General features: G+C 39.6%; 1 protein-coding gene across 2 annotated transcripts; it reads right to left on the minus strand.

Annotated features, from left to right (window-relative positions):
• Positions 1-2,933: 2,933 nt before the first annotated feature.
• Positions 2,934-56,511, minus strand: LOC124870638 (potassium/sodium hyperpolarization-activated cyclic nucleotide-gated channel 2-like). Of its 2 annotated transcripts, XR_007038847.1 has the most exons (9): positions 54,972-56,511; positions 50,251-50,674; positions 46,586-46,747; positions 23,663-23,881; positions 11,576-11,722; positions 11,059-11,299; positions 10,805-10,969; positions 9,349-10,349; positions 2,934-8,416 (listed from the first exon to the last, which is right to left on the minus strand). XR_007038847.1 is itself a non-coding variant. In XM_047369455.1 (8 exons), the coding sequence occupies exons 1-8, from the start codon at positions 56,162-56,164 to the stop codon at positions 9,406-9,408; spliced, it is 3,495 nt and encodes a 1,164-aa protein (XP_047225411.1). In that variant the 5' UTR covers positions 56,165-56,511; the 3' UTR covers positions 2,934-9,405. The 2 variants fall into 2 exon arrangements, 1 of the variants encoding a protein (XP_047225411.1); XM_047369455.1 differs by having other exon boundaries at positions 2,934-10,349.
• Between the last annotated feature and the right edge of the window lie 8,405 nt (positions 56,512-64,916).

The following is a 64,916-nucleotide window of genomic DNA, read 5'->3' on the forward strand; positions in this document are numbered from 1 at the left end:
TGACTGTGGGTACTTGACACTGGACCTCTGGCATTTTGGCATTTCCTTCTCCCCAGTCTTCCTCCAGACTCTGGCACCTTGATTTCCGAATGACATGCAGAATTTGCTTTCATCCGAAAAAAGTACTTTGGACCACTGAGCAACAGTCCAGTGCTGCTTCTCTGTAGCCCAGGTCAGGCGCTTCTGCCGCTGTTTCTGGTTCAAAAGTGGCTTGACCTGGGGAATGCGGCACCTGTAGCCCATTTCCTGCACACGCCTGTGCACGGTGGCTCTGGATGTTTCTACTCCAGACTCAGTCCACTGCTTCCGCAGGTCCCCCAAGGTCTGGAATCGGCCCTTCTCCACAATCTTCCTCAGGGTCCGGTCACCTCTTCTCGTTGTGCAGCGTTTTCTGCCACACTTTTTCCTTCCCACAGACTTCCCACTGAGGTGCCTTGATACAGCACTCTGGGAACAGCCTATTCGTTCAGAAATGTCTTTCTGTGTCTTACCCTCTTGCTTGAGGGTGTCAATAGTGGCCTTCTGGACAGCAGTCAGGTCGGCAGTCTTACCCATGATTGGGGTTTTGAGTGATGAACCAGGCTGGGAGTTTTAAAGGCCTCAGGAATCTTTTGCAGGTGTTTAGAGTTAACTCGTTGATTCAGATGATTAGGTTCATAGCTCGTTTAGAGACCCTTTTAAAGATATGCTAATTTTGTGAGATAGGAATTTTGGGTTTTCATGAGCTGTATGCCAAAATCATCCGTATTAAGACAATAAAAGACCTGAAATATTTCAGTTAGTGTGCAATGAATCTAAAATATATGAATGTTAAATTTTCATCATTACATTATGAAAAATAATGAACTTTATCACAATATGCTAATATTTTGAGAAGGACCTGTAGTATCCGCCTGCAGCCACTATCAGTACATTGCTCACTTCCTCATTGAATTACAATGAAAGAGAAAGAGTGTGTGTGTGTGTGGCAATAGAGCTGTGGATAGAGGACATTATGTCACATCAAGGTAAAAGGACGGACACGCACTGCGGATGGCCTCACCCACATTTGTTCAAGCTGCGTGTAGACCTGAGGAGGCAACACAAACGGTGTAAAGCATAGTGTCAAAATCTCACCTTGCTTGCTTGTAATTTTAATCTTTCTATCTCAGTGCGCCATACATAATCAGTGAAGATCCAGACAACTGTGTGTGTCTGCACGTGTAAAGGAACGGATGCAGACAGAGAGCAAATGGGTGGGTGTTGCTCCCAGGCTTCCACAGGACTTTGTCCTTGGATTGCCCTCATCTCTGATGCAAGCACAAACACACCAGTTCATGTATGATTTCCATTTCAGACAAATATCAAAACTAGGACTTTTTATGTACACGCAAACCCACTTTGGGACAAAACACATTTTGCACGCTTGCTCCTTTGCAGTGCTGTGAGTTGACGTGCACATCAGCACAAAACGGAAAGCTGTTAGTCTGTGCTCAGACATCTCATCAGGGATGCAGCAGAGCCCCTGTCTGCAGAGCAAGAGAGAAAAAGATCTCATCTGATGTAGGGTACAATGAGGGTGTAGGGGGTGGCCAGCTAGCAAGTGTGTGTGAGTGTGTGTTCACATGTTTGGAGTTATTAACTCCAGGAAGTACAGTACCTTGTAAAAGTATTAATTTCTCTTAAACATTTTTACATATTGTCAGGGTTACATCTACAAAAGTTATGAAGTTATGTGTTAATTGGGATTTTATGCATAAACCATCACTTAAAACTGTGCACATATATTTATATTATATTGTAGATATGTTTATACTGTTTAATTTGTACTGTATTGCACCGACTACGCCAAAACAAATTCCTTGTATGTCCAAAAACGTACTTGGCAATAAAGCTTTTCTGATTCTGATTCTGATTCTGATTCTGAAAAAAGCTTTACGTCTTAAAGTTTATATCTCTACCTGCTTTGCAGATCTAAAGACCAACCTTTTTTCCATTTTTCCTTGCAAAACAGCTTAAGCTCAGTATCATTCTAGATCCCCAGTTGGATTTAGGTTTGGACTTTTGATTGGGCCACTCCAACACATGCCGGTGTCCTGCTGGAAGGGGAACCTCAACACCAGTCTTAAGTATTGTGGAGCCTCTAACAGGTTCTCTTCCAAGATTTTCCTGTATTTAGTTTAATCCATCTTCCCATCAACTCCGAGCAGCTTTTCTGTTCTTGCTGAAAAACAGCATCTTCATAGCATATTGCTACCCCCACCAGGTTTTACAGTGGGGATGGTGTGTTCAGAATGATGTGCAGTGGTTTCTAGCACACATGGCATATTGCACGTTGGCCTGGAAGTTCAGTTTTGGTTTCCAGATCTGACCAGAGCTCCTTTTTCCAGATTTGCCTCTAAATAGCTTGTGGCAAACTGCAGACAGGATTATCTTTTGGCTGCGTTTCAACAATAGCTTTCTTTTTGTTACTTCTCCTTAATGGCCTGATTTTTGGAGTGCATCACTGATTGTTGTACTTTTAACAGTTTCTTCCACCTGTGAATAACCTTAGCTCCACTAGAGTTACCATGGTACTCTTGGTTGCTCCTCTAATAAGGCTCCTAGGTTTGCTGTTATGCCATACTTTTGCCAGTTCCAGATGATAAATTTAACACTGCAAGTGGATTTATATTGATTAAATTATACACAGGTGGACTCTATTTATTAATCAGGTGACGTCTGAAGATTGCCCTGGATTTTATATTGGGGAACCATAGTACAAATGCATGCATACCTTTCAAATTTTCCTTCCACTTCACAAATTTGCACAACTGCGTTGTGTTGTGAGAAAATGTGGAAAGGGTGTTTCCTAGGTATTACATGTTAAATGTTCAACAGTCAAATGTTGAAACTACAGGTTGTTCAGAATACCAACAAAGACACACTGACAAAAAAAGGTCCACACACAAGGATAAGTATGCCAATGCGCTCATCTTTTTATTGCACAACAAGGTATTTTATGTCTGTTTATGGATGCTGAAACAACATTGCCACTGACTGACAGACCAGCTTATTAAGATAAACCAGGGTGTGGCTCTGTGCTGTTGGCCAGCCGAGGTGGTGGACAAGACAGCCTTTTGGACACAGGACCAAATCAGCCCCTCACCCCAGCCACCAGCTGTGCATCCCAGTCTGCTGGACGCCAAAACAGATCACCCAAAGACCCCGATCCTTTTAGACTAATTTATTAGCAATGCGGCTGGGGCTGGGAGCTGAGTTGTCACTGGAATATAACATCAACTAAAGACAGGGTTGAAGTTAAGTAATACTTAAACATTTTTGTATGAGCAGAAGCCAAGCACACTCTGACATGTTTGCAGACTGGTTTTCATAAAGAGAGGAGACGTGCTGTTTCAGAGATCTGTGCTGTCATCTACATGGTGCTGGTAAAGTGTGTCTGGATGCCCACGCTGAGCCGTTCGTGCAGGCTGTGGAATGCTACTAAGTCTAGGATGTGCCAGAGTCAAATCTAGAAAGCATTTCAATATTGTTTTGTAGTTTTAAAACAATTGTGGTTGTGACTATTTAACAATAGTTTTTTTTATTATTATTATTTGTGCTGGCATATTTCAGCTTCGTGTGGGTTTTAACCCCCTAAATGGCATCATATTCTCAAGTGGGACCAACATTATAGAAGGAAAGGCACAGGAACACACACACACGCACACACACACAAACTCAAGCACACAGAGTCCTGAAGCAGCGAGAAGGCTTAGGTAGGTTAAGCAGGCTACAGTAGCTACGACACAAAAGTTAAACTGTAATACTAAATAAAAACATTGTACAGTAGTTGATACACAACAATTTCTAGATTTGAAGGTCCCACAACAATCATACACAGAACTCTGCTTTAATGAGAAAATCACACGCATGCACTCTGCTTTATCTGTCAGCAAACCCATCTGGGAGTCATGTTTTAAGACTTGCTGTGGGTCAAGAGTCTTGGAGAGAATTATTTTTCCCTTTAATAGCCAACACCAGATCAGTGTGCAGCCAGCATCAGTGTGAAAAGGTGTGCAACAGCACAGTCCGACAATTATCCAGCTTATGCGCTGCCTTTTTTTTGTTTGTGTTTTATATGTATTGTTTTTGTGCAAGCATTTCCACAGTTTTGTTAGTTAACTTCTGCTGTTTTTGGCTCTAAGCTAATGTCTAGACTGCAGATATCCACCAGAAGCCAGTCAGAGCTCACCCTCTCACTTTACAAAATATGCTTATATAGCAGGCTGTGGTGAAAACCCGAGAAGGTGCCCCGCATGTCTGTGTATACCATATGTACAGAACATGAATGTACAGAGTACAGCGCGCATGGTGTTGGAAGGTTCAACCCAACATAAAATGTGCAATTTTGTGTTTCCCTTATCAGGGAAAATTATATATACTGACATTGTCATTGTAATTTAGCAATACTAGTCATCTAATGGTTTGTACATATATTGCAAGTTGGAAATAAAAACACATATTTGCATTTTTACAGGCACATACATACCACAAAATAGACTATGTGGAAACTATATGTACTAGGCACAAGGTATATACAGTCCATGTGCAGAGGGCACATTATAAATATTAATAATGAAAATACTACCAAATAAAAGAGACTGATAAATCAGAGAGAACAGACAAACATAAGACCCTGATTTGCTAACAAATCAACACCAAGGCATTCAGTACCCTTAACATCTGGTACAGCAAGAGTGAGAGGCTTGAAACTTTGAGATTCTCAATAATTGTCAGTCAGTGCCAAACACACAAGAATGAATTCATTCCCACTTCACAGCAAAGTCCTGAAGAATATTATTAAACAGTCACACTTTGAACCCACCCGCCATCAGGCTAATACAGCACATTCCTTTCAATGGCAGCTTGAAGCCCACACACTGACCAACCCGTGATACAAACACAAAAACAGATAAACTGGCAGTGTGTGCTTGGCCAGAGCTGTATCAGGCCCATGGCTGACGGTTCAAACAGAACGGTGCCGATCAAAGTGTCTCAAATGCCATCCTTTCAGTGGGAAGGGAATTACACACCACATGTAGATGCAATGAAACAGAGACGGTGCCTGATATTGCCTGAAACATTAGCTCTTTAATTCTCCATTCATCTTGCTCTTGCTGACTGTGGACTCGTTCAGATATCTGCACAGTCTTGATAGCAGCTTAACAGGGCAAACTCTGGTATTAGCAAAAGGAGATTGACCAATTAATCAGACAGAACAGTACTGAACCACACAAAAACACTGACTCAGATATATTCATTCGAAATGGTGTTGGTGTTTTGGTGTATGCTTTTCCAATTGGAAAAGAAGTCATAGTTCATGTGTCACTGATAAGGTGGGGAGGCGGTACTGTGACTCAGGTAAGACAAAAAAATTTTTGTTTAGTGCAGGTTTTTTTGTGAAACAGAAAAGGAAAAATGTATCTGCTCTGCTCCAGGTGTGCCTCAGTAGGTTAAAAAATCACTGAAGGAACATTTGTTTTGGTAATTCAATTTAAAAAGTGAAACTCGTATTATATATATTCATTACACTCAGAGTGATATTTCAAGCTTTTTTTCTGTTCGTTTTTATGATTATGGCTTACACCTAACAAAAGCTCAAAATTCAGTTTCTCAGAAAGATAAGCACCACGTTGAGACAATTCAAAAGAAAAGCCCATTCAAGATTCTGGGGAGTTTCACAAGGCGTGGACCGGGGCTGGACTCGGTGATGATGATAATGATGATGAAAGATACTTTATTTATCCCCAAGGGGGAAATTCTCATATCCAGTAGCAGTACACAGAAATACATCCATTTTAGTGCTTCAAGAGCCACTGCACAGAGAGCTATCCAGGTCATGGGCTACAAATGTTGCGTTCCTTGTTTAAAGCCAGGCCTAAACCAGAAATGTCAAAGGTGTCTTACCTGGGCTAAGGAGAAAAACAACTGAACAATTGCTTAGTGGCCCAATGTCCTATCTCAAAAAGTAAAAATAAAGGTCCCAGAGTCTGGAGGAAGAGTGGAGAGGCACATAATCCAATTTAACTGCATTCCAGTGTGAAGTTTCCACAGCCAGTGGTGATTTGGGGAACCATGTCATTTGCTGGTATTGGTCCACTGTGTTTTATCAGGTCCAAAGTCAGAGCAGCTTTCTACATGAACTTTCAGAGCATATCGGGCTTCCCTCTGACAAGCTTTACAGAGATACTGATTTCATTTCCCAACATAGCTCACAAAATTACCAATGCCTGCTTTAATGACCATGGTATCACAATGCTTGATGGACCAGCAAACTGCCCTGACCTGAACTCCATAGGGAATCTATGGAGTATTTTCAAGAGGAGAATAAGAGACACAGGATCCAACAATGCAGACAACCTGAAGGTCGCTATTAAACCAACCATACTTTCCTTGTTTCTCCGCAGAGCCACATGCCGATCACCTTCATGCTATGCTGCACTGATGCTGTAATTAATGGCAAAGGGGCCCCAACCAAGTATTAAGTGATTTTCCACTACATGGATAGACTTAGCAGGCTGATATTTATGTATTATCATTCTTTTATACTGGTCTTCTATACCTTAACATTTTTCCGAGACATTGAATTTCAGGTTCTTAGTGGCTTTAAGCCATAATCATCAAAACATACATTGGAAACATTACACTGGAAATATTTCACTGTGCATATGAAATTCGGTGTTTTATTTGAATTACTGAAAGAAATTAAGTTTTTAATCATATTTGATTTCATTGAGATGCAACTGTATAACAATTACCCAGGGTTCACAAGCTATACAATGAAGCACTTGGATAAAGACAATCACCTGCTCATTTTATTCAAGATCTCAGGAGGAGAGATCAAACCCCTTCAGCAGTAAAGCTGACAAGAAACGTAGGGTTATGACTACATTTATTGTGTGCCAATTAGAATCATTCAGTACTGTTAAGTCAACAAGCTCAAAATATGAGAATAGATATGTCTACATAAATCAATGGAAAGCCACATTGTGGCAATCAATGCATCTCTGTGGAAAGGTAGCAAACCTGAGTGAAATGTCCATTAGATAGATTTTACAGTTTGGCTCTGGATCGATGTTCAGAGCTGAAAAAAGGTGGCCTCCATATTTGTTAATGCAATGAACTAGCTACCTATTTGCTCCAATTGAATTCCCTTTTTATTTTGTCCTTACAGTTTAACCAGATAATGAGTCCAGAAGAAGTGCAACAGCAGTTTTGATAGAACAGAGCATTGATTTGTTTTTTGTTTTTTTTTTTTGATTACAAGGTCGTAGTGCAACACAAGGTGTTTAAGTGGACATCCTCACTTCTCACTTTAGATGGAGAGGTTCAAAGTGGTTGCAGCATGCTCTCATTCATGTTCATTTCAGTAATTTTTAAAAACGTTTTTTGAATATTCAGACCTTGGGATTTGGGCTGTGGCATAATCTTCAACCAAAATAAGCATCAACAGACTATAAAAAAAGATCACACAGACACTCAGCAACTCATACAGAAAGGCCCAGTCCCCCCTTGCATTGTAAAATCCTCTGTCCCTTTATTTACATGGCAGTTTATAACAGATTAGCTGTCTTCCTTCTCATATGGCATACATTCAGCAGAAGAAGGAGCTTTAGATTCAACAGGATCAGAATGTTTCGAATAAAAATAATCAAAGCCTCAAACCACTCTCGCACTTTGAACCAAAGGATTTCTGTGGGCCTAAAAGTGGTGAAATTCACCAAATTTTTAGGTGACTTTTTACAAATGAGGTGTCTGTAACCTATTTTGGCCACCCTATTTTTTAAGACATTTGAAAAATGCTGTTCAGGTGACATTTTTGAGGACTTGCTGAGCTCAAACGTGGATTCATCCCGTGTCTTTTAATCAGTAAGCAGTTAGCTCAGTGTGTTCTTTTTTTAACACAAAAATAACACAGGAACATACGCTTTCATTCCCTCACACATTTTTGGTTAAGGTAACAACATTGTCACTGGATAACAATACCTCAAGTGAAGCCACAATAGCTGCTGGATTTCACATAAAAAAAAAACAAAAAAAGAACATAAAGAAACAAGTTCACTTTCCTGTACAGCATAAGTATAGATATTCATATTTATATATATATATATATTTATATATATAGGCGGGGTAGAGTATTGCAGAATTATATTGCATGTGTTAATCAATGAACCTAGACAGAAACAAGCAAGTATACAGTATGGGATGTTCACAAATGTTTCCTTTCAGTAAAGCTCAGATTATTAAACCATCTTTGCCTTTAGGGTTACAATCAGTATGTTGAGCAAACAGCTGACCTCTTTCCAGATGATTCATAAAAACAGGGCAGTGCCACCGTCAGCATGTCCAACCGGTCATACTTGACGATGCGTCGTAGAGTGCGTGAGTCCCTTCTCTGAAAATGGAACCAGAACGTATTAACAAAATCTCTCTCGCACGTGCACACACACACACACACACACACACACACACACACGCACACACACACACACACACACACACACGCACACACACACCCACACACACACACACTCCCACACACACACACACACATACACACACACACACACACACACACACACGCAGTAACACCCACATATATGCAAACACACAAACCAAATATATGGCTTCTAACGTTGAATCAAGGCAGTTAAATAAATGGCATTTTCTTCTATGTTTCTTTTTTAGTTGATACAGACACAACCAGACTTGGTGTTCAAGCTCAACTTTGGTTTTGGGTAGATGCAATGAATATAATGTCCTTCCTTACTTTTTTCATTAGCTATTTACACAGTGATGTAAGATCGACCAGCGGTCTAAAACACTAACTCTACTATTAGTTTAAACAATATGAAGATGTGTGTTCCTTTGCTACAACAACTCATACAGAAAAAAGTTACATTTAAAACACTTTTGAATGCTTAAAATGTCATTGTCATTTGACCTCAAGTCCCTGATTTTCATTTTTATGTCCAGCTCCTGCTAGATTGCATTGCATGGATTCTACACAGTATGCAAAAGGTACATTAACCATACTTTTCTTTATATCTTTACAGTAAAGACAGCGATATGCAGTAGGTGTTTGGAAGCAGAGTGAAAGGGGTGATACTAAGACTAAAGGCGCTGGCACAGCAGACCAGACCAGTTCAACCTTAATTTTATATACTAGTATAATTGTTTTGACTCCCCATAGCCAAAGAGTTTCAATACTTCAAGCAGCTCTTTTTTTTCTGCTGACACCAGCACAGTGCATCCAGGTCGAATGACAGGTGACGCTGGCAGTAGCTGATTGGTCATTTAGCAAGCTGAGAGATCAGCTGGATTGACCTTAAACCGAACAGATTCTCATACAAAAAAAGGCCTCTCTACTGGACTCCACTAGGGTCACAAGTTGGAAGACAGCCGGGATCTGGCAGAGTCTAGCTCCGGAAGGCTGACAATCGAATCTTTCTTCGGAACTCCTGAGCCTGGAGGTCCTGGTCCAACAGCTGCTGCTACTGCCCCCATTCCAGTAGGTCCACCTGGAGGAGTTGTGGAGGCAAAGGCCACCCTCTGCTGGGCTCCAGGTGGTCTCCCCACACCTAGGGGTCCCGGTAAGTTGTGGTGAGGGGGTTGTTGGGGGCCAATGGAGGAGTTGGAAGTGCGGGTGGAGGGTGGGGGACTGGGTGCTGCAGAGGAAGCCTGGGGTGTTCCTTCCTGGGGGAGTGAAGGCTGGGAGGCAGACAGGGCTCGGGTGTCCTGGTTCAAACCACCCGTATGGAGAGAGTGGGTGCTCTTATGTGAGACAGGTCTCTGCTGTGTGGGACTGGGTGCATGGTGCTGGACAAGGGACAACTGAGACCCAGATGGTCCAACACTCGCCATGTACTGAAAAGTCCGTCCTGTAGCTGTGAGTGGGCTTTGGACTGGGGGGCTTGATATAGCAGACCCAAATGCCCCTCCAAGTGTTTGGGGAGGTTGAGACTGAAGAGGAGACATTGAGACTGGACTGGATAAGTTCTGAATCACCTGGAACCTTCGTACCATACGTGGAGACTGCAAAGTCCCAGGACCTACTAAAGGGCTTGCCATCTGAGGGCAGAAACTCATGGCCACAGCCTGCTGGAGGGTGGCAATTGCTGAGCCAGTCTGAGGCTGACCTGGAGGGGCAAAAATCCCACCTATAGAAGGGGTCATAGACATGGCCCTTGGCCGCTGCAGATCCACCAATTTCACCATCTCACGGTCATACTTGACTATCTCCTGGATCATCTCGTTCTCACTGTTGTTGAAAACGCCAGAGCTGAGATCATGCTGAACCTTGTGCATCAGGATAGAGTTCTTTTTACCTGCAGGAAGGAACAAAAAAGGCAACGTCAGGTTGGTGGAGGATGCAAGGGGAGTACAGAAGAAATAAAAAGCTGAACAAAGCATAAAAACAAGCAAATTATAATTTGCGAAAAGAACACAACAGTAGTTCGATACAGAATGTGATGTCCTTCACACCACTTATACCCTCTGTTAGAACAAGCCCTGGGGAAAGAAAGTGGAGTCATTCTGTACCATCATATTTTGTTACAGTGTCCTGTGTCATTATCAGAGAATAACGCATATAATTTTACTGCCCCATCTAAATGTACAGCCTGAGAATATTAGATTGTTGTGCATCAAGTTTATATGCAAGACGTTTTTTTATAGTAAAACTATTAGAGAAGTCAAGCTCTACTTCTACTCAGAATAAATCATCCCAATGATGCTTTGGTTGAATCTACAGTTTCTTTGGACATTTTCTCATTTGTTTTACCTATACGGTCTAGACGATCAATGGCAACAGTTTCAAAGGCTCTTCTCATCATGGGATATTCTTCTAACACCTCGTTGAAGTGGTCAACAGACAAAGAATAGAGCCGACAGTACGTCTCTGCTCGCACGCTGGCTGTTCGTCGACCCCTCGTTAATAAGCAGATCTCTGAAACATAAATGCAAAGTTTAAAAATAAATGTAAGATCAACAACATCTACAATAAACATCATGTGCAAAATAATGATTTTATCCCACCTCCAAAATAAGAGCCATCAGACAGTTTCATTGCAAGCGTGCCTTTGGTGATGACGCTGCATACGCCATGCTGGATGAAGTACATTTTTTTGCCGATGGTGCCCTCTCGTATGATATAGTCTTGAGGTTGGAACACCTCAAAACGTAGCTTAGTCAGCATTGCTGTTACAAAGTTTGGCTCTGCATTGGCAAACAATGGCATAGACGCCACCAGCTTACGGCAGTTGAAGTTCACGATTTCCTAAAACAAAAATCAGGTGATTTATATATATATATATATATATATATATATATATATATATATATACAGACAGAGTCTGTCTTTTATCCTCATGAAACCCAATACAGCAGAAGGACTATGAAGGCACATCTTGTTAACTTGACAAAAACAAACACAGTAGCAAAAGGAAGACTGCACTAAGTACAAAATCAGCAACTTCAGTGTAACCAGCAATGAAAAATGAAAATTCAATGCTTATTTATGAAAAATAGGTCAAGTTAATAGTATTTATTTTACCTCTCTGAGAGGTTCACTGAGTTCTCCCAGGATGCTTTCCTCGTCAAACATCTTGCCCTGGTACCTGTGCTCATAATAGTCATGGATTTTTTGTCGGAAGTCTGCAGCCAGCTTGTGGAAGGACATATACTGCTCCACTTGTTTGTACTAAGAGAGAGTGGGAAACATAGAGATGATGTGCGGTAATGCACTGCATACATTGAAAAGAGTTTATTTATATCTACCCTTTCAGCTACAGTATTAAAGAGCATAACAAGCAATAGTGGCTACACATTAGCGAGGACAGAGATGTTTCATACACACAGCCTCTCTTGAGTTGTTTTTATAGTGTGCCATGATTTCATTTACTTATTTTTGTTCATGGGTAAATTGTATGATAGTCTACATTGTCCTAGAAAAAGACCAAAGGAAGTGGCAATTTGATTTGTACACAGTAAACGAAGCAAAGTATATTCACCCAAAAATAACAACCTTGGTTTAAGGACAACCCAAACTTGGCTACATGCCTTCCATCTCACATTAAATTTAAATATGCAAACTGAAGGACTTTGCCCTAATTTTTGAAATGTAGACGATATGATGATTTGTATGTGCAAGCTCAGCTCTTTTGGCACCCTAAGGGAGTTTGCTCCAAGCAGGGAACAGTTCCAGGTAAGGGGATGCAGGCATGGCAAAGAGAAGCAAAGTAACAAAGCTTGAGTTCATGGAAAAAAATTATGTTGACTCTCTCCCTGAAAAATGTAGAGGTAATTATTTTAAAAAACTGAAACACTAACATCATAGTGCTTTGAATGTGGCCTTAAATAAAAATGTAGATCTGTTTTTTTAAAATTTCTAGGTCTTAATAAGTACATTTAATCAGAAATACCTAATTTAAGGATTATGCCCTAGTCTTCAAAATTTAGAGATTATGCCGAGTTGTGTCTGCATGTCCAGTTCTGTTGGCACTCTGTTGGAGCCTGCTTCAGGCAGGGAGTCAATCCTGGTGAGGATTTGCAGGCACTGCAAAGAGAAGTAATGAAGTTGGACCTTCAGGAAAAACATTACTTCCAGCTTTTTTTCTCCAAAAGACATAGTGGTAAGTAGAACACTAACCTTATAGTGCTTTAAAGAAGCTCTAATTAAAAACATGGCCCTATAAGGCCCAAAAGGTAACTGTTGTTTGGCCTAAAATCTTATCAAACTTCAAACTTTCAGTTTGAAGTTGGTGCTGAATCATTTGGACCATCATGGTATGAAAAAGTAAGAGAACTTCCTTGTATCCATTTGTCTTCTTCATGGTATTTATTTAATCATGTACTGGGTAGCAAGGGGTAATGTCTTCAGAGACAAATGAACAAACAAATCTAAGGGCTAAGGAAGTCATAATATATACAACCACAATCACAAGATCTGAAGGCATCACGAACCATCCTCTGACAATGACTTCAATAAGTAAGACATACCAATAAAAGTACAGCCCCATGTTAACTTCTACAGCAGAAAAACATTGTATATCCTGCCAGACGCCCCAAAGAAAACAAGTCGAACTGCTTCGACACTTTTACAAGCTCTGAGTCCTCAAGAGCAACTATAAACTCCTCCAGAGGATTTTGTTTATTGCTGTAAACAGACGACCTATCCCTCTGCTTCTAAAAGAAAGCACATTTAGTAAACAGATATTTCTGTTGAAAGATGTGGACACAATAACTGCTTCAAATCCTTTTTGCTTAGGGCAATAAAATCTTCACTTTTCATATTCACTGGGTGTAAAAATTATTATTATTTAATTAATACTTGCAAGCCAAAGGAGGAATAGTATGCCTTTCTCCAACAAGCCGATAGGTAAGAGATGTAATACACCTTGCCCAGGTGGCCAGTCCGTCAAAGAGAAAACACAGACATACTAAACACACAATCATTCACACAGACTAATGCCTAAGGGCAATTCAGGATCTTCAGTAAAGAGAAAAATTTTCACCAAACATCTAGTTAAGTTTTAAATCTGTCTGTTTTCTAGCCATTGTTGGGTTAACTTGGATCAAAGAGTCATCCTGGTTTAGGAGGTTCCAATACTGGGCTAGGTGCTGGTAAAACTAAGAAGGAACTGGAAAGGCTTTGAAACTCTTATCTATTAAAGTTAAGCAACACTAACTAGGTTATCTTAAGGCATCAATCATCATGCGTAGTGGCATGAGTATTGATTCTTGCATATTCATCCAAACAGAAGTAAAGATGGACATAACTTTGAAATAAACAACAATGGAGGAGAAACAGTTAATTTTTTTTAACAATTTTTTGCAGAGATGCACTGAGAAACATGAATTTACTGATTTCACATTTCCTCAGCTATGATCAGGGTTCAGCCAGTCAAAAGCTAAAAATCTGTTTTCTTTTCTAATCAGAAAAAAGCACCATACAAAGTGTCTTTACTGAGGAATGAAATCAAATGTAATGATGCAAAAAGGCAACATAAGATAAGACAGTTTGGAATGTAAGTTTATAATTATATTTTCTTTGTCTTTAAATATAGTTAAAGCCTATTTAACTGCAGAGCTGTGTAACAGAGACTGCTCTCTCTCATATAATCCCCTGGTCCTAGCCTAAATAATTAACATTCAATCACAGGCAGGCTCCATTAATACCCCTGTCATTGTATTGCATTTTAGCCTTTCATTTTATTGGCACTGGAAGACAATAGGCCAATGGAAAATTCCTGTCCCACTTGATCTCATTATTTAATAATGTAGCCTACACAGTTTGATGAGTGCTTCAGAACGCCGCAGCTTTCTCAACCTATGTATACTGCACATCTGCACCACTGCTATAAAAACAATTCAACTGTGACTCAAATATCAGAGCAATGACCCAATAACAACTTCATCTAATCTCACACTATGCTATGCAGATGTTCAGCTCACCTATGGGGATGTGGGATGGTCAAAACTGAACTTAAGTTGCTCCTTACTCTGATTAATGTGGCTAATAACTATTTAACCATTTGGGGGGACTCAGGTAATCAGAATTTAATTTCCAGATGATCAGTTGAGGCTTTTAATCAGAGGAAAATATATAAACAAGACATCTTAATAAAGTAATGAACCCAGTCTTGATGGAGCAGAACACTGTGGACTTCACTGTATTGGAAAACTGTAAAAGACATGACCAAACTTAATGTTCCACCAAATCTCTTTCATGTTTTTTCACCTAACTGGTGTTTTTCAAATACCAGCATACATGGCAAAATAGCAAACAGTATGACAGCAGCTTAAGGCTTCTTTATACAAATGAATCCATTGTTGAACAATTTAACAGGTCTGACATGTAATCAGGGCTTTTTATCTGTCAGATATTCAATAGAGTACAAAACAACAGCATACAGATGTTGCAAATGCACCTTTTTATTTATATATGTGTATATTGTACATTGTAAATTTGTATATTCTGTAATGCAAAAACAAACCAAAGAGCAAAGTGTACCGGAGTCAAATTCCTTGTTTGTATGTACAAACTTGGCAATAAAGCTGATTCTGATTCTGATTAAGTCTGATAGATCTGGTCTTTAATTTAAATTTTCTTGAAGAAAGAAAAGATATTTTGTGAAATGTAAAGTGTCGCATATACTTGAGCATTTTACTGTATTAGTAGATGTTTGCTGATGCAGAAAGAGACACCTCTGTAACTTTTGCTGTTATTTTTTTTTTAGGGATTAATTGTTCGATTTTACAATGAACCTTTGAAAATCAAGAAACTTTCGTTTTCAATTTATCAAGAAAGGAGGAAAAAAGAATCTGGTTTTTATTCATAGTTCTTAAAGATAAATTAGAATCAGCCAAAATTGAAATTGGCCAGTCAAAACGTCCAGAAGAAGAGACAGGAAATTCTCAAACAATCTCTGTTTGGTGCATTAGCAGTTTTTGGTTCTGTGTGTTGACCTATGTCAGTGAATTGTGTTGCATGAGGTTTGAATGGGTCTTAATTCTAACTGTCTGCTTACTGATAAAAGTGTTTAAATGAGATTTAATCAAACTGGAGAAGCTTAAAGTTGTTTCAGTTTTGTTATGCACTGGGTTCTATCTGCATAAACAAATCCATGATGTTTTACTGTTTGTTTTCCAAATAACCACTACAAACCACTGCCAAAACCAGTAGACATAAAGGTGGTGCTTTAGTTGGAGTGCAAAACAAAATGTCTTTGCTATTGATATTGATTTTGTTGGTGTGTTTCAGTGCTCTAGTGGTGAGGTGGATTGGCAGAGAAGGCCTAATTGTTACTGGGAGGCTTGGTCATTGCTATACATTCTGAAGTACCCCCAAGTTTATAAAAGTGTTTTTCCACAGGGCACATAAAGAAGCCACACACATGTAGTGCACATTTGTCTCTAAACATTTCTCTTGGGTACAACATGTAATGCGTGTTTCAGGACTGTCCTTCCCTAGAGACTCGGAACATATTTTCAGAACAGGGACACTTTGCAGAAGCAAACAATCTCTCCACTGACACCTCATGAGTAAAATCACTGCATCCAGCTATCATATGAACACCTTCCTCATCCACACTGTCAGTAAAGCCCTTTACAAACTTCTAGGGCATTAATGTATACAGCTGGTCAGCAGAGAAAAAATACACTCCCAACCTTTAAAAATAGTTACCTTCACTGCTACATTGATACAAAATGTTCAGCAAGGCAGAAACCCAAACAGTTTGCTTGTATTGATGAAATATGGTAATTACAATCCCAAAAAAGTGGGTGACAAAATAAAAACATGAGCTAAAACCGAGAGGGGAGAGTGACAGAACAGTTAGCTGCTGGTAGAGATTTCTCCTTGTATTTTGCTGTCAGACTGTGTACACTTCAGCCCAGCTCAAACGTAAAGCCTCACAAAACCACAGCGCAACCCAGAAGCTATAAAGCTGTCCAAAATTTTAAGAAGTGAATAGCCTGACAGACGCTGAGTACACATAACTTTCAGGGACGAAGGAAATCACCATTAATACACCATCTATCACAAGGTTCCCAAAACACAACCTGAGGTATCAGCATCCTCTGATCTTACCTTCAATAGGTTCACCTCACTGTTGCAAGTCCAATAAATGCAAGGTCCCAAGTTCATTCCTGCTGCAGACAACATTGCATGTCCTGCCAGAGGCCCCAAGCAAAACAACAAGGTCCACCTGCTCAGGCAATTTTATAAGCTCTGGGTCCTCGAGAGCAACATCTAAACTTCTGCAGAGGAAATTGTTTATTGTCAGAAACAGACAGCCTGCCTCTCTGCTTCTATAATAAACCACAATTGGCAAACATTTCAGTTCTGCTCAGCTGAATAGATGTGTACACAGACTGAATGCTGCACATCATTTCTGCTCAGGGCAATAAAATCTTTACCTTTCACATTCCCTTGCATCACTCTATTTTAATATTTACTTAAGATTTTCCACTGTGCTTTACAAAATTTTCTCTCAGTTTGTCTCATTAAAATCACAAACTTTAATATGTTTTACTGGGTTTTTATCTGATACACCAACACAAAGTGTGAGGAATATGATACAAAGCTTTTTATCAAGAATAGTAAAATCTAAGCATGAAAATAAGAAAAGTTAAAATGCTAATTTAAAATAAATAAATAGAAAATGGTATACAACTCTGAAAAGTGCAGTGTGGATTTGTAAACTTCCTTTAGTCAGATACCCCTAGACTACATCCAGTCACCAACTGTTTTTGTGAAAGCCTCAGAGGTTTTGTTTGGGAACATTAGTGGACAAACAGCCTCATGAAGAAAAAGTAACAGAGCAAAAAGGACAGGTAAAGAGTTATCAAGACGTTTAAAGTAGGCTTAGGTTTTAAAACAGTATCCCAAAACTGGAAGAAGTATGGTAAGTCTGTACACATTCCATGACATGGCCATACATCTAAAGCGACATGCCAGGTAACAAGAGAAATAATCAGAGAATTGGCCAATGGTAACTGGAGGAGCCGCACAGGTCTACAACCCAGGTGGGAAAATCTGTTGACACCAGTGTTAGTTGTGCACTCCTCAAATCTGGAACGGAAGAAAATCAACAAATGCACATCGCTCTGAAAACACTACACTTACATAGACAGGTGCACAGCTCTTTGGAGTTGCCCGACACAAACTCTCACCTGCATGAGTGACTCTGCATCCTGATATCTGCAGATGGATAGCAGCCTGAAGAAATGACCTTGTGTCACAACTACCCGACTTGCCGTCACTAACACTGAAGCTGGTTTGCCCTGCAGTAAATACATTGCTGATTGTAAGAAAGGTGTGTCTGTGGGCGAGTCTGTCATTGAAGGGAAATACCAAACAGGTAGAGATGCAGCGACCGTACAGCTGATTTTGCAGCATCTGACTCAGCAAATTCTGAACTAATGAGGCAGATTAAAAGTGCATTGCGTTAGATAGTGACACACTGATGACTTGACTTGTCTTTGAGCCCAAAGGTTCAATCGGTGCCTCACACCGTCACACGGGGACCAATGAAGCAATGTGTATTTACAGCTTCATGCTGGCACAGTGTATTCTGAAACTAATTCAAATTCACTTGACATTTTTTTCTCGTCTAAATTACTGTTTGGGGATTTAGAACAATTTGTTGACAGTCACAGGAAAATTTATGGACAATTTCTATTGAAATACATATTTTTATTTGTATGTATTATCCTCATTAACCTTATTAAGCCATCTGTTTTATTATCCTCTCATTCATTACACAAATTCTACAATTCTAATTTAGGTTTAGCCTGAACAGTCATTTGAGGCACATAATTCATTCACTTAATTTGTTCCCAGCTAAGTTGGCTCATTACAATATGAAGCACAGTCACCGAAAGGAAGGAGGATCAGATAGCGGTAAGTCTGAGCTCGTCTTGTCTGCCTTTAATTCCGAGATGCGTACAGAGGGAGTGACAACACACTGTGAGGCCTCACACAGAACAAAGTCTCATTAAATGTCATGGAGCTTCTTAGGAAATTTATAAAATCTTAGAGTGCATTCAAAGGGGTTGACAACTTGAAGATCATGCATGATAAGTGTTGGTTCATTAAATGCTTTCATTTTTTTTGTCTTCTTCTGGCCAGAGTTTTGAATATGATCCAATGCAACTAAAGCCACTATCTCTGCTATGTCGGCATGCTTCTGGGTAACTGGAGAAATCAATGACAAGTTTAGGGTGAAAAAAAGACTGTTGTTTAACGAGCTGAGGATAAGAAAACATCCTGAAGATCCTTACAGCGAGCTTTGAATTTAGTCTGTTCCTATGTTTGGCTGACTGAGCTTGGTCTCCAATATCTGTTCTTTAACATCCACTAAGAGCTGATTCAGTGTTAAACCTCTGAGAGGAGGTTATCACTGCAACAGATGGGCCTTTGGAGTTATAAAACTGAGCAGTTTTCATTGAAAAAGAAATGATCAAACTGTTACAAATGTTGAGCCAAATGCAACTTTTAGGCCAAATGTGAAAAAGTATTTTTGGGTTTCTTTGATCGTGCATTTTTACTTAAAGACATCAAATTGAATAAGTATTAATGAAGAATTAAGAGATAGGACTTTCCATTTGGACAAAAATGCAGATTATCATTTTAGTAGCTGGATGCAATAAAGAAAACATCTTACTCTGGACAATGCAGTGGACCCATAGACATTTCCAAATATCTATGGGACCTAAACATTTTTATAATTAAAAGAGTTTCAAGCAAGTATGCATGCTTGATTGGAAATATAAAAACGTTTTTACACAATCAATCTGTCTAACCTCATCTATTGCCAACTCATGTGTTGATCTAAACTTTGTTACTTGTTAATTTGTACAAACCTTTCTCTGTTTCTTCGGCTTTCTTCCAAGATTGTCAAATTCATGTGGTATCTTTTAATACAAAGTCAGTGAAAAACACTAATAACAAATATTTAGACAATTTAATAAAATACAGATTTAGGTTTTTGTTGCATTTCAGCCAATTTTATCAATAAAATATAAGATATTCACCTCAATGTAACCCGCTTTTGACCAAAAGTATATGACCTAGCCAACATATTATTCTAGGTTTAGGTTTTCATTTAAATTACATTGACACTGGCAAAAACGGTCCCTAGGTATCATTGTTTTAAATTGTGTTCAAATTTGTCCAAAAAATTGTGTTGTTAAGCCATTTATTGTCCAACTGTAATTAATTTGGACATCCAAAAAAAAAAAGAAATATATATATTAAAAAATAAAAATAAAAACTGTATTGCCTACTTAGAAACTGATTAATCCTGCTTCCATTATGTAACACTTCTCTTTCTATGTTATTGCTGCACGTTTATTATCAGTATTGTTAAAACTCTGAGACATATTCAGTTGCGATAAATCCCAATTTTGCTCTCTGCTACTTTTAGCATCTAGCCTAAACATACAGTGCTTTGCAAAGGTATTAACACCCCTCAAACTTTACCTCATTCGGTCACATTACAACCACAAACCGCCATGTATGATGGGGTGAATTTTAGTTATAGACCAACACAGACTAGTACATTGCTGTGAAGTAAAAGGAAAATGAAAACTTCCATTAATGGTCAGCTGAGCTGTGAATATCTGCTATATTAGCCAACGAATATTGTATTCCAAACAGTCCTTTATCATATTCATTTTGAGCACAGTGATATTACAAGTATGAAATATATTCAATACATTATGCAGCCCTGTTTGGGGGGCCTCCACTTTCTTACATTGCAATATCTAAGTACCACATATTTGCACCAGAGCAATTGTAGTTCAATTCTCTATTTATATAGCCTTACATAAACTCTGGGCTGAAAGTGAAACCTTCACACTGGGACTGTTACACACTGCCAGCGGTCTTATTTTGCTTACACCCTCAAAATGATTATAATGTCACTTTTAGTCCTGTCTGTCGACACGGCAAATCCACCCAGCAGCACAAGCATCAGCCACAGTGGCATAGCCTGCACTTCTCTGCTGTGTGCAGTTTAGTTCATATTTTTTTGTAATTCACATATCCTCAGCTAAAATACTAATCCTCCCCAAAAAAGAAAATCTGACAACTGGTCAGAAAAAACAGCTCTAAGAAATGAACTTTTCTGCAGGAAAATAACCCAGAGCTGGGATGGGAGGAAGTTATACAAGAAAACGTTAAAAAGCATGTGAATACACATACAAACACATTTGACTTAATTGCATGTACATAATTTTTTAAGGTTTTAGGTTCTTTACATATTTATTCTCCAAAGAGTCAGAGTTTCATAGCATCTTTAGAAACGTCTTCATCAGCCTTTCCAAAGCTTTCTAAAAGTAAAATAAATATCCTTTGGGCCCTTTTACAGTCCAGTCCTTATCCCTGACCATGACAGCATATTGTGTAGGCCGTGCTTAGTTAGGAATTTTTAAAAAGGGAGGAAAAAAGAGGTGTCAGGCATAAGAAAACGTCAACAATTTCTGAAATTAGTGTCTTAAACAACAAGAACAAAAATCAGAAAAAAAGACCTGAAATGAAATCTGAGAGATCTAGCGTTATTCAATTCTTTTTTTAAGTATGAGAAGTGAAAAGCTCTGTGGTGATCACCTTGGTAGTGTATATTCTTATTTTATGTTTCCTTATCTTAGATATTTGACATGGTTGACCTAAAGATGGATGGAGGGCATCCCTGGAACAAAACCAGTTACAAGCTGAAGAAGTCTTGACACTGGGGATTGATCCTCCAGCAGGAAACTGATGGTAAACAACCACATCTACAATGGAACAGCTGTTTAATCAATGGATATTAATGTGTTAGAATGGCCTAGTCCAAGTCCAGATGTATATATATTCGAGAATCTGCCACAATACTTCTGGTCTTTGAATAAAGACCAGAGGTATTGACTCAGACGGGCTAAAACCAAATGCATGCCACATTTTCCAGATGTTTATTTGTAAAAATAAAGTAAATAAATACAACTATGTGTTATTTTCATTCCACTTAATAATTATGCACTGTTTTGTCACATAAAATACCCAAAAACCACATCAATTTGTTTTTAACTGTTTGTTCCCAAACTAATTTATTGACCAGGACTTGTACTATTGTTGCCTCTGCGAATGGTGGACAAATAAAAAGCACCCTCTAAATTCAAATGGAGACACACAGCCATCAAGTATCCAGGACTCGTTCTCCCACAGGTTTCCCCTCCCCCTTGCTTTGCTCCCTGTAGCAGCCGTATAGCTGTAGCACTGCACCTTTCAAGGACACCACCCCCAGAGAGGACAGAGAATGCAGAAGATGAGAAAACAGAGAGAAATTTAGATCAGGAGGTGAAACGGAAGTGAGATGAAGGAGGCAATAAAGCAGAGAACCAGGTGGAGACATTGAAGAGATGGAGATAAGGATAGGAGGAGGATAATACATGAAGTAGAATAGTTTGACACAATATATAGTGTGGGTTGAGAGTTATCAGGAAGAGACAAAGAGGAGGGCAGCCATGCTTGCTTACGTCATCTTCAGGATGACATTGGCAGGACACATGGGTCTGCTGCCTCATCAATTCTACTGCTGCCCAAGGGGACATCACAACGTGGGAGAGTGTGCGCACACACACGCACGCATACACAGCCTTTATATGCCCAGCCCTTACCAACGTGGCTCTACCTGGTCAAACACACCCGCAGTCTCTGATTGGCTGCTGACAGCCAGCAGAGCAGCCACTGCTTACCAGCAAGCGAGACTCTGCTTGGAAACAGAGAGGCTGAGCTGTGAGCACCACAGGCCACTGCTGCAGCACCCAGCAGGCATGGCTTTGTTTCTAAACACAAAAACATCTGTGTGTGTTAAATACTACCTCATGGCAGGAATCAGATAATTGTGGGGTAAGGGTCATAACCTAACAAATTGCTCTAGTTAGTTGGTGTTGCACTTTTCTGTTACTTAATAAAATCCAAGTCTTGAATAACTCTGGTTGTTGGACTTAAATTAGATTTATAAATTATTGAGATGTAAAAATGCCCAAATTAGGATGCAAAGCATGAAGAAGTTGAAATAATCAGATATTTTGAGTTTGGGAGAAAAAATAAATTTAGATTACCAGGAGAGAATAAAGAAATAAAAAATGAATTAACTAAATTAAACTGGTTTTAGTTTTATTCCAGTTGTGATAAAGTCCCATTTTTCTCTCTGCTACATTTAACATGTTGGTACAATCCTACAGTGCTTTGCAAAGTATTCACAGAAGTATTTACTGTTTGTTGCATTTCAACCACAAACTACAATGTATTTTATTGGGATTTTATGTGAGCTCAAGTTCAGTCTGGTAAGATGAATTGGACTATTTTGACACACGAATATGCATTGATCTAAATCATTACATTGTAGCTCCAGCTGTATATTTAGGGTCGTTTGAAAGGAAGTTAAATCTCCACCCTAGACTCAAAGTCCTTTACCGCCCATAACAGGTTTTCTTTCAGGATCGCCCTGCTTTAGCTCCATCCAGGCAAAGTCTGACCAGCTTCCCTGTCTATGCAGAAAAAAAGCATCCCCACAGCATTAGGCTGCCACCACCATGTTTCATGGTTTATGTTGTGATTTTCAGCATTTTGTATGTAGGCCAAAAGTTTATTTTAGGTCTTATGTGTACAAAGCATCTTCTTGCTCTAAATGGTTTATGGCAACCATTAAACTGGACTTCCTTTGGCTTTCTTTCAGCAAAAGCTTTCTTTAGGATAGCATGAAACAATCCCCACATCTTTCTAAGATTTGATTTAAAGTTTTTAATATTCTCAGTTCTCACTGTTCTTAGTGGCACTTCTTTATGTGTCGTCATAATTAAAAGAAAAATATATTTCACATTTGTTAACCATTACTGATTTTAATATGTTCAGATAGATTCTTAGTTCAAGGAAATGATCAGGGTAAAAAATATAGATATAGAGTATATAGACATATTTACTATATCTAATATACTCATCAAGTTGATGCTAGCCAAAGTGTTTGGGTGGATTTCCAAAATATTAAACCTTACTTTATGGAAAATGTAAGCATTGTACACAGGATCTGAAGCATTTTCATTAAAAAAAGAGTAAATGAAGTGTTGAGGACATGGGACGGGGTTGTTCCCTCACCTTTTCTTGATACTGTCGTCTGGATGAGTCCAGGGACTGGATCAGAGCTGTTGCATGGCCAATAAAGACAGCGTAGCAGGTTGCTCCCACTATCATACTGAGCATTGTCAACCAGATATCTGACAGACTCTCCGGGGCCTGCCGACCATAACCAATGCACAGCATGTGGCTCATTGCCTTGAAAACTGCAAAGGAGTAGAGTTCTGACCAGGTATCATTCTGTTGAAAGAGAAGAAAAAAGGAGCAAAGAAAGAGTTCAACAAAATGAGAAGACATGTTTGAAGAAAAAGTAATTGCAGAGGGAAAACAGCTTAAATAATACTCTGGGGAAAGTTGGGTCAAGGAAGAGCATTCATACAAATGAGAACTTGCGAGACTTTGTTGCATTAGAAGGCAAGACGGAGGAAGTGGAAATAACATCAGCAAAATCCTTCGAGGCCTAATCAGTGAAGTAGAGGCGGTTTGGAAATGATTTCCTCAGAGACATGATAATGAGAGGTCATTAAATATGCCCTTTCAAAGCTTTGTGAGAAGGAATCTACTGGAGGCAGCGTGCAGCGGCCACCGGGCTGCACTGTGTGGAGAGTCGTGGCTCGGAAAATAAACATCCTATCGTGATCTACAAAGAGATATTTGTGCGGTTGTTCAATGACAACAAAAACAAGAGCTGAACACGACATACATTATTATGTAAATAAAAACCAGTCTGTTATTCTTCTTACACATCTTTGCTTTCCCTTTTCTTTAATAATCAGCACTGTGGCTTTAGAACACTGCTGACACCAGTTAAGGTGAATCTCAAATGATGTCAAAATAGGATTTAAAAGTTTTTCTATTATTCTTGTACTGATTTTCTACCAGTACATTTTTTGTCAACCTGTTTTCTTGAAAAAACGGTTTATGGGACAAACTCTATCTCACTTACTGACACACACATTAGAAAAACACCAAATACAGAGCTGTGAAAATGTTTTCCTTAGTCTTTGTGTTGTTTCTGGTCAGCAGTGTTGAGAAAAGCACAGAAACTGACCTTGGACATAATTGAGCATACACTGGTGTAACAATCTGACCCAGAATGCTGAAAATCATCATTTGATTCCACAGATTGTGCTCACAAGATTTTTAAAATTCAATGTTTCTGTTAGAACATTTAATCAAAGTTAAACGCATGTGAATGAATGTTGAAATAATCATATTTACAGTTAATGGTTCAGCTTCACCTGCACCTTTTTCCAAGTGAATGCTGTAAACCTTGAGGGAATACACTGGCTGCAGACGAGGATATTCTTATCTGGAATGGCAGTCATTGGGTCGATGAAAGAGAATTGGAGAAACCAATAATTGACTAACCAGCAGATGACGAAACCAGATGTGGTACCAAATCAGTCTAACCAAGCCTGGATCAACTCGTTTATAATTTGGTTAAGTTGTTTTATTCATCAAAATCATTCTTCAATCTTTCAGGACAATGGTTTTTCGAATGTATTACCATTTGCATCTGAATGTCAAAGACTGGAACAGCTGAACCTCCAGCACCTGTGGTGAGAAGAAAATAGCCAGTGCCTCCCTGCAGAGACAACCTGGATACCAGGTTCAGCGAATGTTGTGCAGAGATTTTCCATCCACAGGGTTGAAGAGCAGGACTCGAGTCCGTTTTACTGAAATGTGACATGTTGAGACCCAAGACTAAGAGTAAGGTGCCTCATCAATGTATGTCAAGGCCATTCTCTGGTCAGTTCTGTATTTCCTTTCCAAATATTTCCTAAAGTGAAGTCAAATATTTGGAAAGTTCCCATTATCTGTGGAACATGTGAGGTTACCTTTCGAGAAAGAAAGAGACCACTTCATAAAGTTAGCTCTTTTTTCATCTGAGAAAATCCAAACACTTGTTTTCCAACCTTTCAGAATCCCCTTTAGTACCCGTACCCGTTACCGTACCCGTACCCGTACCCGTACTCGTACTCGTTGTTTTCCGTCGCGGGGGCAGCAGACTCAGCAGAGATGTCCAGATGTCCCTCTCCTCAGATACCTCCTCCAGCTCCTCCAGGGGGAGCCCAAGGCGTTCCCAGGCCAGCCGAGAGACATAGTCCCTCCAGCGTGTCCTGGGCCGTCCCCTGGACCTCCTCCCGGTGGGGCGTGCCTGGAACACCTCCAGAGGAAGGCGTCCAGGAGGCATCCGGTATAGATGCCCAAGCCTTCTCAACTGGCTCTTCTCGATGTGGAGGAGCAGCGGCTCTACTCCGAGTCCCTCCCAGATGGCTGAGCTCCTCACCCTATCTCGAAGGAAGTTAGAATTAGTTAATTAATAATTATATTTTTATGATTACAAATACTTTGATTAGTGATTCTTTTAGGGACTACATTCAATATAATCATTTAATTGTGTTTAATTTTACTTAATTGTTAATATTGTGATTCCTTTCATGCATTTGAAATTGCCCTTCAGACAAACAGAGTTTTAACAGATTTGGACACCTCAAAATAATTTACATTGATGAGTTATAATGCATACCAATGTTTCCCATGCATGGTTAGCTTTAGAGGGACATTTATGCAAATATACTTACTACTAGGGTTTTTTTTTTTAACTCAGCACGTTCCCATGGATGCCAGTCTATTTCTTATTGTGGAATCATGAACATTGGCCTTAGCTGTTAGTAAGGTGGTCTTCAACTAGTGGCTCCAGAGCCGCAAGTGGCTCTTTGGACCCTCCACAATGGCTCTTAATAACTTTGGGCAAAAATGCTAAAGAACCAACTAATGTTTTTGAATAAAGATATAAAAACAAATGCTTCTTTTCACTGAATAATTGCACTGAATTTCCACAACAATATGACACTAAAATACCAGTAGTATTATTTTAGATCTATTTGTCTTGTCATTAGGTTGGAAACTATGTGCTTTTTTAAAATCATGCTCCACAAATATCAGCATCCCATTGAAGAAAATGTATTCATCATCATTTTGCAAAAGTTAGTTTTTTTTCTTTATTTTAAAACGAAAGAACAGAAATAAAATGGCATTTCTTTAAAAATTACATCAGATTTCTTTTAGTAGATATTTATCAAGAATGTGAACTTGTTTTTAGTCTAAAGGTCATGAAACATTTGTTGCTCTAAACGAGTTTTATTTTGCTGGAATGAGGGCAAAAATGTCTCTTTGGACTGTAAAGGTTGCAGACCCCTGTTAGAGCCTATGAGTTTTGTAGGTTGGTAGGTAGTTTGATAGGCTCCCACTCCTTGGAGGGTTGTCCATTGCTCATTTCTCATCTGTTCATTAAGTTCTTAAGATTGGCCCATGATGTTTTGTTTTTTGAGATGTTGTGGCCTAATTTATGTTGTCAGAAAGGTTTCATTTATGTGAATTTCTGATTCTAGAGATCTGGCAGTAACCAGGCCTGGGTGTGGCTGTAGAAATTAAACAGCCTTTCCAAAGAAATGTGTGTGTGTGTGTGTGTGTGTGTGTGTGTGTGTGTGTGTGTGTGTGTGTGTGTGTGTGTGTGTGTGTGTGTGTGTGTGTGTGTGTGTGTGTGTGTGTGTGGGTAAAATTTGGTCGAAAACATTTAAGAGTGCCAAAAAAATTAAAAACAGAAGCTATCTGTAAGGGAGAAGATAGTTTTTCTCAGCACTGAAAAGACAAAATCAATTCTATCCACAATGCAATCCACCAGTGCATTCAACCGGACAGCACCTTCCAAAATTGTTTGCACTTCAGATAAAGATATATAAAAAAGAACTTTAAAATAAATTCACAGTTTACTGCTGCAGCATAAACTCACACTGAAAAAAGTGAGCTTTGGAGAATTTGTCTTACCTGCCTTATCATCCTCCTCACTCCTCATTTATAATTATTTCTCTAACTGTAGATATTGGCAGGTTCTGGTGATTAGCTATTTTCTGTGGGTCAATTAATGGTCTTATAAAGACATAAACACAGATGGAACGGTATTATCTTATGTCTTTCCTATTTTGAAGAGTGACTGGGAGAAATTAGCCTATATGCCATGCCATATTTATAACCCAATGAAGAAGGAAGTTAAACAGAAATTAAAATTGCACTTATTATTCAACTGCTGTCCAGAATGGCCAATTTTTAAGCTTGATCATCTCTGACCAGTGGTTGGAACCTCAATTATCAGACCTGTATTCATCATTGACTGTGCTATTACCTCATGCTGACAAACAACAGTCTTTGGTGTGGACAGCGCAGTTACTGAGGGAAGAAGATTTAGATATTTTCAGTGTCAGTAAGGTGTGGGAGTCAATGGGAGTACAGAAAAATGTTAAAAGTCGTTTAATTGGAATTTGTATTTTCTACGACATGATAAGACATCTCTGTGGAAAGCAAGAGAGCGAGACTTTTAACAGATAACAGAAAGGGCCAGCAGAATGGGGCAATGTCGTTCTGTTTTATCCTTCTGAGCAGTGGTTCTCTGTCTGTCATGGAATATGTTAGACTGGGAAATGTTGGCAAGATTTTGGAAATCTTTAGGGTAAGAATGTTTTACTAACGCTAAAGATCTAAGACTAAAGAAAGTTTTTTACAGTAATTGCTCCGTCCCACAGCAGTGTGACCTCAACTCTGAGACCAACCTAAATAATAACAGCCATTAAAGGTGGGAATAGGCTAAAATCAGTATTAGCAAGTCAAAGCTTACAAAAACAGAGCGGAAATCAAAAACAAAGCTCTGATCAGCATCTTTTTTGTAAATTAAAGACACTTTAAAAAGTAACATGTACATTATATTAATTTTGTTTCACGTAGTTTAGTTATTTAGGTGATTTTGTTTTCCCTCAATGATTAAATCATTGTGAGAACTTTCTACTGCAGAAAATCATTTATAATTTTTTACAAATAACTATGGATAGCACTGTTATGTGTAACAGCACAAAATAAACTCCCGTCTTTAGAAACATCAGACACTTCTAAATCATTTCCTATTTCAGGATAAACTTTGGGTTTTTAGCTTTGAATTACTGTTTGGTGATATAAGTCAATGCTTCGGGATGTACAATACATCCAGATTTCAATCCTTTCAGTTTCTAAAAATGTATGAAAACATTCAAAGTTAATTTAGGTATTGATAGGTATTCATGTGAGTGTGTTTACAGTTCCTATCCTTAACATACACATTTGAGTAAATTTTGAGGTTTGAAAAAAGAAGACATCTGTTTGTGTCATCATGGCTTTAACTGAGACAGGTGTTTAAATTCTCCCTGACATTTTCCAGACAAAATTATAAAAGATTAATTTATAATTATGTCATCGGATGTGAAGGAAAAGACTCATATGTTTAACTGAAGAACACGTGTTTTCCACAAAACGGTTTGAGCCAACCCAACACCAAAGGGCCACAGAGTGAGAGAAAGGCCACTACGTATCAGCAGCTCCAAAAATACATACAGCTCCACCAAGTGGGCTGGGAGTAAATGGTGTGTGTGAGAACAGAAAGAGAAACAGTGGAGTGAAATATGTTGAATAATATATGAATGGTGAGCATTTTGATTCTGAAATAGCACCACAAAGAGAGCAGGAGAGACTCCATGTCCACCTAAGTCTCAACAGTTCTCCTCTGGGATTTCAGTTTGGGAGCTATCCTTTGCTCTGCCGGTAATCAACATCTCCATTAGCTGCAGAGAGGCTGTTTGAACTTGCCTGATAACAGAGGGGGCTTTGCATTTATTTCACCGAGCTCTAACATGTATCTCTGTGTGGGCTGCCGCAGTGCTAGCGTTTTAAAACTTTAAATGTAGTTTAACTCTTATCAGAATATACCAGTGATTGTGTTGGACATTTTCACAGTGATGCTGTAATACTTGTTATGCTAAATGTGACAGAAAGAAAAAGGAAAAGGTGAGCTGCCTGAGTAAATTGTTTTAGCATCTGTTATATTACAGCATCTCTAAAAGCTCATATAGGCTTAGGTAAAGCTTTTATTTGCATCCATGTTTTCACAGACTTTTTCATAGGTCATTTATGGTACTGTTGTAAATGTTGGGTGAAATAGAAAAGTACAACAATTCAATCTGTCTGCTGTATATTATGCACAATGTTTTAAAGTCATCCACATGGACCGGTTAGGGTGCACGATTTAAAACATGTCTCTCTTGACAGTGATTTATTTCTTAAAAGTTAATCTATTATAAATAAAGTAGTGCTTTGGGGTATTTTGTCTATAAAATTGATTTCCATCATATTTACTCTAAGGTACTGTTACTCTACACCTTTACATTCTATATAAATGACTCAATTAACATGCATATTTATCTCAGCCTCTGTCTGCACAAGCTGGTCGTCTTCAATTTCACTGTGATACTGTAAAACTACACCATACTGGTGGCAGTTTAAATGCTGGGGAAATCCATATGTCTTCAAATCAGATCCTAGTAGCATAGTTGACTACAAATTTCTTATAATGTCCTGGCATAGCTAACATTTGTCCATATCAAGTCGAATTTGTTCTGCGGGATTATGAAGAGCCTTTCGCACTTTTCTTGCAACACTAGGGTTGTTGCACTGCAGTTCGATGTCTTTAATGCAAATAAAGTGTTATTTCAGCAAAATACCAACAGTGGAAACATAATATCACAAAGCAACAAATGTAAAAGCTTTTAACTTCCAGCAGTCTGTACAATAGTTGGTGGACTGAAGTGGTAATTAGCCAAGGAGGCTTTGTTTCTGGTCTCATTAGCTCCCACTCTACTTGTGGACTAAAAGGCCGATGGACATGGTTGTAAGACAGATCAGAAAGAAATTTGAATTGAGAAACTTTTAAGCTCAAAGTGGACGGAAGGGTTTGATATAAAGGTGGAATTTTAACTAACTGTTTGGAAAGCATTTTTAACGAGGTAATGTTTGATCCCAAGAACTTGATTTATCCCTTTAATACACAGTGAGCATCCACTTCTGTATTGCAAGCCTGCAATACATTCCAATACATGCAACCCCTCCAAACAATGGATGTCCATTGACTTTTGTATACAGCTGTCATTGTCTTATCAAGAATCAATAGATGTTCCTGGAAAGGATGCTTATTGTGTTAAGACTTTGTTCTGGTCTGCATAAACTCTTCCATCAAAGAAGACGAGTTACTCTTACCAAGGTGACTGATACAACATCACAGCATCTTTGAGAGTGCCTCTCTGTTTGGGTCCTTTTTTCAGCTTTGGTCTTAGTCAGTTCTAATTAAGGTTTTAAATACGTGTTAACAACGAAGATCACATCCATCCCAGATTCTTCTGAACTCAGAGAATATAAAGCAACCCCACAGTGTAAGGTTTAGTTTTGTATTCAAGGATGTAATTTCCTGAGTAAAAGCTAAATTCAGCTTTAAATGGAGTAAGACAATGTAACACTAAAAGTGTTTGAAAGTAGGAGTAAAAATAGGACATCATACAGGGGTCCAATTCCTCTGCACCTTCCCGTCCACAGCAAATGACGCTGCCACCTACTGTGTTTCAGTTGAAACACGAAAGGTTTTGTGCTGAGTAGAGCGAGGTTAGAGTTGAGTGAAGCTGTGTGGTGCTGGAACCGTCAATGGAAAAGAGGCATCAGAGACCTGAAGCAATGATTGGCATCTTGGAGTCAGCAATTCTCCAAAACAACCATCACAAACTAGCTATATCTCAACCGGTTGCTCAGTGATGCTAGGAATAAGTCTTTTCTGTCCAACCACCACAAACACAACAAACGTGTATATTTACTAAACTCTGCTATAACTGGAGAGATTTCCGGTAACCAACACACCAAATGGGTTTCGCATTAAACCAAACATAAATATGTGGAAAAACATTTCCACAGATAGGTACAGTGGAAGATGGTTAAAGCTAAGGAACTGTTTCTCTTCCAAAGGCTCTGGTAACCTTGTTAGACTGCTGCATTAAGAGCTATTTTAATTACAAGGAGATGTAAACTATATAAATAGTTAAGAGTTGCATGAAAATTGAAAATGGATCATTATTGGAACTTTCAACAGGATAGTTTGGTTGGATGTTTCTAAAATTTTCTGTTTGAAATCGTGGTACTGAAATTAAAAACATACATTTATTTAAACAGTTTTTATATATCTTTACAAAAGGGTGCAATTAAACTTGTCTTCTGAATTTCTTCTTCAAAGCAATCTTGGACACTGCTTTTAGCAAATCTACCATCAACGTTGCATTTCTGATACATAGTAAAAACTTTTTCACGGCATGCAAGCTACACATCTCCTTCATCCTTAATTGCTACTGTTGCAGGCCCATAATGCAGAAATGGATGTAATTTTGTATTTTTGATGAAACTATGGGGTTGATTTTGTTTCCAGTGTAAAAAACAAAGAAAGTGAGAAAATATTTACAGTTTCACATGTGCTTGACGGCTGATAAACTGAGCAAATATTATCAAATAATCCACACATGTAGCAAAGCCTTCTCCTGGCCATGATGGCATAAGCCAATCATTTAGTTTGCTCAGGCTTATCTGGGGTTATCGAAAAGTCAGCGCTGTCTCCAGCTTCTTTTTCACTCGCCTGTCTCAATGTGTGTGGGCTCTTTACAGCATGTGGCAGAGAAATGTTTTCATACTGAATGTGGAAGGAAGGGCATCTTTGTGGTGAAAGTTCATTCTAAAGGCAAAATAAAAAGGAGTTTGTGCCTTCTTTGCAGCAGGTCACATCAAAACAAGTATTTTCCTACGGCTAATGGAAAACAACTTTATGCCACAGTAGTAAAGACATACCAGGAGAAGAGAGTGGACAGCTCAGTGACTTTAATGTGGTCATTGAAAGAAACCCACAAGGTTACAGCCACAGTAAAAAAAAGTACATACGCAGGGTTTTAACACGTTAAGATTTAATAAATCGTTATTATTATTTTTAGTAATAGGAAAATTTAACATAATAAGAAAAATAATACAACATACCACCACTGTCAAATTTTTTAAAATATGCAAAACTTGAGAAAAACACTGAAAACTCAGTCGTTTCCATAGGAAATTATATCAAGTTATCACAGCCACTCATGGGCATGAATGTCAGGTCAGTTTGAAGCTTTTAATTGTTTATAAGAACTGTTCTTTTCGCAGTGTGGAGTGGTTTTACAGGAAAAAAAATGACTGAATTTAAAGAAAATAACTGGGTGCCCAGGTTTCAATTTATTGGGGATTTTCTCTCATTTAAATAGGGTCAAGATTTTATACACAGGCTCAAATATAGACAGTATATACACCCCAGCTAATATTTTATCAGATGTAACTTTCTGTAAGCTAACAGGGTCCTTGCATAATTCAGGCTAGATATGTAACCACTTTTCTTGGCAGAAATGGCAGAGCTAATTTAAACCAGTTGGTTTCCTGGCACAGGTCTGGCTTTTAAGCATTCGATATAAATGTTCAATAATGTTAAGGTCGGCTGTGTCCAGGATTCGGCCATCTAGCTGTTGGTTTGTGTTTAAATTAAAGCATTTTAAGGTAATCTTTCATCCCTATTCCCTCTTTCTTTGTACAATGCATAGGTCACATGCGAAGCAAAACAGATCCTCAGTATAATGCAGCCACCACCATGCGTGTCACTGAGGCCTAATAGCTAAATTGTGTATCGTCTGACCATAAAACATGTATTGGTCTCGATCCTCCGTGGCAGTTGGGTTGTTCCTAGGTATCATGAGCAATTTCCTTTTTTACTTGAGATAAAACAAAAATTGGGCAGGATAAGTTAAACATGGACAGAAGACCAACCAATTTCAATGAGCTCTGCCGTTTATTATAAGAAGTTTTGTCAAATCCACCTAGAATCATGCCAAAAGCTTGTAGATTTCTACAAAAAGCATGTGGTTGAGGTGGAACTTGCTAAGGGACATTTATCCAAATATTATTGGGGGTGAATGTATATAGACTTACACTTTATTGTCATTCACATTTAACTGTATACAGTCCACAACAGAACACACTTAAGTTTCAGCTGTTTCAGAAAAGTGCAAATAGTGTAGATAAAATTCAAATTCAAAATGTAAATGCTTTTAAAAGCAACAATATCATAGTAAAAATAGAACTGCACAAGAAAACCAGAAAATAACAGCCTGATAGATGATGGTAAGAGGGAAGAAGCTGTTTAAACGTTTGAGAAGCTGTTAAAGACTCTGTATATTTTAATCTGTATGTACAATTTTAACTTGTTTAGATTAGAAAAAACTCCACAAATTCAAATTTGTGCACCCAATTCTATTTTTTTAAATTAACTCAAGTGATGCGTATAATCATTCCATCAAGTACCAAGAATGGCTCAGAAAACATTATTTAAGGCCACTGAAGGATGGCATTAATGCTAATGATGAGTGTATTAAACCTCTGACCTGTGCTGTAAATATTGATCAGTGAGTGAAACAGTGTTTTTTAGACATGCGGAGCTTCTGCAGAGTGATTCATTATCATGAAAAAGCAACCAGAGGTGTTGTTTAAAATAAATCTGAAGAAAAATAAAACACCTGAGTTCTCATTGGAGAATTAAAATCCCATCACAGTTTATTTTTCTCAAACAGGAAACAAAGACCCTCCCTTACTTCTTATTTGTTTGGATAGGTCAAACAGCAGCTTTCATTCCTTGTGTCTACATGTTGTTACACTGAGTTTAACAACATACGTGCATTTTAATCAGATCTGCAATGCGTAGCAGACCTGTAATGCTGCCTGGTCAAAGTAATTTCTGCCCATAAATAAAGTAATTTACCGCCATACACAGTAATTAATGCTTTATCTCCCCGATGCAAGCAGTCCACCGTGGTGTGAAGCCCCTCCTGCTGATAGCAGTGGGAATAATGGGGAAGAGATGTCGCTGCAATGTAGATACATTAGACGATGGGTGCACACAGAGTTGTAATTACAGAGCTGAAACTCGACACCCTGTCAGTGTCTGTCAGTTAGTGCTGCCGTCAAAATTATTTCTCTGTTGTCTCTGTGAGCCAGTAAGAGCCCTACCTCACTTTACCATATAAATTAAATTCAAGGCAGATAGTGCTGTGTAAAGCCCTAGATATACAGTGCTGTGAAAACCATTTCCCTTTTACAGATTCCTCTGCTTTTTGCTATTTTGTCACATTTGAATTTTTAGGGTTATTGTGGCACTAGTGGCCTTTATTCATTTGAAGCTGGACAGGATGAAGGGCAGAGAATTAAGTGGAAGACATGCAGCAAATGGCCCAGGGGCTGGACCAATACACCCTGGGAACTAATCAGGGGGGAGTCAGGAGCAGCTGGTGGAAGAGGGAATACAGGACTGAAGAAGGGTGGCTAATTAGCACAGAAGAACAGAAATCCAGTGAAATAACAAAACATCTAAGTGCACAGAAATAAGTAAACACTGCCCAAAATGTAGAGTCAAAAAAATCCCTTAAATAGAACCTGTCTGACAAAAAGTCTAGAATCTCAAAAGAAACCCACCAGGCTCCAATTTGAAGAAATTCAAGAACGAATGAGAAGCACAGTCACTAATATTTTTCAGTGTGAAAAGGGTTACAACGCCGTTTTTAAGGTTTTGGGACTGCAGCAAATAACAATGAGAGCCATTATCCACAAATGGAGAAAACATGAAACCTTCCCAGGAGTAGCCGGCTGACCAATATTACTCTAAGAGTGCATTGATGACTCATCCAGGAGGTCACAAAAGAAGCCAGAACAACATCTAAAGTACTGCAGGCCTCCCTTGCCTCAGTTAGGAGCAGTGTTCATGAGTCAACAATAAGAAACAGACTGGGCAAAAATGGCCTCCATGGGAGAGATCCAAGGTGAAACCGCTGCTGAGCAAAAAGAACGCAAAGGTTTGATGATCCCTTTTTTAAGTCATTCTGTGACCTGAAGCGAAAGATGTTGAACCTTTTGAAAGGTGTGCTTTCAATCATTTTCACACAGTGGTGGCAGTGTGAATGTTTGTGGCCTCTTTGCTGCCTCACTACCTGAACAACTTGTTGTAATTGATGGACCCATGAATCTCACTCTGTGTGGGAAACCCACGAAAACGAATGTCCAGCCATTAGTTTATGACCTTACCTCAAGTACATTTGGGTTATGCAGCAGGACAATGATCCAAAGCATACCAACATGTCCACCTCTAAATGGATCATAAAAAAATAAAAATAAGGTTTTGGGTTGGCCTAAAGGATCAGAAATTAAGTCTAAAACTGGGCTTAATTCCAATTGAGATGCTGTGAAATAACCTTAAACAAGCTGTTCATGCTAAATAAAAAAACCAACCTTCAATGTGGCTGATTTAAAACAATTCTGCACAGAAGAGAATATGCTAACAGAAGTTTCTCTCCGGAGGTGTAAAAGACTTATTGGAAATAATTGTAAACAATTGAACATTTTGCAGCGCCAAGGGCTGCAAAACCTGTTATCAGGTTTAGGGGGCTGTAATGTGCATTGGACACATATTTTTAAGATTGTTGTATATTTTACAGATTGTTTTTGTAGTTAAATTTTGTCCTTATTTTTTTTTTATTGTTTGGTTTGCTTTCATCAACCATATTTTTGTTGCTTAGATATGTATTTTTGCTAGTTTTAGGGTTTTATATATATATACAGCATATTAAGTGTCCCACCAGAGACAAAAACACACTGGACCATTGTTACACAGCTTTAAAGGACTCATATCATGCTGTTACCAGGGCGGCTCTGGGTTTTTCGGATCATTATCTAATCCACCTCATCCCAACCTACAGACAGAGACTAAGAGCTTCCAAACCCAAGGTTCACACTGTTAAGAAGTGGACTGAGGAATCAAAGCAGATGCTACAGGCCTGCTTTGAATGCACAGACTGGACTGTTTTTGAAACTTCAGCCACTGACTTAAACCAACTAACTGATGTGGTGACATCATACATCAGTTTCTGTGAGGACATGTGTGCAGACCAAGACCTTCTGCACCTTTGGGAATAACAAGCCATGGTTTACTCCACACCTCAGGAATCTGCGCAGGGAAAAGGAAGAAGCTCACAGCAGTGGAGATTGGGCGCGGTACAGGCAGGCTAGGAACAAACTAACAAAAGAGATCAAAGCAGCTAAGAGAAGCTACAGTGAGAAGCTTAAGAACAGCCTTTCTACTGGTGACACTTCAGTTGTATGGACTGGTCTGAGAAACCTGACTGCCTACAAGAGCCCCTCCACCCATCCTGAAGAGTCGTCTCCTGGCCAACCGTCTGAATGGCTTCTACTGCAGACATGACAAGAAGCCATTCACACCTCAAATCATCCTCTCCACATCCCATTCAGGAACAAATTCCTCCCATAAAGCAACCAACCCCCCACCATCAGATCCTCTGCCTGCACTAAAGATCTCCGAGGAAGAGGTAAACGGGCTCTTTCAGCGCATGAAAACAAAGAAAGCTGGAGGACCTGATAACGTCTCCCCATCATGCCTGAAAGCCTGCGCACATCAACTTGCTCCGATCTTCACAAGGATCTTCAACAAGTCACTGGAGAAATGTGAGGTCCCCTCCTGCCTCAAACAATCCACCATCATCCCGGTGCCCAAGAAACCCACCTTCGTAGGATTAAATGACTACAGGCCTGTAGCCCTGACGTCTGTGGTCATGAAATCCTTTGAGCGGCTGGTGTTGAAGCACCTGAAAGACATCACAGGCCCCCTGCTGGACCCCCTGCAATTTTACCGAGCAAACAGGTCGGCAGATGATGCTGTTAACTTAGGTCTACACTTCATCCTGCAACACCTCGACCACCCAGGGACGTACGCCAGGATCCTGTTTGTAGACTTCAGCTCGACCTTCAACACCATCATACCAGACATCCTCCACCAGAAGCTCACCCAGCTCAACGTCCCAGCCTCCACCTGTCAGTGGATCAACAGCTTCCTGACAGACCGACAGCAGCAGGTGAGACTGGGGAGCATCTTCTCCCGATCCAAATCAATAAGTACTGGTGCCCCCCAGGGGTGTGTTCTATCCCCACTCCTCTTCTCTCTGTACACAAATGACTGCACCTCATCGGACTCGTCCGTGAAACTCCTTACGTTTGCAGACGACACCACTGCCATTGGACTGATCCAGGACGGTGATGAGTCTGCATACAGACAGCAGGTGGATCGGCTGGTACACTGGTGTAGTCAGAACTACCTGGAACTCAACCCACTCAAGACTGTGGAAATGGTGGTGGACTTTCAGAGAACACCACCCCCATACACCCCCCTCACCATCCTCAACAACACTGTATCGGCCGTGGACCACTTCAGGTTCTTAGGAACCACCATCTCTGAGAACCTGAGATGGTCTTCACACATAGACACTGTTCGAAAGAAGGCCCAGCAGAGACTGTACTTCCTGAGGCAACTCAAGAAGTTCAACCTTCCACAGGAGCTGCTGGTCATCTTCTACACTGCCATCATTCTGTCTGTCCTGTCTTCATCCATCTCAGTGTGGTTTGGCTCATCCACAAAACAGGACAGGTCCAGACTGCAACGAATAATCAGGACTGCAGAGAGAATAATCAGGGCTGACCTTCCCTCCATCCAGGACTTATACAGGTCTAGGGTCAGGAAAAGAGCTGCTAAAATCTCTGCAGACCCCACACACCCTGCACATAAACTGTTTAGAGTTTTACCTTCAGGCCGCCGCTACAGAGCACTGTTCACTAAAACCAGCCGCCACAGACACAGTTTCTTCCCCCAGGCTGTTTCTCTGATGAACATTCAATAGAGTACAAAACAACAGCATACAGATGTTGCAAATGCACCTTTTCTATTAGATAAGTGTATATTGTACATTGTAAATTGTAAATTTGTATATTCTGTAATGCAAAAACAGAACAAAAGAGCAAAGTGTACCGGAGGCAAATTCCTTGTTTGTATGTACGAACTTGGCAATAAAGCTGATTCTGATTCTGATATATATATATATATATATATATATGTATATATATACATATATATATATATATATATATATATATATATATATCTCTTTTTTGCAGGAACGCTGGCCTTCGTCAGCCTATAAATAGGCTGGGCTTTGAGCGCGCTCTCTCTTACCACTCATTTTCGTTACCTGGGTGTGCCTCGCTGGTGTGCTCTCCAAGCCGGTTGTTAGTGCTGTAGGCCCCAGCAGCATGCCTTAGTTTGTCTTGCATTTTAGTTTTTGTTAGCCTTAGCCTTTTGTTCTGGTTTTGGCCTGGTGGGACCGGATGTCCTATTTTCGTTTTTCTTTCTTTTGGGTTTAGGTTCCCTTTTGATTTTTCCTTAGTCCATTGTTGGTACTGGCTGCACCTGTTGTTTCTGTTTGGCCAGCTCACAAGGTCCATCTTTTGGTTATACTTTGAATTTTTGTTGGACACAGGGAGGTAAGGGTTCTTGGTTTTTTTTCCTTATAGAAAGTATAAAAAACATCTGAAGAAACAAATACCTTAAAGAAGAAACTTAATAAACTTAAACATTTGAACCCTAGTCCTGTCTCCGTGTCCGCTCTGAATATGCTGTGACTTTCTGAGCCGTAGCAGGGGCAATTCATTTTACAAAAACCAAAGCTGGTTTGGATAGCTTTTTCACTTAATAAATAAAATCAGAACTTGAAAATTCCTTATCGTGATTTTTCAAGTTATCTTTGTTTGATAAGTCATTATGGTGCATGTCTAAAACAGCCTTTGTTGCCAGAGCCAGTAGACGTTTGACAGAATCCATTAACTGATTGGTGGACATCACTTGAGGATAGTGTGCTCTAAAAGTCCTCCACGGCTTCTGCCAGTGAGCCCGACACTTCCAGAGCCACTGGAGGGAGTGGGCTGGATGGAGGGAAAGCTCCAACACAATGGCTAATGTCACAAGTTGTCAGGCACTCAATAGGAGGGTGGTCTCTGGTGGCTGTATACAGCCTGCACCGTGACAGAGCGGCTCTTTCGTTTGAGAGCGATGGCTCTCGGGAGACTGTCTCTGATTATGAAGCGGTGAGAGCGTTAAAGGAGTCCGTGACCTGTCCATGACAAACTTCAGCATCGACTTCTTTTAACTCACAATACACAAGGTTATATCCAGAAGCGTTACAAAAGAAACTTAAATAAACAAGGCTTTTTATGCTTTTGTCAACTGCATGAAACCTGATTATAGGCAAAAAATGTTCAATATCTATATTTGAAATAAAATAAAGATAATATTATTGCCTAGTACACAGCTGCTAAACACCTGATTATTTTCTCTTATAAATCATTTAACAAATGTCTCCAATGAGTTTCTAAAAGATTAACTGTATATTTTTCCACATGGAAAAAAAAAAGTAAAACTAAAATGTTCAAAATGTTTTCAGTATAAATCCAGCTGTTCTGCAAATGCCAGAGTGTCATATTTTGGGTTTGTGGATGACCATAGTGGCAACAGGACAACAGGAGGCTCATGGTGGGATGGATATCTTGACTTACAGCCACGAAGGACACACAGGAACTAGAGAGAGCGTAACAGAGAAGACAATCGCAATGACAACAGAAGGGGCCGGAAACAGGAAGTTAAATACAACTATAGTGAAAACAACTACATGAAAAACATGTGGGTGCAATTAACAAAACAGAAACAGGTGCAGATTATGGCCCAGAGTTGTGGGAATGCTTCTCTTCAGCAGGAACAGGAAAGCTTGGGAAGCTTTCAGAGTTGATAGGAGGATGAAAAGAGGTATAAACGAGGCAATCCTACAAGAAAGCGTGTTGGACATAACTATAATGGGATGGTTTAGATAAAAGACGGTATCAGAACGATCCAGTCAAAGTCCAGACGTATTCCATTTGAGAATCTATAAACTTTAACATTTATGATTACATGTGCTCTCTAACCAATCAAACTGAGCTTCAGCTAGTGCTGTAATCACAGCAAGAGGTTCTACAACGTGTTGGCTAGGTATGGGGCTAAATGCAAAGGCAGGCCACATACAGGTTTTTTTTACACGTTGTACTCTTTTCCTTCTACTTGACAATTCCATACTGTGTGCTGATCTAAAATCCCATTTAAATACATTGAAGATTGTTGTTGTAACAAGACAATATGTGCAGAAGGCATATGCAGAAAGGCCCCAGCCGGGATTTGCTCCCAGGAACTTCTGGTTGTAAGTCAACAATGCAGCCCACTTATGATTTCTTACATTGAATATATACCTCAAACCTTCCTATTCCTAGTCTTATTTACCAAAAATGATGCTTTATTTAATTTATCTGCAATGATCTAAAAAACAAATAAACACCTCTAATCCGAAAGTGTTTTATTTATTATTATTTATTTAATAAATAATGCAAAGTCATTGGTCACATTGTGTTAGACATCTTCCCCAAATCAAACTTATCTTTGGACCCTTTGCAGAATCGGGCCGTCTCTGGTAACACTGATTTCCAGGTTTAGACAAATTATCTAACCAAGCAGTCAAAGCAGTAACCATTTCTTCTATGTTTGCTCCATAGCGCTTTTTGACTCTTTCTATTCCTGAGATGACCATCAATTAGAACTAACTGGGTATTGCACAGCACTCATCACACGCATTGAGTATTTTGTTTGAACAGTTTTTATGTTTTTTTTTAAATATTTCAATAAGCTAATATAACAACCCATGAATGAAAATACATTCTTATTTCAGGCAGCCTTGTGAGTTATTGTTGGCGTGACACTGTCTTTCCGTTTCCTGACAAATATGATATGAACATAGGATTACATTCATTTGAGATCAGCTTTACTGAATATGCTGACAGAATATGTTTTATCCAGGAATTAGATCTATAGACCCTAAAAGGGAGTTAGAGATCTCAGCCAAAAAAACTTAAAATGAGTAATTTAAGAGGAGTTGAGCCTGACACAGAGGTGCCTGGAAGCAGGATCCAATCTGTTTAAAAAACAATTTGGGCAACTGCCTCATGTCTGGGTTGGTGTGGTCTTCCCTTGCTCAGTCAAAGGCAGGCATGACAGACAGGCCTATAAACAACCAGCTTTTATCTCTAGGAGGGAGACATGGCAACAAAGAGCCCAGCTGCCGGGCCATATTCCCCACATCCCTCTGTTTCCCCCTTTTATCTTTGCTGTCATCACCCCACGGCGCTGAAGTGGACGCACAAGGGGGACAGAGAGGTGCGCTTAAATCTCTAGCTTATTTTTCAACGATTCTTCACTGGTAAACTGCAACTTTTCTCTGTCACACAGGCTGAACACCACCACAAACGATGATAATATGAATGATTGTCTCCATTTGAGAAAAATATATTTTTTTTTATCTGAATAAGTGGGAACATATGTGCATCAAACATCAATTAGACTAATAATGTTTTTCTGAGCAATACAATGCTCCGCAGGAGGACATAACAGTAATTTCTGCCTCTTTTATTGGTTTTAATTATTGTAATATTGATTTTTAATCATTAGAAAGTCTGAACTTTTCATAATTCTTAGACAGTAACACCAAGTTAAAACGTCTTTACGTATACATCACAAATTTGGCATTGCTCTCTGTATGAGATTTGCACTGAACAATATTGAGAGTACTCCTACTCCCAGTTTCACACACACACACACACACACACACACACACACACACATAGCTCTGAGATGTTAGTCTCAAACTGAGCAGAGGAATAGATGACTGATATTCAGGAACTAGTGCCTTCAGTGTGAAATTATTGCACCACATGAAGGTCCATAAAGCTCCTAAAAACTACATTCCACAAGAACAAGAAGCTGTTAATGGATTGGTTTGTAATTTTATTAGGCTCCACTTTAAAATGTCAAATTCTTGAATCATGTTAATGTTAAGATTTTTACTAAAGTATCAGTAGTATTGGTCACCTAATATGGGAATAAATGTTTTATTAAGTCCTTTATTGATGCATTTGAACCTTCTTCTAGGATGCAATGATAACACAGAATACTTCAATAAATGTTCAAACCATTTTTTCTTTGTTTAGCACAAGTTTGAATTTATTGTTGTCTTTCTCTCATTCACAAGGTCAAAATTATATACTGCATGGAAGCTCAAAAATATACATACAGTCCCATTAATATTTAGATAAATGTCCCTCAGTAATTTGCAGAGAAACTACCCATTTCTTGTAGCCATCAATGCTTCTGTATTGAATATGAATGAATATTTGACCACTCTTCTGGAGTATTGGTGGAGTTCATTCAAACTAGTTTAATTTTCCAGCACACACCTATCTTAAGTTGGGGCCATCCCAGAAGCCTGAGTAGAACCAGCTTTAGTGTATGTCTGGTCCTTGTCCAGTTGAAACATCTAAGTTGTCCAAGTTTCAACTATCTGACCAAAGTTTCATCCTTTGCTAAAATTAAATTGGTTAGGATAATCAGAAACAGCCTAGGAACCACAACGGCCCAATCGCATCATGCACTGGAAGATGGTGGCAGACCAGTGTGACTGTTGACAGTGAAACCAGTTTTATATCCTCATGGACTGGAAGGATGCCCCTTAGAAAGAAGAAGTTACTGCTGTAAAATTGGATCCCTCAAGCTTGACTGAAATTTGCAGCTGTTAACATATAGAAGACAAGTTTCTTCTGGAGAAAGGTTTTATTGTCAGATAAGACAGAGCTTGAGCTGTTGGTCCACGATGACAAGAAGTACACTGTACCAGCTGCTAAGCATGGTTGTGGTAGTATTATGCAAATAATTTTTCAGATGTGAATTTTCCAGAAGTGAAATAATCAGGAAAGAACAATCCTTGAAATCCTAAATCTTTGAAAACCTAAATCATCAACTAGATGATTGAACCCTGGACACTGGTGTCCCAACAAGACAATAATCCCAGACACACATCAAAATTGGTTTTGAAATGATAAAGCATACTAACATAAAGCTTTTGGAATGGCTCCAACCTCAAGCCTATTGAATATTTGGGATCTATGATTCAAAGTTGAGTCTGTGATAGGACACCAACCAAGTTAAATGAGCTCTACCTATTCTGCCCAGAAGCTTGTTTTGGATTCTTCTACACAACAAGCATTGGGTAGTATTTTCAAGAACTAATTGTGTCTTCGAGTGTCTTGTGGCATGCAGAAAAATAAGGAGTTAAGCAGCCAAAAACTGATTTGAAAATTTGAAGTACTTGAATCTTTATGAGACTTCAGTAAACTGACTCATTCACTTTGTACAACAGTTCTCATAAAATGGTGTTTAACATTCATTAGTGTGTGAGAAGCAATGCATGAAACTTCACAATGACTGCATCCTTTACAATTTAAGCCAATTAAACCTGATCGATGGAGGTATGATAAAAGTGAAATGGTTAAGATAAACACTCCTGCCCCACATATATATTGCAAGCAAGCAAGGGTATACACCATGGGTGTTGTTTAATAGGATAACCTGTGCTTGCTTGTGTTTTTTTTCTCCTCTAATGATTTGAGAACTATTCTCCCCCGACCATCATGTAGGACATTGCAGTCACTCTGTGCTGATGAGGAGGAAATATGTGTGTCTGTTGCTGAAATACTTTGACAGGTGGCTTCATGTGTTAAAACCAGGTGGAAGCAAACATTTCACATTGGCAGCTTCATATGTTTTCTGTCTGATTATCATATTCATACATGGAGAAGTTAATGCTTGAGGAAAATTTAGGAATGATGGAAGCATGTTAATGTAATAAAAAGAAACGGGACTGAACAAATGTCCTGTACACATAGTTGGAGTCTACTTGTCCCCTAAGATGGAGGTTTTGACTTCAAGCATGACATTACCCTGATCCGTAGAGCATAACAAATCAATGAATAGTTAATGACTGTGGAGGTATTTAAATTATGTGCTGAATCCTCCACAAAAACCAAACTCAACCCAGCTGGATACCTCTGGGAGACGCAGACTGACATATTAGACAGCACTTTTCCACCTGCATCAATAGAACACCGGTTATTGAAAAAATTTGTGAGAATATAGAGCGCCTTGTATTCATATTCATTAAAATCTTAAATTTGCATAACGGTTGCATAAATTTTGAAGTGGGAATAAAATGATACGTTGTTGAAATTTCTTTACGAGTTTAATCTGAAAGGTGTGGCATGTATTTTTCTCAAGCCCCCCTGAGTGAATACTTTGTAAAAAAAAAAAAAAACCTTGCACTGCATGTCGGCTGCAAGTATTTATGGGAATGTCTCTCCCATCTAAAGACTGAAATTCTTGCTCATCTTCTATGCAAAATAGCTCAAGCTCAGTCAGATTTAATTTGTACCATATGTGAACATCCATTTCAAGTGTTGCTGGATTTAGGTCTAGATTTTGACTGTGCCTTTCTAATACGTGAATGCGCTTCAATCTAAAAACATTATTTTGCAGCTCTGGCTTAGTTACATTTTGCAGCCTCTAATAGCCTTTTGCCTAAAAGATTTTGGAAAAATTAAATGTTGGACTCCTTTGAACAGACAACAGACCGTTGTCTGTTCAAAGGAGTCCAACATTTAATTTTTCACACATTTATTGTATTTTTTTCTTGACACTCTATGAAGGCCACAGATTGGTGGAGCACAAAGGCATTACTTGTCCTGCAAATAGATTTCTCTAACTTATGCAGTGGATCTCTGCAACTCCTCCAAAGCCACCATGGGCCTTTTGGGTGCTTCCCTGGTTACTGGTCAGCAATACCAGAGAAATGTAATAATCAACATGACGGCAATCTGTCCTTGCAGCCCTGCTTTGATAGTTCTTGTTCTTTACACATTTTCTGGGCATAGCATTTTTTCTTGCATTTTGTTGACAAATACTGTTACTGGTCAGAAATTTAAAATAACTGTGGTTATGACATTCACAAATGCTGCAGTGGGAGGGACCTATTAGGACTTCAAATGATTTCTGAACTTGAGTTCTTGTAAAGTAATAAATGTCCGAGCTAAAATGAACGTTATTTTTGTTCTTGTTACTTAAAGAGCAATGTAAAATAACTGATTTCCCTGTTTTTGGAGATTATGTAGAGGCCTTTATGCTCTCCTTGGTATATGGTTTCATAACTTAACCCTGCTTTAAACATCTGAAAAACTTTACACCTGACCTTTTATGACATGTTCCTTGAACTTCATAATTATTGTGTTCACTAATGTTCTTTAATAAACCTCTCACAACATATCTGGATTTTCAGTATCTCACAAAAGTGAGTACACCCCTCACATTTTTGTAAATATTTTATTGTATCTTTTCATGAGACAAGACTGAAGATATGACACTTCTATACAATGTAAAGTAGTTGGTGTCCACCATGGGATTCAGGTCTTTTAGCTGCTTTGCTCCTAAACTCTGGAATAAACTGCCACTGGATCTCTGAATGACATCATCCCTTCACACTTTCAAATCTCTCCTCAAAACTCACCTGTTCAGACTAGCAGACCCCACTTGACCTCCCCACACGTCGCACCACAAACATTTATTTGTATTTCATTTGTTGGTCTCTTTGTACTCCTTTTAACCTTTGTTCACAATATGTATATTTAATGTTATTGATGTAAAGCAATCTTGAGTCTCGAAAGGTGCTTATAAATAAAATGTATTATTATTATTATTATTATTATTATATAACAGTGTAAATTTGCCGTCCCCTCAAAATAACTCAACCCACAGCCATTAATGTCTAAACTGCTGGCAACAAGAGTGAGTACACCGCTAAGTGAAAATGTCCAAAGGTCTCTAACATCGACCAGCTCCCTGATGTCGTCATGGAGGAGTGGAAGAGGATTCCAGTGGCAACCTGTGAAGCTCAAGTGAACTCATAAGCCAAAGGAACCAAGAGAGTTAAGGCAGTGCTAGAAAATAATGGTGGCCGCACAAAATATTGACAATCTGGGCACAATTTGGGCATTTTCAGTTGTTTTTTCCTCCCTCAGCAGACTTTTCAAGTCATTACCAAGGTTCTTAGAAGCTTTGCTGGTTTTGTGCAAAAGTTTTACATTTCACAGTTTAAATCAGTTATTCCTCTTATCTGATTCTATCATACATACCTCCATCTTATTAAGGGACACCCAGCAGTCTGAAGGGAAGTCCTGCAGCATGGGGACCAGGAACTGTAGGCAGCCATCCCAGTGACACAACAACAGCATCATGCCGATCAGGTTGATAATCCGCATCACTGCGCTAGCCAGGTCATAGGTCATATGGAAGATCTGGAGTGTGACCATAAAACAGGAAAAGGAGTGAAAGCAGACCTAAGATATAATGAGAAGAACCTAGAAAAAAACCTAGAACCTTAAATCGCTGACTTATAAACTAGCATCCCACTCAACTATTTTGGATCATGCCGCATTTGATTAATGAGAAGAGGAAGTGATGAACTATCGGTCTCGGCTCAAACACAGCAGGAGCAGGCAACACACTTTTCACACAGAGATACATCTCATCAGTCAGAGTCTCCATCACGCACAGGGTCCAGTCACAGCCATGTTACACTCACGCAAGCCTGCCAGCACCAAGATCCAACTAACAGTACAGACAGATATGTCAGCACATAGACATACACTCATCCACTGAGTGATGGACAGGGACCATCATGATCCCGAAGAACTGATAGTCTGGGTCATCTCACACATCAATCACCACCAGTCTCTAAGAAGTCAGTTAAGCCAATCATCTAATGCCGGAATGACCTGAAGAAACCCCACCATGATGCTGCTTAACAGTTTAAAGTTTGCCTGAATGCAAAAATAATTTAGCAAGAGGTGTAAATGTGTGACGCTGGCAGCCCTTGTTCACAACAAAACACGTGTGACTGTCTGATGGAGTCGTCTCTGAAGGAAGTGGGTCACTTCTTACTCAGTCCAGCAGAGAGAAGTGATACTTGGTGATAGGAGTGATGGGGAACCAGACTGGATATGAATCACATGAGCTGATCTTTCTAAATGCAGCTTTAACCTTTATGAGGTTTTCACTGTCAGCTTCTATCAGTCAGGAACTGAAAAAAATTGAGAACTTGGTCGTATTTCATCAGGAGGTGACACTGTGCTGCATACAGCTGTGTTGCCTTAGCTGCTGAAGATGTTCAGCACCATGGACAGCTCTAGCAAATCTTAAGAGACTAAAAACAGCTTCAGGCGCAATTGCTGATATTCTCTATGTAACTTAAAACATATGAATTCAAAAACCAGACATATGAACTGGCCATCTCCTGCACCATCTCAGCAACTGACCTGCCATTTAATCTTCACTCATTTCTCATGCACACCGTGTATCACTTCCCATGATGCAACACTATGTGTGCATGTGTGTGCCTGCATGCTATCACATCGTATCTTCAGAAATTCAATTATCCAAAGGTCAAGTGAGCAGCCGAGCCCTACTGTGTCATTCCCTGCTGCAAAATGCCAATGCCGGGCTGCCAACGCTGGCACAGATGTAAAGTGGAGTGATCTCATGACTTCACCGGAACTCTTGTGTCCCAGGCTGAGTTTCTCCTTCAGAGAAGAATGTACTCTGAAGGGGAACACCCTGCTACTCATAGCGCATTGTGCAACTTCTGTCTTCTGTTGAACGGCCTTGCTATGAAATTTCAACCTGATAAAGATGAAATAAGCTCTGTTAAGATCAGGAAAGAAAATAAATCAACTGTGTTAGAAAGATTAGACATCTCAATTCCACTTTTTCTTGCAATATTTATACCTTAAATCAGCGTTTATGAAGAAATACAGTGATCAACTTGTCAAACTTCTCCCTCATGGAAAAATGCCTTTATAAAATCTCATCTGAAAGCCAATGAATTTAGCAACTACAGACCTTTTATTCGGTTTGTATTCTCCAGGCCTGTTGACAGGGCTGTAGAAGGCTCTTTAAGAGAACCTGGAAACATCACTATTTCCATTTTTTAAAGTCTGATTTTAGCCATTGCCACTCCAGAGAATCTGCTTCATGCTTCCTTTTGAATGAAACATTATGGGTGACAAAATAAATCATAATGGCTTAAACCCAAAACTCTAAATATGATCTGTGAGAGAGTAAGTCATTGTCATGGCTTGAATCCTCCCTAAATGAACAGGAACAGTATATTCTACTTATTAATATTTATCTATATTCTCAAAAACTTTAAACAGGAATTCCAGAAGAAACTATTTTAAGCCCCCTCCTTCTTTGTACATCTTTCAGGTGTGTGTCCTGAAATTGGCCTTTATGTGTACACTGATGACACAGTTTTGTATGTGAAAGGTAAAAATGTGATACAACTGCAAATCGACTAAACTCAGATTTACTGTGTTTGAAGAGTCAAATTTATAGAAGAAAGACTAAGAAAACAAACTCTATTTTTATCTTCAATAAACTGCTATAATAATAATAATAATACGTTCAGAATTAAAACTGAACTCATTAAACATGGACAAGACAATAAATATTTGGGATTCTTAGATTCTTACTTAATAAATATTAGAATCTTACATAATTTGTGAAAGTCATATTAAATTTGTTTTTATGTTAAGGATAAGCCATGGCTGTTTTAAGATGATAATATTTGAATATTTGAATTCTTATTATTTTAAAATGTATTGTTATTTTCAAACTTGGTTATACTGCCTGGTCTCAAACCAACCATCAACTCATCCGTTCATCAATCCATTTTCTATAGCCTATAAATTCCTACAGGGTCACAAACAGAGAAATCTGTGGAGTTTGAAAAAAACTCCCATAGTGTAGAATTTTGTTAAAGTAATCAATTTACTGAAATGTTGAATTCAAATATTTAAATGGACTCATTGGACCTCCACCTCCCTGTGATTTTGTTTGGGAAACATAAAACTGCAACAGATCTAGCAGAGATGCTTTCAGTGGCGATTTAAATCTCATTCTGTAAAACCGCCCAGATAGATTTCATTGTGCAAGAGGGAAAACTTTGGAAACTCAATTTAAGAAATCTACATTAGTTTTAAGTGTTTTTTCTTGCGTTTCTTGTATTAAGCTAGTTTTGACAATTCTTTAAAAGATCAAGGTTTTGTTTCATATGTTTGTAGCATTTTTTATTAGTATTATCTCAGAAATCTTTAATGGAAAACCCCAACAAGGAATTTAGTCTGCAAAATAACTGCTGGCTAGAAGACATATAAACATAGCAATAATTACCTTATAATATTTATTTATTTATTTAAATTCTCATAACTTGCATTTCTTTATCAGATTTGATTTTATAAATTGCCTGGTCACTCGAGCTGCGCTGAAGTTTGTAATTAATTAGAGACATGTCTAATCACAGTCAATGGCCCCCGCAGTGCTGAATATTATCATTATCTTCCACCTCTGCTGCTCCACCTGTGGTGCCTTAATTGATTATCTATGTTTGCCCTGATAATGGGCTGCTTATTAAACTGCCTGATGCCACTGGCAGAACTGCAAGGTCACTGAAGCAGGTGTGTGAGGGTCATTTTTTGTTAATGCCCCAAATTACTTTTAATACTTGTATTTGTTTGTTTTTCTCAGGTTTGCAAGTGACAACATGAATAAAGCAGCCTTCAGGTGAAGGAGAGCAGGCTACTTGGAGCATATTGAGAGGCAGATTGTCCACTTGGTCATGAGCCAGTACCAGCATATTGGAGACATAGACCTTTTATCCTAAACTAGAAGGGACATGCTGTCCTCTGTGTCTGTCAGTCTTATAATCAATAAGTACCATTCTATAAAATTGTGTTCTTACCTCTTCCCATTGGTGGATGTAACGTATTAACCTGGAGAGCCTTAGCAGCCTCAGAAGACTTAGGATCTTGGTAAAGCGGACAATCCTCAGGGCCCGAGCGGTCTTGTACACCTCCGAGTCGATCCCTTTTTCCACTATAAGGAATATGTAATCCACTGGGATGGAGGAGATAAAGTCTACAATAAACCAAGTTTTTAAATACTTTTTCTTTATAGTTTCAGGGTCCAAAATGATGTCAGAGTTGTCCTCAATGATGATTCCAGTGCGAAAGTTAAGCACCAGGTCCATGAGGAAGAAGGTGTCAGAGACCACGTTAAAGATGATCCAGGGAGTTGTGGTTTCATCCTTGAAAAAGGTGATGCCCACGGGGATGATGATCAGATTGCCCACCATAAACAGCAACATTGTAAAATCCCAGTAGAACCTGTGTCGTTGTAATGGTGAGTAATGCGGGGTGTGCCGCAGTGAGGGGAAAAGAACAAGACAAACGCAGAGTCAGACAGGACCAAAAGAGTATAGCTGCATGAGATTTTTAAACTCAAGATGGAAAACTGCCAGCAAAGTGCAGGAGCTATTCTTTTTCTGTCTAGACATGTAGACAATCAGTTTAAGATTAACATTTACTATCAGTAATGTTAACTCGCTAACTACACTCATCAGGCATAACATTATGACCACTGACAAATGAATCAAATTACATTGATTTTATCTTTGTCATTGCACTTGTTAGTGGGTGGGATAAATTATTCAGCAAGTGAACATATTGTTCTCAAAGTTTGAGCAGGTTTCACAAGGACCAAATTGTGACGGGTCAGTTAGGACATCTCCAAACCTGCAGCTCCTGCAGGGTGTTCCTGGTCTACAGCTGTCAGTATCTTTTAAATTGGTCAAAGGAAGAAACAGAGGTGACCCAGCAACAGGTTCATTGATGCACTTTGGAAGCAAAGATTGGCTCATGTGGGCCAATCCAACAAATGAGCTACTGTAGTTAAGAATGCTAAGGATGTTATTGCTGGTTCTGACAGAAAGAACCACAGTGCAGTCTGTTGCAGATCAAGCTCAAAGCTGTCCACTCCCTGTGGTGCTGATCCCCAGCCAGTCCAGCCCACATTAAAACCCGCTGCTTTTCTAACCCAAATACATTTCATCTAATAAAATGCTTTTATAGGAGGACGTTAATCACACAGAGGCCTCTATTCCGAAATATTTAAATAACAAAATAACTGCTTGATCTCGAGCCCGCGTTATCTGCACAAGAAACAGGGCGCATCCATCAATAAAAGGCAGGATCCCGGAGTCATTCGGGCGGATCTGTCTCCAGTGAGCATGCTTGAGGTTTTTCGCACACTTGGCTCAAGGTGACATTCCGTTACAGACTGCTCCACGTACAGACATGCATGCACTCCCATTTAGCCTACATCCTGTAAATGCAGCTCCTGTCAGAGAGCCAACGTGACCGCGATCATTAGCTGCACACCAGTCAAGATGCCCATGTTGTTTATAATGTTATGTCTGATCTATATTTTATTATGCACAACAATTAACTGATCAAATAACTTTAACAGGAATTTAAAAAACATTGTTGTTTTTCCTGTCTTTAAGTGTAATAAAATCTCCTCTTTAGGATGATTTTAAATGCTTCATAACAAAAGATGGTCCATTCTGCTTCATTCAACCATGAAAGACGTTTTTACATTATTGGTATTCACCATTTCTACCACTAGATAGTTGCACACAAGTTTTATTTTATTTTTTTTCTTTTGTACTTGCAAAATGCATCTCAGGAACAAATACAATTTTATTGTTAGTTTCCTGGTTAACATGGTTTTCTAGTTTTTTCTGTCTAAGGTCTGACCTGCTGACCATGATCTTAACTAATTGCATGTTTTTGTTTTTGTTTAGTTTTTTCCCTGAAAACAAAAATGCACTGCCAGTTATTTGAGGGAGATAATATGTTTAAGTCCAACAGGAAAAGAAGAAAATGTAAGATTTTCCAGACTTAAGCAGCAAAGCACTTCTCTCATCTTTAACCTCAGAAAAAGTGCATCAGAGTACAACTGTAGGTGGATGTGTTTAAAGAATGAAAGCACTACAAGTGCTTAATCATGATACATTTAATAGACTGATTGTCAGTATTTGACCTGCAGTTGACTGATCAGAGCCAATAAGGCTCTGGCCCATTAAACTGGCCCGTTCTGATCTCTGGTCGATTGATTGGTGTATCTCTAGAGTCATCTACATTAGCGTGTTGTTTCTTTAAGCTCAATTAATGAAATAATTAGAATGAGACTAAAAAAAAAACTGAATCAAAAGGACTCCTAAAGGGAACTGAAAAAATAGAAAGCCCTCCTAGTGGCAATCAAAGATATGGGCTATAACTGTACACAGCTATGTTTTACAGCAAATTACTTGCTCAACTTCTATTCATTTTGATGTAGTTCAAACTTATATCCTGGATTGAATTTATTTGTTTGTTCCAATAAATTAAAGTATGTTTGGTTTATTAAGATTACAATTATGAATATGTTTGACCTACTTAGGTGGGATGTTTGTGCTGCTTGTCATCTAGAAGGCTTAATTTGTTCTCAGCATATGGCCTTATAAATGGTCATTTAGAAGGGTAAAAGATATGATCTGGTAGTTTATTGTTTTTTTAGCCAACCATTGTACACTGACAATAAAGCAACTGGGAAATGAAGTATAGATTTCTGTTGTAGAATTTTTAGAAACAAAGTTTTTAAAATGTGTACTAATGACGGAAACTGGTTGTTCTGCTATGTGCATATTTGGCTCGATTACATCAAAAGAGGCACAAGAATCAAGCTGATCAGCTGGCATTAGTAATTATTAAGGCAAACAAGCCAGTTTCTACCTATTATGATGTAGATTCTGAAGCATTTCAGTTGTAAGGGGTTCAAACTTACGTATTTAAGCCTGAGTTTGACTCAGATGACCACCGTGGGGTTGATTATCAGTCTGTCTGGAATTCTGCAGGAATAAATTGTTGGAACTTGGAAATGGTCTTAATGGAACTCATCAACCAGACCAATTGGTTTTTATGACAACTAGATATAAAATGAATAAATGAAAATCTTTATTAATAAAATCTGACTCTTCCAGTCTGCCCTGATCCTCTGCACTAACAGCTTCCATGTGTTTTAGCTTTGCCATTTTTTTTTCTTAAATCACATAGCTCTAATACTTTTGCTGCAACCACGAAGAACTGAAGTAAGCGCTTTAAATGAGAAGTTTGATGGCCAAATTACACATAACCAGAAAAATACAGATAGGTCCACCCAAAAGAACTCTTAATAGTTGCCCGATGCCTTATGTGATGTCACCAGAGGCATGTGCTCAGGAAACGTTTCACCTTGATTAAATAGCAATTTAAAACAAAGTAGTAAAACTAATAGAAAAACTGACAATTACATGTTGTTCTATAGGTGACAAACTATATCTAAAGTGAGTTTAATTTATTTTACAGAACCCCTTAGCCAGTAGCTTAAATTGTGGTGATGTAAGGGTCTGTACATGGGGATGGAGGAGAAAAGGAGTGATGTTTTAGCCCGTCAGAGGAAGCTCTGCAGGACAGGTGCAGCGCTGAGTCATTACACTGCGACTTATGCAATAAGCTCTCCTTCCTGCAACATGAATACATGCCACAAAGATTATATTTGATGCAACTTTGCAGCTGTGGATTAATGAGAATAAGAAACTGAGGAGGGCTGCTGAAGCGTCTTTTCGTGTGGGTGTTAAAAATCTCTTAAGTGACTGTCATTGAATTATATCCAGGCAGTTGTCTTCAAGTTTGGCTTTTAGTGTTCATCTGATTCGGCGTTATGTGATACAAGTGGGCCAAACATGAATGGAAAGAAGGAGGGGAGTAGCGCTGAGAGGGGAGCTGTCCACTCCCTGTGGTGCTGATCCCCAGCCGGTCCAGCCCACATTAAAACACGCTGCTTTTCTAACCCAAATACATTTCATCTAATAAAATGCTTTTATAGGAGGACGTTAATCACACAGAGGCCTCTATTCCGAAATATTTAAAGAAAATTATTGCTTGATCTCCAGCCCGCGTTATTCGCACAAGAAACATCCATCGATAAAAGGCAGGATCCCGGAGTCATTCGGGCGGATCTGTCTCCAGTGAGCATGCTTGAGGTTTTTCGCACACTTGGCTCAAGGTGACATTCCGTTACTGACTGCTCCGCGTACACACATGCATGCACTCCCATTTAGCCTACATCCTGTAAGTGCAGCTCCTATCACAGAGCCAACGTAACCGCGATCATTAGCCGCCTTCCTATTATATTAAAAACTATTTTCCGATAAGCAATAAATCTCGTCGGAGCGCTGTCTTCTTTGATAAATGTGAGCGTCGTGCTGTGAAAAGTCGAGATGTAATGGCAGGCCTGGCTTGCAAGAGCACCCCAGACATGCTATTGTTCCGACTGCAACAGGATTTGTTTACAACCTTGAGAGGACACTTTTGTCTAAAGTGCCTGACAACAGGTTGTTTTGTGGGGGAATGGGTTTTTAACAATATTTCTTGGGTAAATTCCATGCAGATACGCTTAAAATGAAAAATCAGCCGCAGGTAGCGCTGGACAGTAACATTCATGTGTGTCCTGTGCTTCCACTATACTCAGTGTAAAGTAAGTTGTGATTGAGGACCTTACGGGCCTCTAATTACTTCAACCAATGGCAGCCCTGTCTCTTACCTGAAATCGCTATATGGGTGGATAATCCAGTTTCCAGCTGATTTTACCCTCTCCTGCTCCTTCTCAACTGCTTTCTGACTACCATACATGCGCAGGGAGAATTTGTTAACTCCAGGCTGCAGCATGCTACTGAATTGCCGCTGCATGAAGCTGGCTTGGCTGCCTCGAGGTTCTGCATCCTCGGCGGGCACAATCGGCGGTCCATCCTCCTGTTTCTGGAAAGTTACAGAGTTCCTCGGCTGCTGGGTCTGAGTCTGGGTCTGGCCGTGAAGCGAGGAGGAGGCTTTTCGGCTGGGCGCGTTAGAGAAGGACACCTTGGAGTCCTTTTTCTCAGGTACAACGCTGGACACGGGGGTGGCGCCTGGGTTGGCGCTCTCTCCTCCTTGCCCCCCGGTTAGAGACCCTCCTGGTGTGATCGAGCCGTCCATACTGGCGGTGGTCGAGTTACGGGCTCCCCGCTTGGCAGCGCCTCCGTCCTCGGCTCTCCCCGATCCCGCTGTCTGCTTCTCCTGCTTGGATATTATTGAGCGCAGGCTCCCGGTACCCGAGTCCCTTCTGCATTCTCCGTTTTTGTTGCATTTCATACTGGAAGCTGGAGCGACGCCGCTGCGACCATCACCCGCTGTCGCTTTGGAAACCTTTAGCCTGACCGCAGATTCTGACACCTCCGCCCCAGACGCTCCACTGGTCTCACTGCTTTGGACAGCATCGCCCGGACAGGGTGCCTCGGTCGCTCTGGAGGCAACAGTGGGCCGTGAGGCGGGGGGAACGTCCTCTGTGTGCGTAAGGCAGAGCTCCTTGTTGGAGTTTCTCCTGGAAGCCGAGGACGCGGCTCCCCCTCCTGGCGTAAAGTTCTTCATCCTGATACTGCCTCCTCCTCCTCCTCCTCCTCCACCACCGCTGCTGCCGCTCCCCCCGGCTCGGCGCAGCCGCGGATGCTGAAACCTGGATTCCTCTTCTCCATCCTCCGTCTCATCCATCACGATGTTGCTGGTCCAGCCGGGCTGATTTCTGCTGGCTGCGCCTGGGGAACCGGGGTTCAAGCAGTTCTGTAAGCTGGTGCTTTTGGAGCATTTGGATGAAGCAGCCTTGGGTGCGCTGAAGTGGCTGCAACCGCTGCCGCCCACAGCCTTCTTTTTCATGGTGGCAGTAGACGCCGAAGAGACCTCATTTCTGTCCATGACATTGAGCATATCGAATTTTGCCTTCAATTATCTTTGAGGAAGGCCAACCAGAGAGAGAGAGAGAGAGGAGGAGGAGGGATTGGGGTCCAGAAGAAAAGGGACGCTGCAAGAAAGGAGGGACGAAGAGAGGGAGGGATGGACGTGACTTTTTTTCAAACTACAGCACTTCTCCCCTCAATCACCTGTGACAAAATCATTAGAAATGAATTATTTGCCTAAATCGAAACTAACCAGAACTATAATATGTAGATCATGCATAGATCGTGTAACTTTAAAGGATGTTTCAAACTCAGGCCTGTTACGACATGGAATATGGTCATCTCTCAGTGAATTGTTATGTCACAAATAAATCGATTGTAAACCATCCAGATGTTGCAACATGTTACTGGCTGACGTAAACACAATCGCGTGTTAATAAATGATTAGCTCAGGTATTAGAGCCCGTTTTAACAATGACAATTTCCTTTGATCAATGGTACCCCAAGCATGTGTTTAGCGCACTCTAGTGGCCTTACAGTATCTTTTGTGATTCAACTTCAATTGCCTACAGTAGATGTTCACAAGCGGAAGCAATAGCTAAGAAGTAGATCGAAATATTCAGGGTTTAGCCAAATCAACAAAATTAAAACAAAACTTGCATCTGAAGTTAATAATGCAATTAATTGCAACAATTCACTCAAGGTACAGCTCAAGTCAATTGATTTTCTGCTGTGGTTATGCCACAGCAAAAAAGAATATGCATTCGTGAACATTCTACTGAAAATTAGGTTTCGGAAGAGTTTTTCTTATTGTCTTGCAAAAGTGCCCATGCCCCTTAAACCTTTCCTCGTCCTGTTACAACTACAAACTTTGTTATATTTTATTGGGATTTCATCTAATAGACCAATACAAAGTATTGTCAAACTGTGAAGTGGAAGGAAAAGGATGCATGGCTTTTTTTCCTAAAGAAAATCTGCAAAGTGTGGAGTGCATTCATATCATGCTCCCTTTGGTCTGACAACCCCAAAATACTATCCAGTGAAACCAAACGTGACCTTATATGTAAATAGTAATGCTCACAGTAATGCCTACTTTGTCCAGATGACAGTGGATTTGGTGATGCAGATGTTAGATAGGATCATCAACTCCAACCCAACATTGATAAGGCATCTGCACTGGGGACTGAAATGTGCCTGTTTGCTTACTCAGGTGGGCCACCAGGAGTCTCTATAAGACCAGAATGATGTGGGATGTCAACAGACCTATAGTCTTTGAGGATTGAATAATGAACTTTATTTGGTCCTAGAAAAGACAGGATGTTCTTCACAGCACTAAAACCTTTTCCTTTAAAAAAAAAACAACAAAAAAAACAAAGGTTAAGGCAGTACTGCAGAATCCCTGCAGAAGAACGCTTCAGCTCATTCCTGCTTTTGCAATACAGACCACTACAGAAGATTCTTCCTACCCACAGCCATCACCATCTAAATTGTTTTTTGTTAGTTTGAGTTGCAACATTTACTTTCCCTTTGGAAAATATATTTTTAAACATAACTGAAATAAATCCAATTGCATTGCTGTGACCGTACATGGCATGTGACAAACTGCAGTTTGGATTTATTGTGGTTGCTTTCTACATTGATTTTCTGCTTGAAGCCTATTATTCATCCATGACCACACATCTCTTAAGCTGTTCTGCTTGTGCTTCCTCTTCAGCTTCTTCCAGTATGCCTCCTTGTTGTCTCTAATTCTGACTTTAAATTGCTTTTGTAAACTCCTTATTAGTACTCTCACACCATCCTAAAGGTGTTATGTGGTGTGGTTGTGGAGAAGCAGCGTGCAGACAGGAGCATTGGATTAACTAAATAATTTATTAAATGAGGACAAAAAAATTTTCAAGAGAGCACAAGGAAACAGGACAAGGAACATGGGAGAACCACAGGGACAACAACAGGAAAGAAAGGGCATAAAAATGGGAAGTGTAAAAGGAGGATCCGGAGGAGAACAATGTGAGTAAAGTGCTAAACATACAAGGAGATGTGTAGCAATCGGGGGATATGTGGAGCAGCTGAGACAAGGTGAAAGCAGGGAGCAGAAGGAGGGAGACTAATGAACACAGGAGCTGAATGGAGATACACAGAAACACTAGGTGGAATCTAACAGAGATAATTCAAAATGTACAAAGAACCAAGAAAGAATGAACTATGAAACTACTACACAAAAAATTAACTAAACTGGCAACACTTGGAGAACATAAACAAGTAAAAGAAGAAAAAGTGACACATGAGAAACCTAAAAGGCTCTTTTTTCTGTTTAACAGTTCCTTTAGGTCACTGGTGATCCAGGGTTTTCTGTTAGGGAAGTATGTCACCGTTCCAGTGGGGATTGTGTTGTCAAAAAAGAAAATCAGTCACACCCTCAGTTAAGTCATGTATGTCATCCCAGTGTGGCTGGCAGAATTCAGAGTTCCAGTCTGTAGCTTCAACACAACCCCACAGAGCTTCTTCAGTTTCCTGTGACCATATTTTCACAGTTCTTTATATCACAGGGTGCCACTGAACAATGGTGTCTATACAGTGAGCTAAATTCAAATCAATTCAGTTCAGTTTTATTTATATAGCGCCAATTCACAACACATGTTGTCTCAAGGCACTTCACAACAGTCAGGTACATACATTCCAATTAATCCTAACAATTGAACAGTGCAGTCGGAGTTAGCTTTTATTCAAATTGGATAAAAAGTTTTTCTATCTAAGGAAACCCAGCAGATTGCATCCAGTCAGTGACTTGTAGCATTCCCTCCTCCCGGATGAGCATGTAGAGACAGTGGACAGTCACTGGCGTTGACTTAGCAGCAATCCCTCATACTGAGCATGCATGTAGCGACAGCGAAGAGGAAAAACTCCCTTTTAACAGGAAGAAACCTCCAGCAGAACCAGGCTCAGTGTGTGCGGCCATCTGCCACGACCGACTGGGGGTTTGTTAAAGAAAACAATAATATGCAAAATTACCAGAAACAAATAAATTGTACAGGGCTGCTGCTGAATACATTTGCATGGACCACATCCTTATTTACACAGTAAAAAATGCATTTTGTATGCACCAGATCCATGTTTTTTTTTATATATGATCATTTGTTTCACAGTAGTAAAATTAGTAGCAACAGCAAAAAGACAGATTGCTACAGGAGATCCTTCCTGCCCACAGCCATCAGCATCTACAACGGCTCTTTGAAGAAACCTGCATAATATTAGCTACAACAATATATAAATAAAACTGAATTGAAACATTTTTTATTGAATTTCAATTGAATTTGAATTTAAATGAGTGCTGAATTCTCCCCTACCTTATGGTCATGTCCCAATTAAAAAAGTTAAAACTTTGTCACATTGTAATTAAACATAATTTTTGCTATTAACTACAAAGAACCCTGTGCCTTAAAACAATTTTGCCGGGGCATCAAAAATTGTATCGAGTATCAAGTATTTTTCTCAGTACTCTAGTCGCTTGACGTTCATCCATTTTGTTGCCAGTTTTATCACATTACCAATGATCAATAAAAAGATTGCTTGAACTTCCTCCTTCTTTGTCTCTGATTTGCTTCTGCACTGTACCAACGGTGTTTAATTTTTAACTAATCTAGGATTTGGAGTCGCGGTTGAGGTATTTTCTGAGCTTCTGTGATTGTGTTGAATTGCTGCTACTAGTTGTAATAAGAAACTGAGTTGTTTCTATGGTTATGCATCAACAAAAGCAACTCTAAAAGTAAAAAAGTAAAAGCAAAAATACTTCAAACTGCACAACATCCAAAACCAGAAGAAAGACTCTTTCAAAATAGCAATGCATCTATTAGAAAAACCAGAGAGAAATAATAAGAATAAATTCCAAGGAATGTAACAAAGTTACAAGTTAACACACTGCAACCTAATATGGTGCTATGCTAGAAATCAATGTGATAGAGCAACACAAAGTACTGCATGTTTGTGAGGTGGGAGGAAAATGCTGTTTTTCAAAATTTAGGAATGATTTAAATCAATGCATATTCATGTGTTATAATGGCCCAGTCAAAGTTTTAAATCCACCTGAGAATTTGCAACAAGGATTTGAAAATGGATGTTTGCAGACGCTCTCCCCCCAATCTGACTAAAATAAACTTATTTAGGAAAAGAGAATGGGCAAAACTTATGGTCTCTGGATTTGCAAAGCTGGACGTAAATAAAAGTGCATGCTACACATTTTAGACTGTATTTGTAAAGATATGTTGAAAATCACATACTCTTTTTGTTCCTCTTCACAGTTATGCACCCTAGAAATTACAGCTGGTGAGCATAATGTGAGAAACTGTGATAACTTCAAGGGCAAATAAGTATTTCTGAATACAGTATCAATTTATTTCCATTTCATGTAGGCTTAGCCCATCTGAGAGCTGCTCCCTAACACATAAAGCTTGAATCTACTGGTTGTTAGATGCAAGTTATTTAATAGTAAGAGTAAACACATTTACCTGAAAATTTGAGAGCAGTTTTACCTGGTGCCAGGTGAGTTATAACTTAACAAAGTAGTACATGAGTTTATATTTTCTTACCTCACTATAAAAAGTTATCAAGCTGACTTTACACAGTATAATAGCATGGACATCAGGATCTCTTCTCCCACATTCTGAAAGCACATTTGTGTCAAAAGCCAAAACCGCAGGAACCACAGTGCACCATTCCTACACATCTAGGCCATAATAATCGAGTGGTCTCTCATCAGAGTGGAGATAAAGTGTTTAGCCTGTTTTCTCTGAACTAGTTTTGGTCTACTCTAATTGTGGACCCATATTTGAGACTTTAGAAAAACTGTTGTGGTAACTAAGAACGATATATGATAGTCGTAAAGAAAAACAAAATGGCCAAAGTCAGTGAACAGATTTGCTCTGCAACATTTTCTGCTTCATATTTTAAAGAGTCTATCCCTTCTTTATCATCAGTGCTGGGAAGTTGCCACCTTCATCTCTGTTCTTCCTAGTTTCTGTCCATCTGTTCCTCCTCTCTTCTTTTTGCTTCATTAGTCAAAACCATGCAGCTGCACTGGGATTTGTTGTATTGCCTAGTTACCTGAATTTGCACCAACTTTCTTCATCATCAAGTGGCCAAGAGATAGCCAAAGACCGATGACAAAATAAAGCAAACAGGTGGAACTGTTGGCCTAGAAACGTTTCTTTGATACACAGGTGGAGATACACCCTAATAAGGTTCACTCATTGATCATAGTGAAGTATGTTCGCCTAAATAAGGAAGATGACCTTATTGTTGTGACATAAATGCCCTGAAAACAAAGACGAAAATAAATATATGTATAATCAGAAAGTTTTCCCCACAGTTTTAAAACTCACTGGACTTCCGCTCAGTTACTTAGTGCTTCTACTTAATACATCTATCAGGGCCACCGTTCTATCACTGCTGTATAAACAAACCACTAAAACCAATCAAACAGCTTTTTGCAAATGAGGAGCTTGCCAACATCTCATCTACTGGCACTTTGAAAGCTTCAGCAAAGAAATTTAATTTGGTATACCTGCTAATTTAAATATGAAAAACCTCACAGATTGGTGTGGTGACTGATTCTCCATGTGCATGTTAATCACTGCTAAATTCAGCCGTAGTCTTCAATATCTAACGAATAATTACGCATTCTTCTAGATGTAACTGTGGTAAGCAGCCTTCTTTTAACATTCTTTACAATATTCTGCAAAAATTAGTTAAGGTTTTTTTAATGGAACTGCTGCAGACAGACTCAGTAAACTTTTATAGATGTTAGAGTGTTCATTCTTTTAAGTTTTGGATTATTTCTTTTTTACAAATAAATCTGAAAGGTGTGGCCTCCATTTATATTTAGCCCCCGAGAGTCAAGAATTTGTACAACCACCTTTCGTCTCAATAACAGCTGGTTGTCTTTTGTGATGTGTCTCCATCAGCTTTGCACATCTGCACAGTGAAATGTTTGCCCTTTTTCACTACAAAACAGCTCAAGCTCGGTCATTTTGAATGGTGAGCTTCTATGAATATCATAGACCAGGTCTGGTCTATGCTAGACATCGCGTACGGCCGCAGGTACCAGTGGCAGCATCGACAATAGACGAGGACAACATGGTCCACTGGGACTCTATGTCTCCAACCTCCCCCGGAATGTGCTCAAAGCTCTCCCAGAGGTAGGAGTTGAATACATCCCTGGCTGAGAGCTCCGTGAGACATTACCAGCGACCCTCACTATATGCTTGGGCCTGCCAAGTCTGTCTGGCTTTCTCCTCTTCCAGTGTATCCAACTCAGTGGACAGCTCAGCCCCTCTCTTCACCTGAGTGTTCAGGCCGATGGTCTGAAGACATCGACCTTCATCATCGACCTCCTGTCTAGGGTGTCCTGGTGCCAAGTGCACTGCTAATCACCCTTCTGCTTGAACATGGTGTTCATTATGGACAATCCGTGACTAGCACAGTAGTCCAATAATGAAACACCACTCGGATTCAGATCGGGGAGGCCATTCCTCCTAATCACGCCTCTCCAGATGTCAATGTCATTTCCCACATGGGCGTTGAAGTCAACAAGCAAACCAACCCCAGCCCGCCTCCTGTCCCCGCAGGCCACTCCAGAGTAGAAGAGACTCCAACCTCTCTCGAGGAGCTGGGTTTCAGAGCCCATGCTGTGCTTGGAGGCGCGCCCGACTAATTCTAGTCAATATATCTCGACCTCCCACACAAGCTCAGGCTTCTTCCCACCCAGCGAGGTGACATTCCACGTCCCTAGAGCCAGTCAAAGCATGCGGAGATCGGGTCGCCAAGCTCTCCACCTTCATTCGCTGATGCTCTTTGCACCGGTCCCTCATGGTTCCCCCTGCAGGTGATGGGCCCACTGGGGAATGGCTTTGCATCTGTCGTTCGCACTTTCCCCAGCCGGGTCCTACAAGGAGCAAACCTTCTGGAGAGTCCCAACCACAGGCCTGGCCCCAGGATGGGATCCCAGCTCCACCATACCAGGCGACGTCACATGCCTCAATTTAATAGTCCTCATGTAGGCTTCTTGATATAACTCTGTTCATATAACTCTGGACAAACAGGTATGAGAGATAGGGATCTACTGATACAGCAGACCTTATTATAATTTTAGGCTTTAATAATTTATTTGAACATTTTTAGGGGGGACTTAAAATAAAACATACAAATGTATTATGTTGCTATTATAATTGCTATTATATTTTTGAAAACAACTGGTTTTACAAGTGTTTCATTATTATGGATTTTCACACAGTGTCAAAATTATACATACTGCTATATACATGCAGCTCCACTAATATTTGGTTGTATTTCGTACCTCAGTAAGAAAGAAAATCCTTTCTGTAGCCATTAACAAACTTCTGGCTTATTTCTGGGTGGATATTTGAACCCATCACAGCTGGAATAGCTATTTGCTTCCTGGAATAGGAATAACCATAGATTTTCAATGGGGTTGAGGTCAGGGTCATTCTAGAATCTTAAAGTTCAACAACTTTATCCGAACAAAAACAATTCTTGAGGGTGTTTGGGTTCATTGCCACGTTTGAACCCCAATTTTGCTCAGGTTTTAGCCATCTTGGTATTGATTTGAGGTGAAGTTGAATTTGGAGATGGTCCTCCAATTTCATTATGCACCACAATTTGCGCAATGCAGCAGTACTACATGCATTAAAATGGACCCTCAGCATGATGCTACAACCACAATGTTGACAAATGGTAGTGTCAGTGTAGTACTCCACCTGTTACTGTGACCAAATAGCACAATCTTTGTCTCCTTTGACCATAAAACCTTTCTCCACAAGGCATGGGGTTTGTTCATGCTGCAAATTTCAATCAAGTTCAAAGGTGTCAGTTTTAGAGTATACATGTCTTTCTTGTTCGCTGTTGATGTTAAACTTGCTTCAATGGTGTGCCACCATCTTACAGTTTATGATAGGTTTCTGCCTTGGTGGTCCCTGGATTGTTTTTGAACATCCTAACCGATTTCCTTTGGTCTGAGTGACAGCTTTGGTCAAATGGTTGAAACTTAGATGCAATTGGGTTTTCCAACAGACAATGATACCAACACACATCCAAAGTGGTTTTGGAATGAATAAAGTAGGCCAACATTAAGCTTCTGGAATTGTCCCAACCTCAATTATATTGAGAACTGATGGACTACTCTTAAAAACCAGCTCAATGCCAGCAAACCAACCAATTTAGATTCTGCTAAAAAGAGTTGTGAAATATCTACTATCAGCTGAAAAACATTTGATTGAGGTGCAGCTCTTGTGTGGATTACAGAAAATACACAACAAATTTTAACTCGTGCACTTAATTGTTTCTTTTTTTAAAACTCATTGAAGATATATGTTGAAATTTATTCCATGACAGAAACAATGGAGGCTGCACAGTGGAGTAGTTAGTAGCACTGTTGCCTTGCAGCAAAAAGGTCATGAGTTTACTCCCGGCCAGGGGTCTTTCTGCACAGTTTGCACCTTCTCCCCGTGCATGCGTGGGTTCTCTCTTCAGCACTCCTCCCACAGCCCAAAAACATGGCTGTTAGGTTAATTGGTCTCTCACAATTGCCGTATGGTGTGAATGGTTGTGTGCGTGGTTGTTTGTTCTGTGTGTCTCTGTGTTGCCCTACTGTGGACTGGCGACCTGTCCAGGGTGTAACCCGCCTCTCGCCCGTAGACTGCTGGAGATAGGTGCCAGCTCCCCCGCAACCCTGTACGGAAGAAGCGGGTAAAGAAAATGGATGCATGGATGGA

Source organism: Girardinichthys multiradiatus, chromosome 6 (assembly GCF_021462225.1).
Source record: "Girardinichthys multiradiatus isolate DD_20200921_A chromosome 6, DD_fGirMul_XY1, whole genome shotgun sequence".
In the NCBI taxonomy this organism is placed as follows: Eukaryota; Metazoa; Chordata; class Actinopteri; order Cyprinodontiformes; family Goodeidae; genus Girardinichthys; species Girardinichthys multiradiatus.

Coding starts and splice junctions, on each gene's coding strand:
- LOC124870638 (XM_047369455.1), bottom strand. CDS start 56,164: ATGCTCAATGTCATGGACAGAAATGAGGTCTCTTCGGCGTCTACTGCC. Junction 46,748..50,250: donor ACATCCACCAATGGGAAGAG/GTAAGAACACAA, acceptor GTCACACTCCAG/ATCTTCCATATGACCTATGA. Junction 11,300..11,575: donor TCAGTGAACCTCTCAGAGAG/GTAAAATAAATA, acceptor TTTTTGTTTTAG/GAAATCGTGAACTTCAACTG.